This window comes from Hyperolius riggenbachi, chromosome 3 (assembly GCF_040937935.1).
Source record: "Hyperolius riggenbachi isolate aHypRig1 chromosome 3, aHypRig1.pri, whole genome shotgun sequence".
In the NCBI taxonomy this organism is placed as follows: Eukaryota; Metazoa; Chordata; class Amphibia; order Anura; family Hyperoliidae; genus Hyperolius; species Hyperolius riggenbachi.
Genome location: NC_090648.1, coordinates 69,588,506 through 69,660,594, shown reverse-complemented (window position 1 = coordinate 69,660,594; position 72,089 = coordinate 69,588,506). Strand labels below are relative to the sequence as shown.

Sequence of the window (72,089 nt, the reverse complement as noted above, 5' to 3'; positions counted from 1 at the left end):
CGAGATGCAAACAAGGTTTTATACTTTAAATAAAGTAGCGCTGTGCCTACAGCAGTAGCTGCAAATTCTGTTGAAGGGTCCCAAACCTTAATTAAAGAACAATGAATAGATAACAGAATGCAGTGGTGCTCAGCAGAGCTCGAATATTCGAGTAGCTCGAATATTCGAGCTCTTTTTCAGCTATCCGAGCTCGGTATTCGAGCTCCGAATAGCTGTAGCTATTCGAATGGGCTATCCGAGTACACTCGAATAGCCCATTCACTATTCGAGCTATTCGAGCAAACGGCGCTATTCGAGCTCGGTACCGAGCTCGAATAGCGTCATAGCCCAGATTGATGTCCTTAGAGCCAATCAGAGGGCTCCCAGGCCCTCTGACGGCAGCCAATCACAGAGGGGGACCCTGGCCAGCCCCTACCCTATAAATAGCGGCCGCCATGTTCCGTTTCTCCATGCTTGCCTGAGACTTGTACAGAGAGAGAGTTGCTCCTTTGTGCTTTGGCTTAGCAAGTGCTCTATTGTGATCATTTACCTAGCGTTTTTGCTCACCTACACCTGCCATATACACCTATATTGTTGTTAGTTAGATAGACATTGTATTTTAGTTAGTAGCTTGTGTGTTACATTAGAGACAGCCAGGCAGCTGCTGCAAGCTTACAGGTTTAGGCCTCAGGGGGGCCTTGCCTCTGTGGGCAGCTGTCCTCTGTTTATTTCTCTCATCTATACCAGTATTTCTGCTGTCCTTTACTAATAGTATTGTAGTTATACTGTACTAGGAGTAGGACACTCACTGACTGTCACTGTTTATAGGCTACTAGCTAGCTCCTGCGTGTGTGCACTCACTCACTGTGTGTACATACTACACACACTCTATTTCCTTCTGATTACTGATAGATTATTGTTAGTTAGTTGTACTTACTGTTACTACTTACTCTTACTGTACTAGGAGTCTAGGACACTCAGTCAGACAGTCACTGTGTTCATAGGCTACTAGCTCCTGCGTGCGGGCACTCACTGTCTGAGTGTACACACACCACCCACACTCCATTTCCTTCTGATCGCTGATTGATTATTGTAATTAGTTAGTTCTACTTACTGTTACTACTTACTCTTACTGTACTAGGAGTCTAGGACACTCAGTCACTGTGTGTTCATAGGCTACTAGCTCCTGCGTGCGGTCACTCACTGTCTGAGTGTACACACACCACCCACACTCCATTTCCTTCTGATCGCTGATTGATTATTGTAATTAGTTAGTTCTACTTACTGTTACTACTTACTCTTACTGTACTAGGAGTCTAGGACACTCAGTCACTGTGTTCATAGGCTACTAGCTCCTGCGTGCGGGCACTCACTGTCTGAGTGTACACACACCACCCACACTCCATTTCCTTCTGATCGCTGATTGATTATTGTAATTAGTTAGTTCTACTTACTGTTACTACTTACTCTTACTGTACTAGGAGTCTAGGACACTCAGTCACTGTGTGTTCATAGGCTACTAGCTCCTGCGTGCGGTCACTCACTGTCTGAGTGTACACACACCACCCACACTCCATTTCCTTCTGATCGCTGATTGATTATTGTAATTAGTTAGTTCTACTTACTGCTACTACTTACTCTTACTGTACTAGGAGTCTAGGACACTCAGTCACTGTGTTCATAGGCTACTAGCTCCTGCGTGCGGGCACTCACTGTCTGAGTGTACACACACCACCCACACTCCATTTCCTTCTGATCGCTGATTGATTATTGTAATTAGTTAGTTCTACTTACTGTTACTACTTACTCTTACTGTACTAGGAGTCTAGGACACTCAGTCACTGTGTGTTCATAGGCTACTAGCTCCTGCGTGCGGTCACTCACTGTCTGAGTGTACACACACCACCCACACTCCATTTCCTTCTGATCGCTGATTGATTATTGTAATTAGTTAGTTCTACTTACTGTTACTACTTACTCTTACTGTACTAGGAGTCTAGGACACTCAGTCACTGTGTTCATAGGCTACTAGCTCCTGCGTGCGGGCACTCACTGTCTGAGTGTACACACACCACCCACACTCCATTTCCTTCTGATCGCTGATTGATTATTGTAATTAGTTAGTTCTACTTACTGTTACTACTTACTCTTACTGTACTAGGAGTCTAGGACACTCAGTCACTGTGTGTTCATAGGCTACTAGCTCCTGCGTGCGGTCACTCACTGTCTGAGTGTACACACACCACCCACACTCCATTTCCTTCTGATCGCTGATTGATTATTGTAATTAGTTAGTTCTACTTACTGTTACTACTTACTCTTACTGTACTAGGAGTCTAGGACACTCAGTCACTGTGTTCATAGGCTACTAGCTCCTGCGTGCGGGCACTCACTGTCTGAGTGTACACTAGTGTTGGGCGAACAGTGTTCGCCACTGTTCGGGTTCTGCAGAACATCACCCTGTTCGGGTGATGTTCGAGTTCGGCCGAACACCTGACGGTGCTCGGCCAAACCGTTCGGCCATATGGCCGAACTAAGAGCGCATGGCCGAACGTTCCCCGAACGTTCGGCTAGCGCTGTGATTGGCCGAACGGGTCACGTGGTTCGGACCCGAACGCGCTCTGATTGGCCGAACTGTCACGTGGTTCGGGTAAATAAATACCCGAACCACGTCATATCTCCGCCATTTGTCTGTGGGTTTAGCTTTGGGTAGGCAGGCAGGGTAGTTCGCGCTCCAGCCACGCTAGCCAGGGTCCCCCCCAGTCATTGTGTGTCGCTGCTGGGAATAGTAGTACACCGCTCGCTCAGCATTCTGTTTACTGCCACTCTGTGTACCTCGCTCAGCCACACTATATAGCATTCTGTTTACTGCCACTCTGTGTCTGCTGGGAATAGTAGTACACCGCTTGCACAGCCACACTATATAGCATTCTGTTTACTGCCACTCTGTGTACCTCGCTCAGCCACACTATATAGCATTCTGTTTACTGCCACTCTGTGTCTGCTGGGAATAGTGGTACACCGCTCGCTCAGCCACACTATATAGCATTCTGTTCACTGTTCTGTGTCTGCTTGGAATAGTGGTACACCGCTCGTTCAGCCACACTATATAGCATTCTGTGTACTGTTCTGTGTCTGCTGGGAACAGTAGTACACCGCTCGTTCAGCCACACTATATAGCATTCTGTGTACTGTTCTGTGTCTGCTGGGAACAGTAGTACACCGCTCGCTCAGCCACACTATATAGCATTCTGTTCACTGTTCTGTGTCTGCTGGGAATAGTGGTACACCGCTCGCTCAGCCACACTATATAGCATTCTGTTCACTGTTCTGTGTCTGCTGGGAATAGTGGTACACCGCTCGCTCAGCCACACTATATAGCATTCTGTTTACTGTTCTGTGTCTGCTGGGAATAGTGGTACACCGCTCGCTCATCCACACTATATAGCATTCTGTTCACTGTTCTGTGTCTGCTGGGAATAGTGGTACACCGCTCGCTCAGCCACACTATATAGCATTCTGTTCACTGTTCTGTGTCTGCTGGGAATAGTGGTACACCGCTCGCTCAGCCACACTATATAGCATTCTGTTTACTGCCACTCTGTGTACCTCGCTCAGCCACACTATATAGCATTGCGTACTCTGCCAGTCAGTGTGTATATTGCTGGGATCAGTAATACTCCACTCACCGTCAACCACTATATGAGCTCAACATGAGTTCCCCAGAGACCTCCGCTGTGAGCAGCACTCCCAACAACAGCAACAGCCAACGCCCCACGCAAGCTATAACATCCACCCCAGCAGCCAGTGGTCAGCAGCAGCCCTCCCCGGAGGAGAACGTTGTGTCCATCAGTCCGTCGCCAGAGCGATTAATGAGGGCTGCCATTGAGGAGATGATGGGGCCTGATGTGGAGGAGGAGGTCTGGCTCAGGCCAGCATCCCAAGTTAATGTTGAGGACGATGAGGGGTCTGTGTCTGGGGATGTTGGGGTGGCAGAGGTGGTGGGTGGGTCAGACTCAGGAGAAGAGTTGTATGATGAGGATGATGATCGGGACCATCTGTATGTGCCTCAGAGTCCGACCCCGGAAAACATGTTGTATCGTGTGTTTAGGTACTAAAATCTGCGTTCCCTCCCAGTAGTGTTGGGCGAACAGTGTTTGCCACTGTTCGGGTTCTGCAGAACATCACCCTGTTCGGGGTGACTATATAGCAGACTATATAGCATTGTGTTTAATGCCACTCTGTGTACACGGCTCAGCCACACTATATAGCATTGTGTTTACTTCCACTCTGTGTCTGCTGGGAACAGTAGTACACCGCTCACCCGCCACTGTATAGCATTGTGCTCTGTGTCACTGCTGACAATAGTGGTACACCGCTCACCCACCACTGTATAGCATTTCTGTACTGCCACTGTACTGCTGCCAGTCAGCGTGTACTTTAAGGATAAGTGAAATGAGGAAGAAATCCGGTGAAAGAGGGAGGGGCAAGGGAAGAGGTGTTTCCCCTGACGGTTCACGTACAGGCCACAGGGGAGCACCCAAGAAAACCCACTCAATACTGCCCATGTTGTCCAGGACAACAACCCTCACAGATCCAAAAGAACAGGACCAGATAATTACTTGGATGACCTCTCAAGCGTCCAGCAGTGGGTTAAGCAGCACCAGCACATCACGCACGAGGTCCGAGTCCTCAGCCAGTTAAAGTCTGGGCTTTCTTTGAAGACTGCACTGAGGATGTTACCATGGCGATTTGCAAGGTGTGCAAGACCCGCCTGAGCAGGGGGAAAAGTATTAACAACCTCTCCACCACCAGCATGAGCCGCCACATTCTATCCAAACATCCCACTCTGTGGGCAAACGCGGCAGGACAGGGTACCACCAGCAACACTGCCTCCCTTGGGTTCACCAGACTCACCACCAGACCCGCCTCAGCAGCAGCAGTAGCCCAGCCATTGCGTGGTTCACAACATTCACAAACATCAGACGATGCTGACACTGTCACTTTCCGGACTAGTGCTCTTGAGGTCTCCCAGTGTTCATCAAACACAACAACCAACAGCCCTTCGGTGTGCAGCGCTACGGTTGAGTTGTCTGTTTCTGAGATGTTTGAGCACAAGAGGAAATTGCCAGCAAATGACCCCCGGGCCGTGGCAGTAACAGCCAGCCAGCATAGCCAAGCTTCTGGCCTGCGAAATGCTGCCATATCGAGTGGTGGAGACAAACAGCTTCAAGGGCATGATGTCAGTGGCCATCCCACGTTACGTGGTTCCCAGCCGCTACCACTTTGCGCGCTCTGCAGTGCCTGAGTTGCATGAGCACGTGGTCAGCTAAATAACCCGAAGCTTGAAGAATGCCGTTGCCTGCAAGGTTCACCTCACCACTGACACCTGGACGAGTGCGTTCGGCCAGGGTCGATACATCTCCCTTACCGCGCACTGGGTGAACCTTGTGGAGCCTGGCAGCGATTCCTCACCTGCTACGGCGCGGGTGTTGCCCACGCCGCAAACAGCTGGATAACAACAGCAGCACCTACCTCTCTGACTCCTTCTCCTCCAACGCATCTCAAAGCTGTACCTCATCCGGAAATGCTAACCCAGCACCAGCAGCAGTAGGATCGTGGAAGCAGTGCAGCACAGCTGTTGGCATGCGTCAGCAAGCGTTGCTGAAGCTGATCTGCCTTGGGGATAAGCAGCACACAGGGGAGGAAATTTGGAGGGGAATAAAGGAACAGACGGATTTGTGGCTGGCACCGCTGGACCTGAAACCGGGCATGAAGCTAGACACCTGGCACGAACTGGCAATGTACGCAATAGAGGTGCTGGCTTGCCCGGCAGCCAGCGTTATGTCGGAACGCTGTTTCAGTGCTGCCGGAGGCATCATCACAGATCGGCGTATCCGCCTCTCCACAGAAAATGCAGACCGTCTGACTCAAATTAAAATGAATCAATCCTGGATTGGAAACGACTACGCAACACTCCTGGACCCCAACCAAGTAACATGACCGATGAACATCTGGGATGGTTTAGCGTTTCCGGTCCCTGTTTATTGAACCTCTCATCTGTATTACATTTATGACTGCATGGCGGCAAAAAGCATTGCTGCTATATCCGCACGCTTTTTGTCCTCATGCAAGGCCTGGGTTGTTGTGTCTCACAAAGCGTGGCCTTCTCCTCCTGCGCCTCCTCCTGTTCCATCACGTGTGCTGCTGCTGCTGCTGCTGCTGGGTTAGCGTTGCCGCGTGGTCCCTGTTTATTGAACCTCTTATCTTTATTACATTTATGACTACATGGCGGTACAAAGCATGCTATCCGCACGCTTTTTGTCCTCATGCAAGGCCTGGGTTGTTGTGTCTCACAAAGCGTGGCCTTCTCCTCCTGCGCCTCCTCCTGTTCCATCACGTGTGCTGCTGCTGGGTTAGCGTTGCCGCGTGGTCCCTGTTTATTGAACCACTTATCTTTATTACATTTATGACTGCATGGTGGTACAAAGCATGCTATCCGCACGCTTCTTGTCCTCATGCAAGGCCTGGGTTGTTGTGTCTCAAAGCGTGGCCTTCTCCTCCTGCGCCACCCTCCTCCTGTTCCATCACGTGTGCTGCTGCTGGGTTAGCATTACCGGTCCCTTTTCCTGGAACCTCTTATATGTATTACATTTATGACTGCATGCCGACAAAAAGCATGTTACCTGTGCAAAGAAAACAGACATTTCCCGCATTTAAAAGACAGTTTTCCCTTTGAAACTTTAAAATCGATTTTCTCAAAAACTATAAGCTCTTTTTGCTAAATTTTTTTTTCCTCTTGTACCCACTCCCAAGGTGCACATACCCTGTAAATTTGGGGTATGTAGCATATAAGGAGGCTTTACAAAGCACAAAAGTTCGGGTCCCCATTGACTTCCATTATGTTCGGAGTTCGGGTCGAACACCCGAACATCGCGGCCATGTTCGGCCTGTTCGGCCCGAACCCGAACATCTAGATGTTCGCCCAACACTAGTGTACACACACCACCCACACTCCATTTCCTTCTGATCGCTGATTGATTATTGTAATTAGTTAGTTCTACTTACTGTTACTACTTACTCTTACTGTACTAGGAGTCTAGGACACTCAGTCACTGTGTGTTCATAGGCTACTAGCTCCTGCGTGCGGTCACTCACTGTCTGAGTGTACACACACCACCCACACTCCATTTCCTTCTGATCGCTGATTGATTATTGTAATTAGTTAGTTCTACTTACTGTTACTACTTACTCTTACTGTACTAGGAGTCTAGGACACTCAGTCACTGTGTTCATAGGCTACTAGCTCCTGCGTGCGGGCACTCACTGTCTGAGTGTACACACACCACCCACACTCCATTTCCTTCTGATCGCTGATTGATTATTGTAATTAGTTAGTTCTACTTACTGTTACTACTTACTCTTACTGTACTAGGAGTCTAGGACACTCAGTCACTGTGTGTTCATAGGCTACTAGCTCCTGCGTGCGGTCACTCACTGTCTGAGTGTACACACACCACCCACACTCCATTTCCTTCTGATCGCTGATTGATTATTGTAATTAGTTAGTTCTACTTACTGTTACTACTTACTCTTACTGTACTAGGAGTCTAGGACACTCAGTCACTGTGTTCATAGGCTACTAGCTCCTGCGTGCGGGCACTCACTGTCTGAGTGTACACACACCACCCACACTCCATTTCCTTCTGATCGCTGATTGATTATTGTAATTAGTTAGTTCTACTTACTGTTACTACTTACTCTTACTGTACTAGGAGTCTAGGACACTCAGTCACTGTGTGTTCATAGGCTACTAGCTCCTGCGTGCGGTCACTCACTGTCTGAGTGTACACACACCACCCACACTCCATTTCCTTCTGATCGCTGATTGATTATTGTAATTAGTTAGTTCTACTTACTGTTACTACTTACTCTTACTGTACTAGGAGTCTAGGACACTCAGTCACTGTGTTCATAGGCTACTAGCTCCTGCGTGCGGGCACTCACTGTCTGAGTGTACACACACCACCCACACTCCATTTCCTTCTGATCGCTGATTGATTATTGTAATTAGTTAGTTCTACTTACTGTTACTACTTACTCTTACTGTACTAGGAGTCTAGGACACTCAGTCACTGTGTGTTCATAGGCTACTAGCTCCTGCGTGCGGTCACTCACTGTCTGAGTGTACACACACCACCCACACTCCATTTCCTTCTGATCGCTGATTGATTATTGTAATTAGTTAGTTCTACTTACTGTTACTACTTACTCTTACTGTACTAGGAGTCTAGGACACTCAGTCACTGTGTTCATAGGCTACTAGCTCCTGCGTGCGGGCACTCACTGTCTGAGTGTACACACACCACCCACACTCCATTTCCTTCTGATCGCTGATTGATTATTGTAATTAGTTAGTTCTACTTACTGTTACTACTTACTCTTACTGTACTAGGAATCTAGGACACTCAGTCACTGTGTGTTCATAGGCTACTAGCTCCTGCGTGCGGTCACTCACTGTCTGAGTGTACACACACCACCCACACTCCATTTCCTTCTGATCGCTGATTGATTATTGTAATTAGTTAGTTCTACTTACTGTTACTACTTACTCTTACTGTACTAGGAGTCTAGGACACTCAGTCACTGTGTTCATAGGCTACTAGCTCCTGCGTGCGGGCACTCACTGTCTGAGTGTACACACACCACCCACACTCCATTTCCTTCTGATCGCTGATTGATTATTGTAATTAGTTAGTTCTACTTACTGTTACTACTTACTCTTACTGTACTAGGAGTCTAGGACACTCAGTCACTGTGTGTTCATAGGCTACTAGCTCCTGCGTGCGGTCACTCACTGTCTGAGTGTACACACACCACCCACACTCCATTTCCTTCTGATCGCTGATTGATTATTGTAATTAGTTAGTTCTACTTACTGTTACTACTTACTCTTACTGTACTAGGAGTCTAGGACACTCAGTCACTGTGTTCATAGGCTACTAGCTCCTGCGTGCGGGCACTCACTGTCTGAGTGTACACACACTAAATTTACTTGTGATTACTACTGATTATTGTAACTGCTAGTTGTACTTCCTGACTGTTACTACTTACTTACTGTACTAGGGGACACTCACTCAGTCACCTCACCAACCAACCCACTCCATTAAAGTACCCCACTTTTCACCCGCCCTTTTAAAAAACTTTTGTCTATACGCCCAAAACATTGAAGATGTCTGGAAGTGGCAGCCAGCGCGGTTTGGGCAAGGGGAAGGGCAGCAAGGGAATCAGGAGGAGAGGGAGCAGCATTGTGGCAAGCCGCGGCCGCGGGCGCGCCACCATGCACAGTTCCGCAGCAGCAGCAGCAGCGTCAGTGGCTAACATTCCTCCCATAGCCACTGGCCGTGGACGCCTTGGGCGCCGCCCAGCAGGAGCATCTGCAACTCACGCTGCAGAGACACAGCAGCAGCAGCGTGTAGCACCTGCTCCCATTTTCCTCCAGCCGGGTCGGAAACGTCCCATTGAGGAAAAGGATGCAGACACTGTGGTGCAACTCATGACGGAGTATGAGCAGCCCGCCATCAGCTCTGCATCCGAGGCCTCCACCCTCACCACCACCACCACCCCTGTTCGCAGCAGCCGCCCAGCAGGGTCTGGGGAGGAGGCCAGTTCACCGTCACTCGCCGACCTGTCATTCAGCAGTCTTTTGACCCCAGGCATCATGAGTAAATTGTCTGCTGTTGTTGGCGATCTTGAGGAGGAGATGCTGATGGGCACTTTGGGGGATGAGGGATTGGACAGCAAGACTGTGGCGACAGTCAAGCAGCCCATCCATGCATCAGGAGAGGAGTTTGGGGGGTCCTCATCCCAGCAGGACATGTTTCAGGAGGGGGAGGATGATGATGACCCGGTGACAGACAGAGACTGGGTGCCACCACCTCCAGGGGATGTCGTCCTCAGCAGCTCTGAGGAGGAGGAGGAGGATGCGCTTGTGGGCCTTGCAAGGAGGCGCATCATTGCAAGCATTGGCAGCGTCCCACACCCTGCTGGTGTCTCAGGCTCAGCAGCAGCAGCATCAGCCAGTACCACCACCAGCCGCACCCAAGCCCCCCCCCCCAACCACCACAGGGAGACAGGCAGCAGCGCTTCCATGCCGTAGGGGGATGTTTAAGTCACCAATCTGGCGATATTTCACCATGCCCACTGTGTACAGCAAGTACGCCACTTGCAACCACTGTCAGCGGAAGTTGAGCAGAGGTGCAGACCCCTTAAAGTTCTGCACCAGCTCGCTCATCAACCACCTTGCGGCTAAACATTTCCACCAGCATGAGGAGTTCCAGAGGCTGAAGGCATCTGGTGCTGGCAGTGGCACCACACCCATCACTGCACAGCCTTCAGCAGCAGCAGCAGCAACAGCAGCCACCCGCCCTCCTGCTCCTCCAGCAGCACCAGCAGGAGTGCGGAAACGCACTGCTCCTCCCCCCTCTGCAACTCCTGCCGCCGACACTGAGGCCTGTTCTGGCAGCCAGTCCTCAGTGGCCTCCTCTGCTGTGTCTGCTGATTCCCGTGTCAGCAAAAGGCCACGCCAGAGCCTTTTGAGCGAGTCCTTCCAGGGGGTGGTTAGGGCTCTGCCTCCCAGCAGCCGTCGCGTGCGGCAGCTGAACGGCTTGCTGGCACGGGCCATGTGCTCCCAACTCCTGCCGTACACGCTCGTGCAGGAGGGGAGCGACATTCGTGCGCTGCTTGCTTGCGCAGCCCCAGACTGGCAGCTCCCCAGCAGACACTTTTTCTCCCGCAAGGCCATTCCTGCACTGCACCGCTTTGTGATGGCCAATGTGGAGCGAGGGCTGGAGCACGCGGTTGGTGAAAGGGTCCACGTCACCATGGACTCCTGGAGCAGCCGCTTCGGGACAGGCCGCTACCTGTCCTTCACTGTCCACTGGGTCAGCTTGGTGGAAGGGGGTGAGGATGGGAGAGCAGCAGCGGGCACAGCAGCAGCAGCAACACAGTGGGTGGTGCCACCCCGCAGGCTCAGGGGAACTGCAGCAGGTTCCTCCGATCCTCTGCCATCCTCCGGCACACCTGGCCAAACCCCCCGCCTCAGCAGCAGCGTGAAGGCCCGCCACTGCCAAGCGCTGCTGCACTTGGTCAGCCTTGGGAAGACCAAGCTGACGGCAACCCATGTGTTGGCCAAACTCCAGGAGCAGGAGAGGATTTGGCTGACCCCCAGAGGCCTCAGAGTCGGAGAGGTGGTGGCCGACAATGGGGCCAATCTGGTTGCCGCAATACACAGGGGAAACCTGACCCACATCCCCTGTCTTGCCCACGTGCTGAACCTGGTGGTGCAGAAGTTCCTGCGCACCTACCAGGGGATGGGCGAACTGCTGGAAACGGCAAGGAATGTTGTGCGTCACTTCCGGCGCTCGGCTGCAGCCTGTGCGAGCCTGGAAGACGTGCAAAAGGAGCTGGATCTGCCACGCCATCGGCTGATCCTTGACGTTCCGACTCGCTGGAACTCCACCCTGGCGATGTTGGAGCGTCTGGTTGAACAGAGGCACGCTGTCAAACAGTACCTTGCCCTGGCCACTGTTTCCGCAGCTCTGAGAAGGGACAAGACCAGCAACTTCCCGTCCATCGTCCCCGATGATGACTGGAGGCACATGCAGCAGGTGTGCTTAGTGCTGGCTCCCTTCCTGCAGGCCACAAACATGGTGAGCAGGGACCATGCTATGGTCTGCGAGTGGGTGCCCCTGGTTTCTCTGCTGAACAGGGCCCTCGATGCTTTGCTGGAACAGGGAGCGGCAGCCTTGGACCAGCAGGAGCGGCAACCAGCTGCGCAGTCCACCTCTGAGGGGGAGGAGGAGGAGGACTTGGTGGAGGTCCCTGACCTGGCTGCTGATGAGGGGGATCAGCACAGCGCAGCTGAGTTGGTGCGGGGGTGGAGAGAGGATGAGGCAGCAGAGGAGGAGGATGAGGACAGCACTGACGTCGATGTGCCAGCAGACGTGGCCCGCCTCTTCCCAATGGCAGCGCACATGCTGACGTGCCTGCGCAGGGACCCCAGGGTGATCCAGATGAAGCAGAGGGAGGACATCTGGATCAGCATGATGTTGGACCCACGCCTCAAGGGGAAGTTGAGCCAGTTCCTGCCGCCTGCAGGAGGAGACCCAGCGCAACAAATAAGGAGCTTGCAGCAGGCCCTTGTTGAGCGCTTGGAGGAAGCCTTCCCCCAGCCTTCCACCCCCACTGTCCAGCAGCCAGCACAGAGGCAGCAGCAGGTGCCTGCATCCAGCAGCAGCAAGCGCCCCACAGACCTGCTGTCTCTCAGCCACGAGCTCTACAGGACTGTAGAGGCTCCGGCAGCAGTGACTAGAGAGGAGATGCATGCAGCAGCATCCTCCTCCGGTCACAGCCAGCGCCTGACCCGCATGGTGGCTGACTACATGGGGTCGTACAGCGGGCTTGACAGCGATGCCCCTGTTGATCCCATGGAGTATTGGGTCAAGCGCATGGAGATCTGGAGCGAGCTGGCGCAGTACGCCCTGGAAGTGCTGTCCTGCCCCCCTTCCAGCGTGCTGTCCGAGCGCTGCTTCAGTGCAGCTGGTGGCGTGGTCACCGAGAAACGCTCACGTCTGTCTCACAAGTCTGTGGACAGACTGACGTTTCTCAAGATGAACCAGGCGTGGGTGGAAGGCGAGTTCCTGGCCCCTGTTGTCGGCGAGAGGGGGACATGAACTGGCTGCCGGAACCATCGTTAATGTGCCTTACCACCCTTTACCACCTCCTGGCTCCTGCTCACTAAGCCAGCCTGGTTCACTTTGACTATTACGTCGCCTGCAGCCACACATTTTACACCTACAGTGGGCTGCTGTGTACTGCCCTTCTGCTGTCTGTCTGTGTTTCCCACTGCCAGGGTACACAGATGATTTACCTTCTGCTGCCACTCTGCCACCAGCTATTACGTCAAACAATAGCTGCTCGCCTACTCCTCCATTCCTCCTCCTGCTGCTGCTGTCTGTCTGTGTTTCCCACTGCCAGGGTACACAGATGATTTACCTTCTGCTGCCACTCTGCCACCAGCTATTACGTCAAACAATAGCTATATTGGTTGCAAAACCAAAAACCAAAAAACCATAAAAAAAAAAAAAGGTTTAATTTTTCTGAGGTGCCCGGGTTGAAAACTGTGTTGTCCCAGTTGTGTATTGGACACAATGTGGGCTGCACGACCGCTGTCTGGGACCTCCTGTTGTGTTTATTTACAGCCCTGGTATCACCGCTAGGTACCAGGGCTATTATGTCACGCTGCCTACCTGCTGCCACACTCACACTGCTCCTCCATACCTCCTCCTGCTGCTGCTGCTGCTGTCTGTCTGTGTTTCCCACTGCCAGGGTACACAGATGATTTACCTTCTGCTGCCACTCTGCCACCAGCTATTACGTCAAACAATAGCTGCTCGCCTACTCCTCCATTCCTCCTCCTGCTGCTGCTGTCTGTCTGTGTTTCCCACTGCCAGGGTACACAGATGATTTACCTTCTGCTGCCACTCTGCCACCAGCTATTACGTCAAACAATAGCTATATTGGTTGCAAAACCAAAAACCAAAAAACCATAAAAAAAAAAAAGGTTTAATTTTTCTGAGGTGCCCGGGTTGAAAACTGTGTTGTCCCAGTTGTGTATTGGACACAATGTGGGCTGCACGACCGCTGTCTGGGACCTCCTGTTGTGTTTATTTACAGCCCTGGTATCACCGCTAGGTACCAGGGCTATTATGTCACGGCGAGCTGCCTGCCTCATTGACTGCCTGCTGCCACACACTCATCCTCCTCCTCCTGCTGCTGAATTTACCTCCTGCTGTCTTTGTGTTTCCACTGCCAGGGAGCACATACAATGGCGCTTCCAACATGCGTGCGCCCACCAGCTATTTGTTACGCTCAAAAATAGATGCATTTCTTTAAAAAAAAATTGAAAAGAGAAATACGTGAAGAAGAATTAGACTATATTGAAAAGGAAGGAGAAGAAGAAGAAGAAGAAGAAGAAGAAGAAGAAGAAGAAGAAGAAGAAGAAGAAGAAGAAGAAGAAGGATAAAGAAGAAGAAGAACAAGTATATACAGTAATCGCTGCACAGAGAATTTAAATGTGTGCATTAAACACCAAGTATATACAGTAACACTACTGAACAAAATTAAGGACACAACTTCTCTTTCCACATTTTTTTTTAAAGGAACATCCCCACATAATCACTTGCTGTTGTTACTTGGAAAAAAAGAGGTTTCTTGCATCATTCACCCTCAAAACAAGTGTTGGAAGCTATTTAAGGCCAATTCGAATAGTCAGCTCGAATAGTTAGCTCGAATACCGACTCGAATAGTGAGCTCGAAGTCCGAGGTCGAATCGAATAGTAAAAATTATTCGACTCGAATATTCGAATGACCTCGAATAATTTACTATTCGAATTCGACCAAACTCGAATTTTAAAAAGGGGTATTTGAGCACTACTAACAGAATGCGCTTACTAAGGAAATGGAGGCTAATTGGATGTTTATTAAAGTTTAAATAGAAATAAAATAAAATAAAATAAATGAAATAAAATCAACCTTGAGCTGATGGTCACCCTTAATGGTGATATTAATAGAAAAATGTGGTGTCCAGTTATGTGTACTGAACACAATATATGTACATATATTAAAAATTAAAAAGCAGAGTCAATAGTGATAAGTGCACTTGATTGAGTTGCATAGCAGTTCCAGAAGGTTTCCAATTCCTGGTGATGTGTTCAGTACACATAACTGGACACCACATTTTTCTATTAATATCACCATTAAGGGTGACCATCAGCTCAAGGTTGATTTTATTTCATTTATTTTATTTTATTTTATTTCTATTTAAACTTTAATAAACATCCAATTAGCCTCCATTTCCTTAGTAAGCGCATTCTGTTATCTATTCAAGGTTTTATACTTACCTGGGTCTTTTTCCAGACCCCTGTCATCAGTGGGATCACTCTGCATCGATCTGGTTTAATCCGCTCCGCTGCTGTCAGCCCAAGTTAAGTCCCCAACTGCTCCAGAGGCTGGGAGTGTTCTGTGCCAGAGCAGTTAAAGGCTTTAAAGAGGAAGTGCCATGAAAATCTTAAAATTTAAAACACGTACAAATAAGAAGTACATTTCTCCCAGAGTAAAATGACCCATAAATTGCTTCTCTCCTATGTTGCTGTCACTTACAGTAGGTAGTAGAAATCTGACATTACTGACAGGTTTTGGGCTAGTCCATTTCTCCATAGGGGATTCTCAGCATGGCCTTTATTCTTTATAAAGACATTCCCTGAAACAGATTTACATAAAAATGCTGGCCAGCGTCCCTGCTTGCTGCACACTGTTTTGGCAGTTGGACGGAACAACTGCCATGCACTAAGTGCTTTTAAAAATAAAGAAAACCCCGAGAAACCCCCTATGAGAAGATGGGCTAGTCTAAAATCTGTTGGTAACATCAGATTTCTACTACTTACTGTCAGCGACAGCAACATAGGAGAAAAGTAATTTATGGCTCATTTTACTCTGGGAGAAATGTGTATGTTATTATTTGTATGTGTTTTAAATTTTAAGATTTTCGCGACAGTCTTTAACTAACTGCACAGGGAGCAAGGCTAGGGAGGCACACGGCCAAATCTGTGCATGCTCAGTAGTCCCCAACTGCCGGGGCTGACAGCAGCAGAACGGGTGGACACCGAGGGAGTACATGGACTACAGGGAACTGGAGGAAGCCCTAGGTAAGTATAAATCCTTGCATTGTTTTCATTGCAGGTTTACTTTAAGTATGTCCGTCTTTATTTTGTCAAAAAGTTGGGAGGTATGACATGTACTACCACTGCCAAACAGGGGAACCACTAGGTTACCATTACCAGAGCAAGGCCAGGTAGAAAGCTATAGAGACACAGGGAAACCACTGGCAGGAAGGGTTTGCCTAAAAGTTCGCTATGGGGCCCAGTGAGTTGCAGCTACGCCCCTGCATCTTGGGTACATTTACAGATACACCTCACACCCTAGTCACACACACCACAATGAATTAACCAGCAAAAGGCATAATTTCATCCTTTCTGCTTTCGCTTCATATTAACAGTGTAAATAAGCAATTTAGAAGATTGTAATAACATTTGTATGCAAGTGTACTGGGTGCCATAGTGGGACTGGGTGCAGGTACTGGGTGTCATGTGGGTGTGGGCACTGGGTTTCTGCTATGGTAGAAGGGGTGCAGGTACTGGGAGATGTCAGTGCTTCTACTGCTGAGGGAGAGGTCAGTGCAGGCTTTGCTGAGGGAGGGGGACATCAGTGCGGATGCTGCTGAGGGAGAGAGACGTCAGTGCGAACGCTGCTGAGGGAGGGAGAGGTCAGTGCTGGCGCTGCTAGGGGAGGGAGAGGTCAGTGCAGGCTCTGCTGAGGGAGGGGGACATCAGTGCGGATGCTGCTGAGGGAGGGAGACGTCAGTGCGAACGCTGCTGAGGGAGGGAGAGGTCAGTTCCGGCGCTGCTGGGGGAGGGAGACATCAGTGCGGATGCTGCTGAGGGATGGAGACGTCAGTGTGGACGCTGCTGAGGGAGGGGAGAGGTCAGTGCTGGCTCTGCTGAGGGAGGGGGACATCAGTGCGGATGCTGCTGAGGGATGGAGACGTCAGTGTGGACGCTGCTGAGGGAGGGAGAGGTCAGTGCGGGCTCTGCTGAGGGAGGGGGGCATCAGTGCGGATGCTGCTGAGGGATGGAGACGTCAGTGTGAACGCTGCTAAATGCTGAGGGAGGGAGAGGTCAGTGCGGGCTCTGCTGAGGGAGGGGGACATCAGTGCGGATGCTGCTGAGGGAGGAAGACGTCAGTGCGAACGCTGCTGAGGGAGGGAGAGGTCAGTGTCGGCGCTGCTGGGGGAGGGAGAGGTCAGTGCGAACGCTGCTGAGGGAGGGAGAGGTCAGTGCGGACTCTGCTGAGGGAGGGGGACATCAGTGTGGATGCTGCTGAGGGATGGAGACGTCAGTGTGGACGCTGCTGAAGGGAGGGAGAGGTCAGTGCGGGCTCTGCTGAGGGAGGGGGACATCAGTGTGGATGCTGCTGAAGGGAGGAAGAGGTCAGTGCCGGTGCTGCTGGGGGAGGGAGAGGTCAGTGTGGGCGCAGGGGTGCTCGGATACCAATTTTTAAAATCCGAATAGATTTGGATCCGGATACCCAGATATCCGAATCCGAACTTTTGGGTATCCGAGTAGAATCGGATATCCGATCCCAATATCCCGAAAACCGGAAATGGCCTTAAAATGCCCTTATTACACTTTCTCTTACAGGGCTATGGAAACTGTTTTGCCCATGCGATAAAGCGAGGTGCAAAAATGAAACCATGCCTAGCAGAGGATGGTTTAGATCCATCAACCATGGCCGGCGCTACCATAGAGGCAGAGGAGGCAGCTGCCCCAGGGCCCCAGAACTTGTAGGGGCCCCCAGTGGCTACAACAGGAAAAAAAAAAATTTCAAATCGGCCTGATAGTTTTTGAGAAAATCGATTTTAAAGTTTCAAAGGAAAAAAAATACACATTTAAAAACCTGCCGACTTTAATGGTTGATAGCAAATCCACCTTAAATGCTAGAAACCCTAAATTTGCAGGATATGTTAAGGAGATCATTAGGTATAAGAGGAAAAAAACAATTTTTCAAAAAGACCTTATAGTTTTTGAGAAAATCGATTTTAAAGTTTCGAAGGAAAAAAGTATACTTTTAAATGCGGTAAATGTCACTTTTAGTAGCAAAACTAACGGTAGTGTAATTTTACATGCATCAAACGAAAGCGCAATACATTTCCTGATGGGGTTTCCAGGGGGTCTATACGCAGCCGCAGCGCTTTGACCAGAGATCGCTATACAGCCGCAATATGGCTGTATGAAGATCCCTGGCATTTTTTTCTATTTTTCCAATTTTTTTTTTATGTTTAGAGTGTGGGAATTTTTTAAAAAAACAATTATGTGGGGTTCCTCCTCCTGAAACTTTTTAACCCCTTGTCCCCCATGCAGGCTGGGATAGCCAGAATGTGGAGCTCCGACCTATTGGGACTTCACACCCTGACTATACCAGTGTAATGATCTGCTCAGCTGCCTGTGCAGGCAGGCAGCTTTTTGACCATTGTTTAGGTTTGCATGCTGCAGGACTCTGGAAAGAAGAGCTTCTGTCAGTTTTGCAGATTGTGCTTGCTGAGGAATTTGCATACGTTGTCATGCAAATTGCCTGGCCACATTCATTGGAGGCGTGTACTATAAGTACTATGTGTTTCCCACAATGCTTGGCTGGTCACAAGGAGTCTTCCTGTGAAACACTCTGGAGGAGTGTCAGCCTTACTCTCTGTTTGAAGATCAGCTTAGAGTAATTCCTGGAAAACTGCACTAGGCAGGTTTCCTTAGTGCAGTTTGGATTTATTATCTGTTTGTTTGTTCTGTTGCTATTGTTCTGTCCCAGCCAGGGCCGGCCCGCTCATGAGGCGGGGTGAAACTTTTGCCTCAGGCGGCAAATTTCCAGGGGCGGCATCCGCCCGTCCGTGCGGGGAGCCGGCCGCCGAGCTGGAGGGGTAGCTGGCAGGATGGGGGTATTGGGCCTAGCGGCGGGGAGGGGGGGTCGGACCCCTTCCCTCCCTCGCCTGGGTCCCCCGTCCTCCGCTCCCCTCCAGCCTTACATAGAAGCAGCCGCTATTTGTAAAAGGCACGGGCGGGGAGGACTCACCTCTTCCTCGATCCAGCGTGCGCTCCACTGACATCACTTCCTGCAACGCTGCGTGCGTCTTACAAATAGCGGCTGCTTCTTCTATGTAAGGCTGGAGGGGAGCACAGTTCGGGGGACCCAGGCGAGGGAGGGGGGGTACGACCCCCTCCCCGCCGCTAGGCCCAATACCCCCGTCCTGCCATGTTTGTCTGTCGATGGTTAGTTAGGCGTGCTTGTCTCTATTGTGCTTATCACGTGGAGACCGCGCACAAATGCGTGCACTGTTGCGATTGAGTGCGGTGTTCGCGTTCAGTTAGCGTTTGTTATTTTCCTTGTTATTCTCATTGTATTATTTGCTGTGCCTTTGCTAACCTCGTATTCTGTTCTGATCTGCCTTGTGTCACGTCTGGCGATCACACCTCTCGCGATCGTGTTCCTATTTCATATCTGCTGTTGTGTGTGCACTGTCGCGGGGTGGCGACTAGGTTGGCGCACACACATACAACCTGTCCCTTTGCTCGTTCTCATTCGCAATCGCTTCTCTTGCGATTGCATTCTGCGCTTCGTACAATTCCTGTCTGGCATTTGTGGAGGTACAGAGGAATGGTTCCTCTGCACTCCCCAGCGCCATCTGCCGACAGGAATTTCCCTCTACGGGTGCGTAGCACCTTTTGCTGGGTTCCTGCAATTTTACGCTTGTGGAGGATTTCTGCCGTATCAGCGCACGCGTTGTGCGCTGATCACGGAGAAAGTTCCACAATCGTTACAACCAGCTGCAAAAAAGGTCCCCTAATGCCGATTTTTGTTCCGGGGTATATGTTGGGGGGGCCCCCCAGGTTTATTTTGCCCTGGGGCCCCATTGTTGCTTAAACCGGTCCTGCCATCAACCTCTGGGTTATGGGCCCAGCACACTTCCGCTGCACCACTCTGCTGCCACACAGTGAGTGCTTCATTGTAGGAAAAAGTGGTGTTAAACTTCTTGGAGCAGACTTACTTCCTCCCTCCAAAAGACACACATACATCCCCATAAAATCATTTAGCAGCAACTGCATGCACAGTCTCTGTGGTGCAATCAGTTAGCGTGTTTGGTGGTTAATCGAAAGATTGGTGGTTCAAGCCCACCTAGGGATGGCTTTCTATTATCCTTTCATACTGACAAAGTCCAGAAAGAGGTAGGCAAAGGAGTGCCCATTTTTCCGTACGGCTAAGCGGTCTCACTCACTTTTTACTACAACAAAGCATCTGCTGTATGGCAGCAGAGTGGTGCAGCGGAAGCATGCTGAGCCCATAACCCAGAGGTTGATGGATGGAAACCATTCTCTGCTAGGTGTACTTTGTTTTTTACACCTTGCTTTACCACATGGGCCAATCAGCAGCCATAGCCCCTTAAGAGAAAGTGTCATTAGGGCCTTGCTGTAACATATATTGTAGTGTAACTATTTCAACTAATGTACCCTTCTTAAACTTGAAGATTGTATACAAATGTAAGCAGAGTGGTGCAGTGGAAGTGTGCTGAGCACATAACCCCGAGGTTGATAGATCGAAACCATCCTATGCTAAGCATGATTTCATTTTTGCACCTCGCTTTATCGCATGAGCCAAACGGTTTCCGTAGCCCTGTAAGAGAAAGTGTAATAAGGGCCCTGCCGTAACATACATATTACGGTAGCTAAGACTACTCCTGGGCCTTTCTTGTAGTTAAAGAGATGAGTGAACTATGACACCACACTTAAAAAAAACAACACAGAAAACAGCAAACAGAGAAGCTTCCCCATATTGGAGCATTGGATTTGGTACAGTCTTAAGCCAATGTGTTGTAAGACACAAGTAAGCTTTAGGTTAGCTTTTCATCTTTCCCACCCTTGCCCTGGAATCTTCCAGACTTCAAATTCAGTATGTAGTGTTGGTGGTAAAGTGGTGAGCATAGCTGTCTTCCAAGCAGTTGGTTGGGTTCAATTCCTGGACAATGCATGTGAGCTAGCTTTTGACATCCTACAAATTCCTGGAAAACAAGACAAAACAAGGGAGGAGGAGGAGGAGGGTGGGTTGCAGGGGGAGAGGAGAGGTGAGGGTGGGTTGCAGCGGGAGAAGAGAGGTCAGTGTGGGATGCAGGGGGGGAGAGGTCAGTGTGGGTTGCAAGCGGGATCGGAGAGGTCAGTGTGGGTTGCAAGGGAGATATGGAGGTCAATGTGGGTTGCAGGGAAAAAGAGAGGTCAGTGTGGTTGCTGGGGAGAGAGAGGTTAGTACTGGTGCTACCGGAGGTAGAGATCAGTGTTGGTGCTGGTGGAGGAAGCTGCCTCTCTATTACAAAGTGTCCAAGTGTCCTGTGAGGCGGAGCTTCCTGCAGGTCATGGGCAGAGCTTCCCGTGGTCATGGGCGGAGCTTGCCACAGTCATGGGTGGGGCTTAATTTACCTGATGCCTTACACCGAGAGCCCCTCCAGCACGTGCCTGCTTTGGAGCTAGGGCAATGGCAGTGGACCCACCATCCCCCTCCCCCAATCCGCTACATAATTACCAGGATGGTATGGTGTGAGGAGGTATGAAGGTTGGCACTGCAACAGATGGTAGAAAACTTGAGTGGGGAGCTGGCAGGGCCCACTGTGCTTCGAACAGTATGGTTGCAATTGCGTGCTCTGGTATACAATATAGTAATGCTATGCAGGAGAAGGAGAGAGAGGAGAGGAGACCGGCACTGCAATCAGCTATTTAATCCATACTGTGTCAGATCAGGGCAGGATTATCCACCAGGCACCTCAAGCAGGTGATTAGGGCCCAATTATGGGTCCAAGGGGCCCCATCAGCACCTAATACACAGGTATCTTTTAGTAAAATAATTATACTTTTACCTGCCGGCTGCAGGGCTGCTGCGGCTGCGCTAGTGCGCTGGTATCTATTCATTTCTAGAAATGTGCTGAGCGGCTCCCAGGCTGTTGCCATGGTGAATAGATGCTCTCTCTGTTTGCAGAGAGTCAGCGTGATCACAGAGGCTGGCTGATGCTGCTGACTGCATTCTCCCCTTGCACTGACTGAGCCCGGGCCCTCCCCTTCCTGCTGAACGTGACACAGTGTGACGGGAACAGTAAATTCGGGCGCCTGAGGCTAGTGGACAAATCGGGCGCCGCCATTCACTCCTATAATAAATATCGTTTAATGGGCGCCCGATAGGAAAAAAGGGCGCCGGAGAAAAATAACGTTTTAAAAGCGGCGCCCGGAGACTTAATGTTTTATTACTGTTTCTCATGATTACACATTATTAAATGATTTATACATTTTTAAATTTTATTTTTAAACGAAAAACAGTACAATATTTTTTTTAAAACATTATTTTTAAACGAAAAACAGTACTTTTTTTTTTTTATTTTTTTTTTTAACATTATTTTTAAACGAAAAAACTAACAGGGGGGTCTTAGGTTTAGGCACCAACAGGGGGGTCTTAGGTTTAGGCACCAACAGGGGGTTCTTAGGTTTAGGCACCAACAGGGGGTCTTAGGTTTAGGCACCAAAAGGGGGGTCTTAGGTTTAGGCACCAACAGGGGGGTCTTAGGTTTAGGCACCAACAGGGGGTCTTAGGTTTAGGCACCAACAGGGGGGTCTTAGGTTTAGGCACCAACAGGGGGGTCTTAGGTTTAGGCACTAACTGGGGGGTCTTAGGTTTAGGCACCAACAGGGGGGTCTTAGGTTTAGGCACTAACAGGGGGGTCTAGGGGTTAGGGGTAGGTACAGGGAGGGTTACTTAGGCACCAACAGGGGGGGTCTTAGGTTTAGGCATCAACAGGGGGGTCTAGGGGTTAGGGGTAGGTACAGGGAGGGTTACTTAGTAATTTTTTTTTTTAAACGTTATTATACGTTTCACTATTCAAACGCAAGATTAACGTTTTTACAATTGCCGATTTAATGCACATTATTTAATGATTTATAACTTTATAAAACATTAATTTTAAACGAAATACAGTACTATACATTTTTAAACGTTATCAATACTTATCGTTAAAAACCCGGCGCCCTTTTTTCCCAGCGCCCCTTTTTAACGTACGCCAGTGTGACAGGCAGACATCATGTGACCCTGAAATTAAACGGCCTGCTAGGAAGAATTTAGCCGAAGAAGGAGGAAAGTCATCCATGGATTACACTCCTCTCGTGCTGGTTGACACTGGAGTCAGAAGGTCAGTCAGGGCAGCATTCAGGTGTGGAATGGGAGTCAGATTCCACAGAGGCAGATAAGGTTGGAGCTCACTTATGGGGTCAGGCTGTCTCCAGGAACTGTCTGGCAGTGCAGGGACTTAGAAGACTGTGAGAAGTATGCTCTATCATGCATTCTGCTGATAATGATTTTCTCACCCTCCAGTTATTTAAAATATATTAATTTCCTCTCTGTTGCTTATGTGGGTGTAGAATGCACATGAACTAAATGTTGCAAGAAGTCGGATTTTTTTTTTTTGCAGCAATCCCCCCCCTGATGCTGATGTACAGAACCCTGATGCATATATACAACACAGGGTTAGATTGAGCATAGGGGAGAAGTGATAGTGAGAGCCTCTGTGAATGAGCTATTATTGCAGTTTTACTTTAAATCCCCCTCCCCTAAATGTTACTGTCTTCCCAGCCCAACATGTTTTGCTGTGCCCCTCTGAAAGTCACCTGACTGAGCCCTGTCATGGGCTCCTGCACATGCGTGACCCTGCCCAAAGGCAGTGAACTGACTTTCGGCATCTAATAGACGCAGCAGCAGCCCACAGCTCATAGCGCAGTTCCGGCAGCGGCAGAGCAGGGCTACGGTAAAATGGCATCCGAAGCCCTGCTATGGAGACTTCGAGTCTACAGTGCAGGGCTTCGGGCACCATTTTTCCGTAGCCCTGCTCTCAGCGCAGGAGTTTCAGTTCAGGAAGTCGGGGACGTTGCTGGTTGACTGTAGAGGGTCGTGGGAGCTGTGCGCCGGATGGAGGCCGAGACAGGAGATCTTGTGCAGGTGAGTAAATGAATTGTTTTTATTTATTAACAGGTGTATTTTCTGGGCAAATCTGCTGCCAACATTGTGTTCTTTATGATCAAATCTGCCGACTTGATTAAACATGTTTTCTGGGCAAATCTGTTCCGTGATTGAACGTGATTTCTGGGCAAATCTGCCAACACGATTGAACGTGTTTTCTCGGCAAATCTGCCGACATGATTGAACGTGTTTTCTGGACATATCTGCCAACACGATTGAACGTGTTTTCTGGGCAAATCTGCCGACATTATTGAACGTGTTTTCTGGGCAAATCTGCCGACATGGTTGAATGTATTTTCTGGGCAAATCTGCTCACATTACGTGTATTTTCTTGAGAAAACCTGCACAATTATGTGAATTTTCTGTGGAAAGTCTTTGCGTTGCACTTTTAAATTACAGTTAGCTCCGCCCTCATCTGGTCATTGCCGCACCCATTTTTTGCAGGTCATCAGCTACCTCAGAAGTTGGTCTAGCACCTGCATGGCACCCCACAGGTGTCCCCGATCATGCTCCCATGGCCGGGGACACATTCTGTGCATGCACATATTTTATGAATTGTGCAATCACAGAATGCTCCTGATCATGGGAGCACGATCAGGGAGACACGCTGCCTAGGCCATACACACTGTGACAGGGCTCAGTCAGCCAGCTTGTGGAGGGACAGCAGCAGCGGAGCGGATATGGAGCACAGCGAGAGACCTGAAGGACTACAGGGGGCTGGAAGTAGCTGGAAGGAGTGTCATAGCAAAGGTCCCAGAGACTCACAGTGTGGTATAACTCCAGGAATACTTTACCATCTCCATAGGTACATGATGTTGAGTATGTGTTCATGTGGAGGTTTGATCGGCTTTGCAGTTATCTTACTCAGGAAGGGGGCCCAGGCAGACTGATTACTCTGCTTAGGGCCCTGCTTGGTCTTAATCCGGCTCTGTGTCAGATGCATACAAAAATCACATATTCAGTGTAAAAAACGTAACATACCAGTTGATGGAGCGGTGTGGGTGGCGGTGGGTGCTGGGCACTGTAGGCCTTACCGCCGTTTCGCGCAAATGTGCGCTTCTTTTTTAGAACACAGTTCTGCTGTATTAATTATTTATATATAAACAGTTTTTATGTCCAATAGGCTCCTTCTCATTCTGTCCCTCCCATTTTTGTACTTTAAGAAAGCGCAGTCTGGCGCTGTTCTTATTTTAGCCACTACCTCTACTTAGTATGCCATGTATTGATTGCACAGTTCGTAATATATTTAATAATTCACCTATTTTGTGCACGTTAATAATGTTATGCCTATACCTAGGCCACATATTTGCTATGCAATGCAATTAAATTAATAATTCAAAGTGCCACGATGGCAGTTTTCTGCCCATAATCACTGTTTCACTATGTTTGATAATGTTTCACCCACATATTTTCTTATTTGCACTGCTTTCTCAATTTTGGCCACAAGATGGCGCACATCCTTTCTCGGCATTGCCCAATGCATGCAATAGCATTTAGCAGCCACCTAATAAGCGTGGACTGCTTGGGCAGCTGTAGAAGGGATGTGCTGCCCTCCAGGAAGCCTTAGCTGGAACGCGGATGCGTTCCAGCGCGCAATTGGAGATTGTAGGAGAAAGTGGGCGGTCTCTATCGGCGCGGCCGCGGGCCGAACGCTGACCCTGAAGTGTATTTAATACCCGGCCAGCACCCAGCCCGCACCAGAGCCTCCGTTGAAGCGCACATTTGCGCGAAACGGCCGTAAGGCCTACAGTTCCCAGCACCCACTGCCACCCACACCGCTCCATCAACTGGTATGTTACGTTTTTTACACTGAATATGTGATTTTTGTATGCATCTGACACAGTATGGAATAAATAGCTGATTGCAGTGCCGGTCTCCTCTCCTCTCTCTCCTCCTCCTGCACATAATTACCAGGATCCAAAAGCCTGAGCAGCAGCAGCAGCATTTCCCTCTTCTCTCAGGCAGAGTCTGATACTCCTACTCAGCAGCGCTACCTCCAGCTCTTCCACCCTGGCCAGAACTAAAGATTAATTGTTGGGCTGGTCAGGGAGTGTTCATGTGCCAGAAGGAAACTGTTGAGAAAATAGTCCTCCCTCACCTGCCTGCACCTGCCTGCTGCTGCTGCTTCTATAGTAGCAATGTAGCAATGGACGTGTGTCTGTGAGGGGGGGGGGAGCAGGGGTAAACTCAGGATTTTCAATGGGGGGATTCCTGAAAGTTTTTCTTCAGTCATACACAACTCGGTATAAAAATATGGTAGGACATCATGCTGGGTACACGTAATGCAATTTCCCATCTGACCGACAACGGGATCGATCAGGAGCAGTTTGGATACAGAAAATAATGAGGACAACCGACATTGCTAATGAAGGGGAAAGTGAAGCATTCACACAGCAGGGCATAGGGCTGTGCTCATACCTGAATCTGTGCTCTGTAAAGTTCCCCAGAGCATGCTCTGTACACACAATGCTGCTCCATCCAACGTCAACTGCAGCAGGGAAAGAAAGGGGGCAGTGCTGTGAGCTGCAGGATACCTGCAGATATTCTGGCATCTCAAATTATACCTGTCCCCAGACACTGCACCGGCCCTGGTATGAGGGGGGATTCTGGGCAGCTGTAATCCCCCCTGTGTTTGCCTATGGGGAGGGAGGGGGGAGCTGGAGTATTCAATTAAATTTTATAATTTCAGTAAATTAAGAAGTTGCCTGCTGCCAGGATGGGGCCCCCTAGTGGCGTCAGGCCCCATAGCCGTTGCTATGCCTGCTATGGTTATCCCTACGTCACTACTAAGGAATGTCCAAATAAGTTTTATCTTGTATTGATAGTGGATTTGTGAATATTAGCCCCAAGGGCGCTGTACTCCTAAAAGATGTTCCTTATCTAACAAGAATGTTTTGAGATGTTCCTAATGAGAGATGTCTTATATCTGACCTTGTATATGTAGATACTACATCTAATTAATGCTGGGAATACACAATGAGGTTTTTTTTTTTTTTTGGGCAGATTTACTTTCCAATCGATTTATCAATCGTTTTTCTGATCAATTTCCATTCACTTCTATGTGAAAATCAATGAGAAAAACAATCGAAATCAGATTGGACCTGGCGGAAATTATCGAGCCATCTATCTGCCGAAAAACTATGGTGTATTCCTAGCATAAAACTTTGTTTTATTAGCTAGTATGAAACCAATGTATCTACAGGTGTTCATTCATCAAGTTTTGTGTCAAATTATGAGTGGTTAATTGGTAATGTTAACATTTTATCAGTGTATAAGAATGTACATTGTGAATAAATCTCTGAGTGAAATGGTGAACCGATTCACCTTGTGTCTGTCATTATATCATTCCAAGTACCGTAGAGACTCATCAAGTATTTACTAACAGACTGTGTCCTAAACCCACAAAGAACCTAATCTCTTAACAATAGATCAATGAGAATCTGACTTAATGACTCACTTCTGAATAAGGAAGGGGAATATATTTTCACCGAGTAATGTGGTATGCATGTGCGTGGTGAGGAGCTGCCACCCCAGGTCTAGGAATGTCTGACTGATGATCAGAATTTTTTTAACATTTAAAGCTTAATTTGAAGGATCAACAATGGCAATAACAACAAATCATGTCAAGAATTTACAAATGTATGCAAAACAGTCATCATCCTGACATGTTAAGAATAAATACAATACACGTATAACTTGATTCAAACAGTAGAACAAGAAAAACCTGAGTTTTGGTAAGCCCTGTATTGTGGGCCACAAATGAATCTGGCTGAACTGGGACTCACCCCTGGGACTATGAGTCAATGATCAAGAATTTGATTGCACCCTGCACTGGTCTAATACAGTTTGCTGTCACACAGATGCAGTGGAAAGATATTGACCACTGCTGTGCTTCTGCTGGTGCTTGCTCCACTGTGGACTTCTTGGTTACTATCTGGACATTTCCATCAGCCATATTTGAATTGTGAACTGTGGCAGTTTCATGAAATATTCCTCATTGATATATCTACCATTCTGGAACATTAGGAGATCTCTATGTGCGGATTGGCGGCAGTCGTTGCAGGGGCATCATTACCAAATATATGCAATATGATTGTGGAATGTAGTTTAAGTTAGATGACCTGGCTTATCCTTGTGTCCTTTTAAACTTTTATGCTTAATTAAAGTACCAATAAAGTTATGATATTTTAAATATATTTTTGATCTTGAGGAGTTGATTGGCATGTACCTTTCCATTATTCTATCCTACCTCGTTTTTTTTGCATTTATTATTATTGACCCAAGCTTTATTTTAACCTTTTGCCGACCGTGTCACGCCGATGGGGGTGGCCGCGGCGGCAGCCCCAGGACCGCCTAACGCCAATTGGCGTAAAGTCCTGGGGCTCTATTTTGCAGCGCGCATCTTCTGCTTGGGGGGCGGAGCTCCGCCCCGCCTTCAGTCTCCGAGCGGCTATGGCCGCTCGGGAGACTGTTAGACGGCGATCTCGCCGTCTATTTACAAGTTGCAGCACTGCGATCAGCAGCGCTGCACTGGGGACAGCTGTGTGACACGGCTGTCCCCCTGGGGGACAAGAGAGCGATCGGCTATCATAGGCAGAAACCTATGACAGCCGATCGCCATAATTGGCTGGCTGGGGGGAGGGAGGGAAGGGATTTAAAGAAACAGGGTTTTTTTAAATGACAACAATAACATTTATAAAAAATAAATAAACATGGGGGGAGCGATCAGACCCCACCAAAGAGAGCTCTGTTGGTGGGGAGAAAAGGGGGGAATCACTTGTGTGCTGTGTTGTGCGGCCCTGCAGCTTGGCCTTAAAGCTGCAGTGGCCAATTTTACTGAAAATGGCCTAGTCACTAGGGGGGTTTAGCCCTGCAGTCCTCAAGAGGTTAAGTAATTTTAAACAAGCTTAAAGGAACCCTGAGCAGTAAAAAATAGAAATGTGAACTTACCCAGGGCAGGCGCGACTTCACCATAAGCTGCCAATTACTGGAGCATCCTGCAGGACCAAGGAAGAGCAGAAGAGGAAACCGGGGGACCTCGTGAACTACGGGGGGCTGGAGGAAGCCCCAGGGAAGTCCAAATATTTTTTTACTGCTCAGGGTCCCTTTAAGTATATGTACAAGAAGGCTACACTAAAAATCAGTAATGATCTGACTCTTTTCAATGGATTACAAATGGCAACCCTTCCATGGCTCACTCCAAAAAATTATTTACTACCTCATTCTTTTGATCAGTGAACCAGGCCAAAGCTTATCAAAAAATGATTAATTGGGTATCCTGGTGATAACAGAATATTAGGAAATAGACCAGTGGTGTAGCAAAGGAGCTATGGGCCCTGGTGCAAGTTTTACACTGGGGCCTCCCAAGCACTCTATACATAACAATTGATACGGGGCACCAAAACCTGCCAAGGATAACTACGGTGTCAGAGGTGCAAGAAGGGGATGGGGAGCAGTTTGGTAATGATTACTACTATTCAAAGCATCTCTAGAAGTGATTATTACTAGCACAGGACCAATAGAAAGCTAATACTGCAGTTGAGGGAGGGCCCTTCTGGCCCAAGGGCCCTGATGTGGTCGCAGCCTCTGCACCCCCTATTGCTACGCCACTGCAATAGACCATCCGGTTCAGTAATTATTATTGAATTGGATGAAAATCGGTGCCTCTGAGAGCATGCCCGATCGACAATGTGACCAATTTCAGGCTGAAATTGGTTGCATGTATCGATCGGACACGTTGTAAGATGTTAGGCCATTGCGATCAATCGGGTGTGTGGCGGTAATATTAGAATGAGTGACAAACTTGACAAAACCTCTGGCACTGTTCCCTCTTGTGTATAAATGTCCCCCCCATGTGTGCATTTATACATTACCTGTCCTATATCAACCACCGGACGGTGCCCATCCATCTTCCGGTTCTTCCTCTTTCATTTGCGTCTCACACACTGCCAGTGTATAGCGCATGGCACATGTTTGACATCATATGCACCACGTACTAAACATCAGTGGCATGTGAGGTGCAAATTGAAGAGGAAGAACAGGAAGATGATTGGGCATCACACGGTGGACGACATAGGACAGGTAATGTATAAATGCACATGTAGGGGAACATTTATACGCTGGAGGGCAGCAGCAAGGTGACAGATGCGGTGGATGTCATGTGGCAGTGGACACAATCGAGAATCAGCCTGCGGAGTATGGGCAGCTGACAGATCTCTCTCTAATCAGATTCGATCAGAGGTAGATTTGCCTCTTGGCTGAATCTGCCCATCAGCACTAGATGTATGGGCACTTTAGCAAAGTTCCTGCCTTATCGAATCACATACATAGCTCATAAAATACAGTAGACATCTTTCACTTGCAGTCTGTGGAATTCGAAGTCCAAAAATCTGGCCATATTTTCAGCAGCTGATCACTCGAATAATGGTGAACCGTGATAAGCTTGTGAAATTGACATCGGTTATATTCTATGTAATGGCCATTGAATATACCCCAAGGGGGTGTTGTGGGTGGAATATGAAGCTCATATAGACAAATCCCCATGAAGGAATCCTCCATAGGGATGACTCGAATCCGTTGTGATACATCATAGATTTTTTTTGCCATGTCAGTTGAAAAGACATATCCAGGCCCAGCACAGTAAGGTGGGTAAGTGTCATTGGGGTAGATTTCCTTAGGGACATACCATTTATATGCTTTGCTCCTTAATGGTCCTGTACCAGTTACTATGTATCCTGTAAAATAATTTTGACGGACTGAAAGCTCTGGATGAAGAAGATTGTGAACCAGATAGTTAACGTTAAGGAACATATCATTGTCAATTTTTATAACATAGCTGGCCTTAGGGCAGAACTTAGTCACCCACTCCATGCCCAGTAAGGTCTTTAGGGACAGATTGTAGTAGGTGTCCATGAAGTCTTGTTGGACTATATCTCCAAAGGCCTCACTTTCCTCCTCCAGCATCATTTGAGTCCTGTCTGAGACCAAACCTGAAAATCCCAGCAAAAATATCCTCAGCACATCAACATCATAATTACTTTCATTGCCCCAGGTTGCGCGTATGGCATGTCTAACGTCCAAATCATGGAATTTACCAATTACCAGCATGATCAGGAAGGGCGTTCTCTCTTTGCATTTATCTGGCTGGTTGATAAGGAACTTATATAGATATGGGTAAGGTGGGGCCAGAGGATGGCGGAAGGCTGGATAGGTCTGATTGTTCACAGGCTGTTGGAATTCTTTTTTTGGTAATGCAAAATGTGGTTGTGGCAAACTGTTTTTCAGAAGAGATGTTCGTTTCTCAAAGTGAAACAAGAATCCAAAGAAAAACAGCAGAATGAGTGCAAGGATAGTAAAAAATCTCTTGATGCAACAGGGATTCACCATGATGTCTTCCTGTTTTCTAGAATCTGGACTCCACCGAGGTATCTGTAGAAAAATAATGACATAGTTACACAGAAAGGGTGTAAACTCATCTTAAGCAACTCTGTTTTCATGTTTCCCGGTTTTATATCCTTCTATAGTCTTCTCTTTATTCAAAATCAGTTGAGGCATTATTCTGGGAAAAATGTCCTCTACTTACATAACTATCAATTTTTTACACTTTGAAGTCAGAAGCATATCGACAGTATGTAGTAAGTATATTTAAAGTAACCCTATCAAATCAAGGGCTCGATTCACAAAAGGGTGCTAACTCAGTTAGCACGCCTAAAAGCTTTGGGCATGCTAACTACGGTGCTAAGCAGTTAGCACACCCAAAGCTTTTATTGATCGCACGCAAAGTTTAGCGCTGTGCGGTGCGCATGAAACATTGCACTGGGTGCGATCAAAATGTCACACCAGGTGCACTTAAACCGTCGCACCGTTGCGCCCAAAATGACACACTGTGCAACGTGTCGGGTGCACCCGGTGCGACATTATAGGCTTGATCGCACGCTCCTTACCCCACGGTTTGATCGCACCCGGTGTGACGTTATAGGCGCACCCAGTGCGACGTTTCACGCGCACCGCGGAACCCTTACATTTGCGCATGCTAAGGTAACGCTCGAAACTTTGTGCATCCTAAAGGGCTTTATGCGTGCTAAGGGGTTTTTAGGCGTGCTAACTAAGTTAGCACCCTTTTGTGAATCAAGCCCCAAGTGTTCTAAAATGACAATGCACAAATAATGTCTAAGTAGTTTTGTGACATTTTCCTACTTTTCATGTTAAATATCAGAGGCAAAAGCTTTAATTCATAGTGTGTAGATTTTAGCTATGTTTGGAATATCTCATTTGCAAAGGTATGAATCTGTATGAATCTCTGCAGTGTGACATGCTAAGAGCAGTGTAATAGTGAAGCAGAGTTATATGAAAACAAAAGCCTGTCAGGCAACAGGTTTCACACACACAATTACAAATGTTTATGTTGCACATGAGATACATTTCCTCTGCTCTCTGTGAGAGAAAGATCTGCCTGTCTCTGATTGAGCTTGCTGCACACAAAGGGTTAACAGATACACTGTGAGTGAATTCCCCCCTCCCCTCATAGCTCACGCTGGCATCAGAATTACAGCAGACTGCCGTAAGAAAAATGCGAAAGGAATTAGATAACAGTAAACACAGAGATAAGGCTTCAAATGTATACACCAGTACATTTCCTATCTTCTTAATTGAAAAAAAAATGTTAATCGATAGTGTTCTTTTAAAGGATACCCGAGGTGACATTTGACATGATGAGATAGACATGGGTAAGTACAGTGCCAAGCACACTAATAACGATGCTGTGTTCCTTTTTATCTTTCTCTGCCCAAAAGAGTTAAATATCAGGTATGTAATGGCTGACTCGGTCCTGACTCAGACAGGAAGTGACTACATTGTGACCCTCACTGATAAGAAATTCCAACTATAAAACAGTTTCCTAGCAGAAAATGGCTTCTGAGAGCAGGAAAGAGATAACAACTGTCAATAGTTCATAGCTTTTAGCTCTGGCGTACTTCAATGAATGTGTCGTTGAGCACATAGTAGATTTAAACATATAATAAAACTGTGGAATATCTTAAAAAGTCATTTTTAGGAGAAGAAAGATAGATGCAATTGTTTATTTAATTCGTTTATTTTCGCTTCAGGTGTCCTTTAATGTGGATCTCTGATAATGAAAGAGATGGTTTATGAGAAAACATGAGTTTGCCAAGATAAAAGTATGCTAGTTCTCTCTGATCTGTGCAGTTTCTTCTGGACCAATCAGATTGTTACTGAGATGCAAATAAATGCAAGTTGATGCAACACATTTTTTCCGACCTATTAGGAAGAATAAGATGCAAAAGACACAAATCAAGGCTCATCTCCCTAATGAGGACACTTAAAGGGGAACTGAAGTAAGAGGTATACGAGAGGCTGCCATATTTATTTCCTTTTAATCAATACCAGTTGCCTGGCAGCCCTGCTGGTCTATTTCTCTGCAGTAGTATCTGAATCACACCAGAAACAAGCATGCAGCTAGTCTTGTCAGATCTGACTTTAAAGTCTGAAACACCTGATCTGCTGCATGCTTGTTCAGGGGCTATGGCTAATAGTATTAGAGGCAGAGGATCAGCAGGGCTGCCAGGCAACTGGTATTGCTTAAAAGGAAATAAACATGGCAGCCTCCATATACCTCTCTCTTCAGTCCCCCTTTAAATAAAATGGAAGCGCTAAAGGCTGTGTGGCTAATTAAACAGTAAAGACAATTAACCATTTGCACACTCACACACAAACGTTCATTCAACATGAATAAAATTCCTTTTTCCTTATACCGCTTTTCTCCTGTCGGACTCAAAGCACTTGCACGGCAGCCACTAGAGCGCACTCAGTAGCAGTGTTAGGGAGTCTCGCCCAAAGAACTCCTTACTGAATAGGTGCTGACTTACTGAACAGGCAGAGCTGAGATTTGAACTCAGGTCACCTGTGTCAGAGACAGAGCCCTTAACCATTACACCATCCAGCCACAACATAGTTACCCATTATCCCTACAAAGGGCCAGATTTCGGGAAAGGCCACCAAGGCCTGGGCCTTGGGTGGCAGCTGGCCAGGGGGGGGGGGGGGGGCTGGACATAGAAGAGGGATTGCTGCATAAGGAAGAAGAGGCTGCAAATGGAATACAAAGTTTGCTAATATGGAGCAACACATGGAAATAGGGAGCTGTTACCCAAAGGACCTGTATAGAACTGAAGGAGGCTGTACATGAATGTTAGACATGGAAGAGAGGGCTGCACAGGGAATAGGAGGGGTTGCTGCACATGGAAGGGAAGCTGCAAGGGGGCGGAAAAATTATAAATCCAGCCTTGTCCCTACAGCCCCCAGAATAACAATCTTGGGGTTATGCCAGTTCCAAGCCTCGACTGGATTGCTGTAACGGTCCAGACACAACCAATTTGAAAGAAAAAGACGGCACACCATTGGCTGCAAACAGTTGCTTGTATTGTGGAACAAACGCTACATGTTACGGACCTGGTGGCACTTATGGTTATACACCTGATGAAGGGCCACTAGGTCTATAACATGTAGTGTCTGCTCCACAATACAAGCAACTGTTTGCAGCCAATGGTGTGCCGCCTCTTTCTTTCAAAGTGATTGCATCAAGACTAACCTGTCAAGGGTGCTACAGTATACTTCCACTCACACCATATGCACACACCAGCAGGAGCTGTGTAAATGCTGACAGTAGCTATGGGACTGTGAGAGAGAGCGCTGGAATTAACCCTGGCCAACAGGATTGCAAGATACAAAAGACACAGAATCCAGGCTCATCTCCCTAATGAGGGCATTCAAATAAAATAGAGGCGCTAGAGATGGTGTGGCCAATCAAACAGCAGTCAGTTAACACTATGCCTACCACTGGGAGGCAGATGGGCCCTTGATGCCCACTGGGCCCCAAGCACCTGCCTAGGTTGCCTGGTAAATGATCCTGCTCTGAGTTTCACCGTTGCCAGGAATTTTTCACCAACACTAAACAGTGTAAGACCTCCCAGAGATACCCCCACTCCACCAAGTTAAATGCTTTCTCGCTGTCCAGGGAGACCACTGCACTTTTGTTGTTATGATCAATGGCAATATTAGTGTATAATCTGCTCAAGTTAACATCAGTGCCCTTGCCAGGCATAAATTCTGACTGATCTGAACGTATCAGTGGGAATATATTTTTACTAAGTCTCCTGGCAAGAGCTTTTGCTAAGCTTTTTGCATCTGCGTTGATTAGGGGGATATGCCGGTATGATGTGCAATGGGTCTTTGTTAGGCTTCAGGATCTACATAATGAGTGTTTCAGCCCAAGATTTACGGGGATTATTATCTTCAAGTGCATCAGTAATGGTAACTAGTAATTGACACCAAAAGGTCAGAATAATGTTTATAATATTTTACCGGGAAGCCAGGTTGCATACTTGCCATGGCGTCCGATATTTCATCTAATGTTAGGGGTTCATTAAGGACTTCAGCATGGTCAATGGATTTTATTTAAATATTAATTCATGTGCATAGTGGAATAATTAGCTTTAGTTGCATAAAGGGTTTTATAGTATGTAAGAAATGTAGTTTAAATTGTGTCTCGATCCTCATGTTCTATCCTGTCTACCCCACTCAATCTAGGGATGGCCGTCATGGACATGGAGTCTCTGCCTGATAAATATTTATCGGGGGCGCCAGGCCCATGCAATCAAAATATTTTGTTTTGTTTTGAGAATTATTGGTTTTAGAATTATAGTTTTTAAATTAATTTTGAGAGTTATCATTTTGTAAATTATCATTTTGAAATGTGTTGTTTTAGAAATGTATTGTTATTTTAACCTCTCCCGCACCGACGCAGTACAAATCTGCGCCCAGCAGCTGGTGCTGTGGCCTTGACTGGACGTAGACTGTACGCCGCAGTAAATCGCGTGTCCCCGCCTATGCCGCTGATCTCACCCACCGTAATTCACTCGTTCTGCCTTCTATAAGACGGCAGAGCTCTGTGAGCCGGTCAGGAGCCGATTTCATTGGCTCCTGGCCCTGTCATCACTGTAAGCCAATCACATTGGCTCGCATTGATTGACAGGGTCAGGAGCCAATGAAAGCAGCTCCTGACTGCCGCACAGTGTAGCAACACATTGCTTCCTATAGCGTACTTATTGTACACGAATAGGAAGCACTCAATGGGGACATCTTGTGGCCAAATAGTAAAATTACACCTACTGTGTTTAGGGAATAAAATTTCTTAATATATATGTCAAGAGGGCATATTATTATTAATTTATGGGCTAAAAATTAGTGATGGATGTAAAACTGCAAAAAAATGCACCTTTATTTCCAAATAAAATATTGTCATTATACTAGGGGTATCATTTTAACGTTGCAATAACCAGGACAAATGGGCAAATAAAATGTATGGATTTAAATTATGGTAGCATGTATTATTTCCATTAAAATGCATTTAGAATAAAATAATTCTTAACATAATGTACCATCCAAGGAAAGCCTAATTGGTGGCGGAAAAAACAAGGTATAGATCATTTCTCTGTGATAAGTAGTGATAAAGTTATTGGGGAATGAAAGAGAGGAGCTGTGAAATGTAAACAATTCCTCTCGTCCATAAGGTAAAAAAATACCCACGGGCTGAAATGGTTAACTCTTAGTTTATTGGTATTGATAAAAGGCAAGGTTACACTAGGAAATAAGCAGAATATAGGCAATAAGTGGATGTGGCGATAATACATACACAATGTTAATAAGACTGCAAAACAGATAATATAATACAGCCGGTACACAGCAAGCATGTATAATAGAGCAACTGAGATATGTGAGGATGCAGGCTAGTGGTGTTCCATATGCTTTTCAACCCAACTAATTATTTAACTATGTAACATAAGACACCGAGATTGTCACAACAAGAACTGAGCAGCATGAACATACACTGTGGTTCCACCGGAATGTTTCCTAAAATACACGTCACAAAACGCAATACAATTACCTAGTTACGTAGATAATTTGGTTAAAAAAAGACCCCTGTGTCTATCAAGCTCCTCAACAAACACAAAAACAAAACACTGTCCTGACCCCGCACATATCGAAAATAGCCCTGAGGAAGGTGAAAAACCTTTACATGGTAAGCTTGGGCCAATTAGTCTTAAGGTTAGTAGTGACAAACAAACAAACAAACAAACAAACAGGTACTTACCTAAGGAGAGGGAAGCCTCTGGGTCCTATAGAGCTTTCCCATTTGTCTCACAGACAAGACAAGACACAGAACATTTATATTGTGCTTTTCTACTGGTCCCATTAACCCCAGCTCACCCACAAGCCTGCCCGCTCAGGAAAGGTCCGGTTTGCACTAGGCTAGCTAGTACAGGTGGCCGGCACCTCCCCATCGCCCGTGATCTCCCGATCCAGCCACTTATACATTACCCAGACTCCAGCGATCAGCGCAGCCTCCCTGCACAGCTCCAGTCTTCTCTATGGGGAGGATTGGGACTGCGCAGAATGCCATGACGTTGGCGACGTCATGTACGATCCTCCACACAGAGAAGAGAAGAGCTGTGTGGGGAGGCTGCGCTGATTGCTGGATCAGGCTGGATAATGTTTAAGCGGGGGGTTCGGGGGGTGCCGGCCACCTGTACTAGCTAGCCTAGTGCTAGCTAAAGCTTTTGCGGCCAATAGATCTAATAGATATCTCCTGGGACTCTGAGGCAGCGAAACCTCCTCAGCGGCGTAACGCTCAGGAGGGTAAGAAAAAAAACTATGAAAAATGAAAAGTAATTATATATGTTCTTATAAAGTTTTCCACTTACATATTCATCCTCTTGAATGTAAAATGACGCACTACGGCTTGCAACAGAAATGATTAAAAATACTTAACACATTATCATACACTACAAGTACCCCTCTAAACAAAAGCTGAACACGGGGGCGTTGCTAGTCCCAAAGATCAGTGGCATGTGCTCTGGATCTATTCTCGGGTGCCCCGGAGGACCCCCAGGCAGAGTCAGCTATGGTGTCTCAATGGCGGGCATGCTGGGAGCTGTGATGCACCAACTGAGGGTATGCTGGGTGCTGTGGTGTCTCTATGTAGGCATGCTGGGTGCTGTGATGGTGCCATGCTGGACTCTGTGATGCCTTTATGGGGACATGCAGGGAGCTGCAGTTCTTCTATGGGGGCATACTGGGAGTTGTGGTATCTGAATGGGAGCATGGGAGGGGGTCCAGTGGAAGGTCAGGGAATGCTATGGGGGAATGGCCAGATAACCTGGTAGCAGGCTAGCCTGCCCAGCAGAAAGCCAGTACTGCCAGCACCAAAGCCAGAAAACTCTGTCTAGTTGTGTTTAAGTGACACTGCCTATTTATGTGATATGCTGCATTTTTTTGTATTAACGGAGAGGGGGCTTTATCCAACATTTTGCTGGGCAGGCCTACTTACACTGCTGTTAAGTTCATGTAAATTTGGCTCCACCCATGACCACACCCACATTCCAGTGCATGGCCACACCCATTTTCTGGCTGGAGTACTCCGGATCTCTTAGGATACTAGCACGCCCCTGTAACATATCCCAGGAACCCAACAGCCATAGTGTTTCAAATTTGTTTTCATAGACTGAAAGATATCCCCCTCATTCCAAAAGTGTCTGCTGGTCTCTGAAATTTCCAGATATATCTACCCTCTTCAACAAAAGCCAAGTAAAAACCATGTTTATCCGGCAAAATGAAAGCAGATCAAGTAATATTGAAAATCCAGGTGAAACAGTGAACACAACACGCTACATGCCAGTAGTGTTGGACGAACATCTAGATGTTCGGGTTCGGGCCGAACATGGCCGCGATGTTCGGGTGTTCGACCCGAACTCCGAACATAATGGAAGTCAATGGGGACCCGAACTTTTGTGGTTTGTAAAGCCTCCTTACATGCTACATACCCCAAATTTACAGGGTATGTGCACCTTGGGAGTGGGTACAAGAGGAAAAAAAATTAGCAAAAAGAGCTTATAGTTTTTGAGAAAATCGATTTTAAAGTTTCAAAGGGAAAACTGTCTTTTAAATGCGGGAAATGTCTGTTTTCTTTGCACAGGTAACATGTTTTTTGTCGGCATGCAGTCATAAATGTAATACATATAAGAGGTTCCAGGAAAAGGGACCGGTAACGCTAACCCAGCAGCAGCACACGTGATGGAACAGGAGGAGGCGCAGGAGGAGAAGGCCACGCTTTGTGAGACACAACAACCCAGGCCTTGCATGAGGGCAAGAAGCGTGCGGATAGCATGCTTTGTACCGCCATGCAGTCATAAATGTAATAAAGATAAGTGGTTCAATAAACAGGGACCACGCGGCAACGCTAACCCAGCAGCAGCAGACGTGATGGAACAGGAGCAGGCGCAGGAGGAGAAGGCCACGCTTTGTGAGACACAACAACCCAGGCCTTACATGAGGGCAAGAAGCGTGCGGATAGCATGCTTTGTACCGCCATGCAGTCATAAATGTAATAAAGATAAGTGGTTCAATAAACAGGGACCACACGGCAACGCTAACCCAGCAGCAGCAGACGTGATGGAACAGGAGCAGGCGCAGGAGGAGAAGGCCACGCTTTGTGAGACACAACAACCCAGGCCTTGCATGAGGGCAAGAAGCGTGCGGATAGCATGCTTTGTACCGCCATGCAGTCATAAATGTAATAAAGATAAGTGGTTCAATAAACAGGGACCACGCGGCAACGCTAACCCAGCAGCAGCAGACGTGATGGAACAGGAGCAGGCGCAGGAGGAGAAGGCCACGCTTTGTGAGACACAACAACCCAGGCCTTGCATGAGGACAAGAAGCGTGCGGATAGCATGCTTTGTACCGCCATGCAGTCATAAATGTAATAAAGATAAGTGGTTCAATAAACAGGGACCACGCGGCAACCCTAACCCAGCAGCAGCAGACGTGATGGAACAGGAGCAGGCGCAGGAGGAGAAGGCCACGGTTTTTGAGACACAACAACCTAGGCCTTGCATGAGGACAAAAAGCGTGCGGATATAGCAGCAATGCTTTTTGCCGCCATGCAGTCATAAATGTAATACAGATGAGAGGTTCAATAAACAGGGACCGGAAATGCTACACCATCCCAGATGTTCATTGGTCATGTTACTTGGTTGGGGTCCTGGAGTGTTGCGTAGTCATTTCCAATCCAGGATTGATTCATTTTAATTTGAGTCAGACGGTCTGCATTTTCTGTGGAGAGGCGGATACGCCGATCTGTGATGATGCCTCCGGCAGCACTGAAACAACGTTCCGACATAACGCTGGCTGCCGGGCAAGCCAGCACCTCTATTGCGTACATTGCCAGTTCGTGCCAGGTGTCTAGCTTCGATACCCAATAGTTGAAGGGTGCAGATGGATTGTTCGACACAGCTACGTCATCTGACATGTAGTCCTTGACCATCTTCTCCAGGCGATCGGTGTTGGAGGTGGATCTGCACGCTTGCTGTTCAGTGGGCTGCTGCTGCATGGGTGTCAGAAAATTTTCCCACTCCAAGGACACTGCCGATACCATTCCCTTTTGGGCACTAGCTGCGGCTTGCGTTGTTTGCTGCCCTCCTGGTCGTCCTGGGTTTGCGGAAGTCAGTCTGTCTGCGTACAACTGGCTAGAGGAGGGGGAGGATGTCAATCTCCTCTCTAAAGTCTCCACAAGGGCCTGCTGGTATTCTTCCATTTTGACCTGTCTGACTCTTTCTTCAAGCAGTTTTGGAACATTGTGTTTGTACCGTGGATCCAGAAGGGTATAAACCCAGTAATTGGTGTTGTCCAGAATGCGCACAATGCGTGGGTCACGTTCAATGCAGTCTAGCATGAATTGAGCCATGTGTGCCAGAGTCCTACCAGAATCCTCATCATCCTCTTGTGAGCGTTGTGATAGTTGTTGTGATGCATCATAGTCGTCACCTTCCTCCTGGTCTGCTTCTGCTGACCATTCGCGTTGAATTGTGGAAGTCCAACGTGCACCGCTCTGGCCCTCGTCAGTGGTGGCATGAAATTCCTGCTCCAACTCCAGCTGTTCCTCCTCCTCTTCTTCGTCATAGCTGCTGGGGCCAGCGTTCCCTGAGGCGGATGGCCTGATGTTGGTACCATCACGCTGATCGTTTTCTCCTTCAGATTCCCCCAGTTGCATCATGACAGCTGTTTCCTTGATTTTCAACATTGACCTCTTCAGTAAACACAGCAGTGGTATGGTAATGCTGACTGAAGAGTTGTCACTGCTCACAAGCAACGTGGATTGCTCAAAATTTTGGAGGACTTGGCAGAGGTCCAACATGTTGGCCCAATCGGATCCACAGAAGCTTGGCAGCTGTCCGGATGCGCCTCGGTACTGCGCCGTCATGTACTGGACCACTGCACTCTTCTGCTCACAAAAGCGTGCTAGCATGTGCAGCGTAGAATTCCAGCGCGTAGGGACATCACACAGCAAGCGATGGTGGGGGAGATTGAAGCGCTCCTGCATCTTGGCGAGTGCCCCCGAAGCAGTACTGGAATTTCTACAATGTTTGGCCACTCGACGCACCTTCAACAGAAGATCGGCCACGCCTGGGTATGTACTCAGGAACCGCTGAACTACTAGGTTCATCACGTGCGCCAGGCAAGGGATGTGTGTCAGCTTAGCCAACCTTAAAGCGCGAATGAGATTACTCCCATTATCACACACAACCATGCCCGGTTTCAAGTCCAGCGGTGCCAGCCACAAATCCGTCTGTTCCTTTATTCCCTTCCAAATTTCCTCCCCTGTGTGCTGCTTATCCCCAAGGCAGATCAGCTTCAGCAACGCTTGCTGACGCATGCCAACAGCTGTGCTGCACTGCTTCCACGATCCTACTGCTGCTGGGTTAGCGTTTCCGGATGAGGTACAGCTTTGAGATGCGTTGGAGGAGAAGGAGTCAGAGAGGTAGGTGCTGCTGTTGTTATCCAGTGGGAGGGACGGCGGTGCAGCTGTTTGCGGCGTGGGCAACACCCGCGCCGTAGCAGGTGAGGAATCGCTGCCAGGCTCCACAAGGTTCACCCAGTGCGCGGTAAGGGAGATGTATCGACCCTGTCCGAACGCACTCGTCCAAGTGTCAGTGGTGAGGTGAACCTTGCAGGCAACGGCATTCTTCAAGCTTCGGGTTATTTTGCTGACCACGTGCTCATGCAACTCAGGCACTGCAGAGCGCGCAAAGTGGTAGCGGCTGGGAACCACGTAACGTGGGATGGCCACTGACATCATGCCCTTGAAGCTGTTTGTCTCCACCACTCGATATGGCAGCATTTCGCAGGCCAGAAGCTTGGCTATGCTGGCTGTTACTGCCACGGCCCGGGGGTCATTTGCTGGCAATTTCCTCTTGCGCTCAAACATCTCCGACACAGACAACTGAACCGTAGCGCTGCACACGGAAGGGCTGTTGGTTGTTGTGTTTGATGAACACTGGGAGACCTCAAGAGCACTACTCCGGAAAGTGACAATGTCAGCGTCGTCTGATGTTTGTGAATGTTGTGAACCACGCAATGGCTGGGCTACTGCTGCTGCTGAGGCGGGTCTGGTGGTGAGTCTGGTGAACCCAAGGGAGGCAGTGTTGCTGGTACCCTGTCCTGCCGCGTTTGCCCACAGAGTGGGATGTTTGGATAGCATGTGGCGGCTCATGCTGGTGGTGGAGAGGTTGTTAATACTTTTCCCCCTGCTCAGGCGAGTCTTGCACACCTTGCAAATCGCCATGGTAACATCCTCAGTGCAGTCTTCAAAGAAAGCCCAGACTTTGGAGCACCTGCCTCCTTGCTGGCGATTTCTGTTTCCTCCTCTTTTGCCTCTCACTCTAACTTCCACGCTTGTGGTGCCTGAAATTGCGCGCCGCCTACCTTGTGGCACAAGGCGAACTCGTGCAGCAGTGGGTTCTTCAACAGACTCATCTGTGCTGCTGCTACGACGGCGATGTTCTCGTTCACAAATAAAATCTGGGTCTCTGTCCACATTGTCCATACCCTCCTCTTCCATCTCCTCAAACTCGTCATATGTCATTGTGGGGGGCCGCCGCCGTGGAGTAGAGCTCCCCAGAACAACCTCTGCGCAGCTCACTCCAACGTCGTCTTCCAGATCTTGTCGGCCGACCTCCTGCAATTGCAACCCCTCCTGCCCAACTTGCTCTGGGATTTGGGTTTCCGAGTCCTCCTCGGACTCGCCTTGTATTTCAGTGCGCGGTGCATTTCCCACAGTTAATGGTTGTGAATCCGGGCACAACATTTCTGGCTGTTCCTCCATTGACCTTTCATAGGTGGAAGTTTGTTGGACTGGGAATAGCTCCTGCGAATACCCCATTGTGTCCTGAGGTAATTCATAGGACTGGTTATCTGGCAGTTGTGTGCGTGGTGTCGCTGCCGGTTGTGTCAGCTTTGTGCCCACTGGCTCCTTGTAACTGGCTGAGGACTCGGACCTCGTGCGTGATGTGCTGGTGCTGCTTAACCCACTGCTGGACGCTTGAGAGGTCATCCAAGTAATTATCTGGTCCTGTTCTTTTGGATTTGTGAGGGTTGTTGTCCTGGACAACATGGGCGGTATTGAGTGGGTTTTCTTGGGTGCTCCCCTGTGGCCTGTACGTGAACCGTCAGGGGAAACACCTCTTCCCTTGCCCCTTCCTCTTTCACCGGATTTCTTCCTCATTTCACTTATCCTTACAGTACACGCTGACTGGCAGCAGTACAGTGGCAGTACAGAAATGCTATACAGTACCACTATTCCCAGCAGCGACACAGAGCACAATGCTATACAGTGGCGGGTGAGCGGTGTACTACTGTTCCCAGGCCCAGCAGACACAGAGTGGAAGTAAACACAATGCTATATAGTCTGGCTAAGCCGTGTACACAGAGTGTCAGAAAACACAATGCTATAGCGTGGCTGAGCGAGGTGCACAGTGGCAGTACACACAATGCTATATTAGTCAGGCTAAGCCGTGTACACAGAGTGTCAGAAAGCACAATGCTATATATAGCGTGGCTGAGCGAGGTGCACAGTGGCAGTACACACAATGCTTTATAGTCAGGCTGAGCCGTGTACACAGAGTGTCAGTAAACAATGGTATATAGTCTGGCTGAGCGGTGTACACAGAGTGTCAGTAAACAACGGTATATAGTCTGGCTGAGCGGTGTACACAGAGTGGCAGTAAACACAATGCTATATATAGCGTGGCTGAGCGAGGTGCACAGTGGCATTACACACAATGCTATATTAGTCAGGCTAAGCCGTGTACACAGAGTGTCAGAAAACACAATGCTATATAAATGCTATATATAGCGTGGCTGAGCGAGGTGCACAGTGGCAGTACACACAATGCTATATAGTCAGGCTAAGCCGTGTACACAGAGTGTCAGAAAACACAATGCTATATATAGCGTGGCTGAGCGAGGTGCACAGTGGCAGTACACACAATGCTATATTAGTCAGGCTAAGCCGTGTACACAGAGTGTCAGAAAACACAATGCTATATATATAGCGTGGCTGAGCGAGGTGCACAGTGGCAGTACACACAATGCTATATGTAGCGTGGCTGAGCGAGGTGCACAGTGGCAGTACACACAATGCTATATATAGCGTGGCTGAGCGAGGTGCACAGTGGCAGTACACACAATGCTATATATAGCGTGGCTGAGCGAGGTGCACAGTGGCAGTACACACAATGCTATATTAGTCAGGCTAAGCCGTGTACACAGAGTGTCAGAAAACACAATGCTATATATATAGCGTGGCTGAGCGAGGTGCACAGTGGCAGTACACACAATGCTATATATAGCGTGGCTGAGCGAGGTGCACAGTGGCAGTACACACAATGCTATATATAGCGTGGCTGAGCGAAGTGCACAGTGGCAGTACACACAATGCTATATATAGCGTGGCTGAGCGAGGTGCACAGTGGCAGTACACACAATGCTATATTAGTCAGGCTAAGCCGTGTACACAGAGTGTCAGAAAACACAATGCTATATATATAGCGTGGCTGAGCGAGGTGCACAGTGGCAGTACACACAATGCTATATATAGCGTGGCTGAGCGAGGTGCACAGTGGCAGTACACACAATGCTATATATAGCGTGGCTGAGCGAGGTGCACAGTGGCAGTACACACAATGCTATATTAGTCAGGCTAAGCCGTGTACACAGAGTGTCAGAAAACACAATGCTATATATATAGCGTGGCTGAGCGAGGTACACAGTGGCAGTAAACAATGCTATATATAGTGTGGCTGAGCGAGCGGTGTACTACTATTCCCAGCAGCGACACACAATGACTGGGGGGGACCCTGGCTAGCGTGGCTGGAGAGCGAACTACCCTGCCTGCCTACCCAAAGCTAAACCCACAGACAAATGGCGGAGATATGACGTGGTTCGGGTATTTATTTACCCGAACCACGTGACCGTTCGGCCAATCAGAGCGCGTTCGGGCCCGAACCACGTGACCCGTTCGGCCAATCACAGCGCTAGCCGAACGTTCGGGGAACGTTCGGCCATGCGCTCTTAGTTCGGCCATGTGGCCGAACTCGAACATCACCCGAACAGGGTGATGTTCTGCAGAACCCGAACAGTGGCGAACACTGTTCGCCCAACACTACATGCCAGGCTAATCCTAGAGCAGAATGAACAAAAAAAAGGAATGTTTCGTTCAGGGAGTTCCTTTAATCCTCTCTATATCGGTGTGGCTAATCTTCAAGATGCTTTAAGCCTCTCTGTCAGCAAAAATGTCAAACGTAAAGGTCCTTCCAATCACAGTGATACTGAGATTTATTCTCAGGGCACAGGAAAAAAGGGCGCATATGGCTAATGGACAAAAAGGGCGCCGCCATAGACCGCAATGCAAAATATCGGCTATTGGGCGCCCGACAGGAAATTTGGATGCCCAAGAAATAGCGGTTGCAGGAATCGTGTTAACAAAAGTTTTCGTTTACAAAATAAGGTTTATTACAAATATTGTGATAAATTCGTTTTGACTTTGTGTTTTACTTATTTTTTCATTTTTAAATTTCGCTTTCAGGAGATTTTACTTATTTTTTTCGTTTTTAAATTTTGCTTTCAGGACTGTAACAAGTAAATTTTCGTTAACACTTATTTTATCATTTCAAAATTCGTTTTCATACGTATAATGCTTAAATATCGTTTTCAACCTTATTCTATTATAAATACATCGCTTTTAATATTAACTTTGTTTTTTAGACTTATAATGCGTCGATTATAGTTTTCAGGTTTATTATCTTACTAATATATTGCTTTTAATATTACCGTTGTTTTAAGATTTTTAATGTGTACGTGATTGTAGGGCTATTTGTTTGTAACGATTGGTGTAGCAACACAGACGTCCGATTATGTGTGATCTGCAGAATCACCAATAATACAAATATAGCTGGCAGAATACAAAGTATGTAGTGCTTGGTGCAACAGTAACAGAATAGTTTAGCCAGACCTCACCAGAGGAACTGGTGGGTACTATTAGAACACAGTAACTGATTAGTTTGGCTTAACCTCACCAGAGGAGCTGGTGGGTACTATTAGAACACAGTAACTGAATAGTTTGACAAAACCTCACCAGAGGAGCTGGTGGGTACTATTAGAACACAGTAACTGAATAGTTTGACAAAACCTCACCAGAGGAGCTGGTGGGCACTATTAGAAGAGCACCTCACCAGTGACAAGGGCTCACTGGTGAGTAGAAAGGTCAGACAGGCTAGGATCAGTAACAGGCGGGCGGGTACAGTACAGAATCGGCAGGCAAGAGAGTAGTAAGATATCAGGCAGGGTTCAGCAACAGAGTCAGATGGGCAGAAGTACAGAAACGATAAGCAAGAGCAGAGTCAGAGGGTAGCCAGAGTCATACACAGAATATCAAAATACAGTAATACAATAATCCTAGTCTTGTGTGAAATCCCTGGTTTCCTCCCAGATCAAAGCACACCGGATACTATCTAAGGTCTGAGCGCTAACACGTGAGTATTCACAACAGCAGACAAGTTGCGAGTGAACAGTGAAGGCTTATGAAGCAGAGGAGACCCCACGGCCGCGCCCACAACAATCAGCCAATCCGGAACGCCGTGAGTCTCCTCTGACGTCAGCCCGCGCAATACGGCAACCCTATGTGCAAAAGATAAACCCGTCCTCGGCGTACTAGACGCCAGAGGCACGGGCGAAGTCCCTGAACAGGAAGGCAAGGCGGCTGCGGAGACACCCTGTGTGCCCGCAGCCGCCATTACTGCGGATGTTACATTGTTCTATTCTATATATATGCATTTTTCTATTTATGATATTATTAATGTGTACGTGATTTTAAGGCTATTTACTCTATTATAAATATACAAATTATTCTATTCATGTTATTTATAGTGAAGTATTTTAAGGATTAAATAAATCATTGTTTATATGTGTGTAAGGGTGTTTGTGCAGTGGGGATGGTTAGAATTAGGCACCACCAGGGGGGTGGTTAGAGTTAGGCACCACCAGGGGGATGGTAAGGTTTAGGCACCACCAGGTGGGTGGTTAGGGTTAGGCACCACCAAGGGAGATTTAGGGTTAGGCACCACCAGGGAGGTCTTAGGGTTAGGCACCACCAGCTGTTATTAAATTATGTATATTTACACAAAGGGGGTCTAGGGGTTAGGAATAGGGATAGGAAGAGATTTGGGTGAGTCTACAGTTAGGTATAATTGCAGTAAAATACCTGTAAAATCTACCATTTGTCAGTTGTAGCGGTCTTACCTCCTCTGCGGATTCCGCCGCCTCGTCATCGCAGGCATCCTTGCTGGGCTCAGGGCGGACGGGTCTCTCCCCTACACATGTCATAAAGTCTGCACGCTCGCGCACGGGGCGACAGGACCTTTATATCTTAAGAAGACGGGTCAGCTGATCTTGCGGTCAACTGACACCAGCCTGCCAATCACACACTGCGGACCGGTCCAGCCCTCTGGGCAACTACTTTGAATTTGCTTTCTGTATTTAAGCTTGGAGATGTCATTTGCTCCTTGTCTGTTGTTGCGAATACATCGGTGCTAGCGCTCAGACCTTTGTCAGATCCTTGTGTGTTTGATATCCGGCAGGACCCCGGGGATTCACACCTAGCTTAGAATTATATTATTGTATATTATTATATTGATTATTATTGTGTATGTCCTCTTGCCTGAACCTCTGACTATTCCCTTGCCTCACGATTCTGTACTATTGCCAATCTGATCTGCTGCCGACCTCTGCTTGTCTATAGACCCTGACTCTTGCCTCACGATTCTGTACCTTCGCTTATCTGATCTGCTGCCAACCTCTGCCTGACTATAGACTCTGATACTTGCCTCGCGATTATGTATTACTGTTTGACCGATCTGTTACTGACTTTGCCTATACCACCACTCTCTATTTAGTGGTAGCCTCTGCCCCTAAGGGCTACCACTTTGGAGTACTACTGTGAAAATAAAGTGTGCACCAATCACCTGTTTCTCACATTTGAACAAAGTACTGACTACTTTATTTCCTGAGCTATCACTGATAGTTACACTATTGTATTATATGCTTAATACAAGTGAAAATATAGTTTTTTGTTATAGATGCTATTTGATGTTTCATTTCCGATTTCGTTTTCTGTTATAGATGGTATTTTGCCATTTCATTTCCGTTTATTCAAACTATTTAGCACTAGATTTTTGTTTATAAGCTATAAACAAAAAATATCATTTTACATTACAACTTATAATTTCGGCTATATTCCACGCTCTTTTTTCCATGCGCCCTTTTTTGATGCATGCTTATCCTCAACCCTGCAGCTGACTTAACACTTCTTGGACACCAGCAATGAGAGCCTCACTTTCCTTGGGATGCTTAAGCATGGCACTCTGCAAACGGCTTATGTAAGAGTCAATGGTCTCCAAGGTCGATGTCTCTGTAGTATATATGCATATATATATCCGCGCTGGAGAAAAATTGTTATTTTAATAAAAGTCCCATAAGCAGCCAAGAAGTTAAAAGTCCTCAGAGAAACTTCATCACCAATATTCCTTCAATAACTTCAGCGCTATAAATCCTCTCAAGTTAGTAATATCCATCACCACACACCCTTCAAAGTGCCGGCTTACCAATTTATGGTGAGAGACAGATTATAAGGTCTAAAGGCTCAAGCAAATCACCCTTGCGATCACCCCAACGACCAGCTTCTCATGAACCCTTGAAAGAGAAGTGGTCACACGATCTTTCAAGTGTTCATCAGAAGCTGTTCATTGGGGTGATCGCAAGGGTGATTTGCTTGAGCCTTTAGACCTTATAATCTGGGTCTCATCATAAATTGGTAAGCCTGCACTTTGAAGGGTGTGTGGTGACGGATATTACTAACTTGAGAGGATTTATAGTGCTGAAGTTATTGAAGGAATATTGATGTCTCTGTAGTACCTGGCATGGGTACAGTTCTCAGGCAGCGTGTAAGAGTCTGGTGGATGTTCTGTAAATGTCGCTGCAGCAAATTATTCCCCCCCTGTTCTTGCTGAAGCTCAGCCTCCAATCTCTGCACTGCTGACCGCATGCTTTCTACATGTTTCTGTAGCACTGCATTCCACTCTTCAAACTCTATGTTGGATTTCCTCAGCTGTCTTAACTCAGTTTCCAGTGCTTTGCTGTGAATCCAAAATTCTTCTGTGAAGATGGGAATATCAAATACTGATCTCTCCTTCAGAAAATGTTTTTTCTCAGTTTAGGTGCAATTGGACGAGATTCTTTCTGCCTCTGCTGCCTCCCCTTCTGGCGGTTCTGTGATTTACGACTGTAGGATCGGAAGGCTTCTGTTTTCCGATACTGCTGGAGTTCCTTTGTGTTGTCTCTGTCTTCTTCATCCAGGAAACGCTGTTTCTCATGAGCTTGCAACTTGCTCCATTCACTGCAACTAGTAGTAATTTCTGCAAATGGAACATCTGGTCACTCTGCTCTTAACTGTTCATGTCTCTCACGGTCCCCTCATTCCGGCCCCGCCTCCAGTTCACTTCTGGAATTTCTGACTTTAAAGTCAGAAAACCACTGCGCCTGCAGTGCATTGCCGTGTCCTCGCTCCCGCTGATGGCACCAGGAGCATACTGCGCAGACCAAAGACCATACTGGGCTTGTGCAATACTCTCCTGGTGACATCAGCGGGATCAAGGATGCAGCTGCGCAGGCGCAGTGGTTTTCAGACTTTAAAGTCTGAAATTCCAGAAGTGAACCGGAGGCGGGGCCGGAGCATCAGTGAGTGGCTCCGTGGGTACAGGATGTCTGCGGGGGGCCATTAGAAGCCCTGGGTAAATTCAACTCATTTTCTCCGACCCCCCTACAGTATCCCTTTAAACTCTAAAACACCTGATCTGCTGCATGCTTGTTCAGGGGCTATGGCTAATAGTATTAGAGGCAGAGGATCAGCAGGCTGCCAGGCAACTGGTATTGCTAAAAAAGGAAATAAACATGGCAGCCTCCATATACCTCTCTCTTCAGTTCCCCTTTAACCTCCTGAGCGTTACGCTGCTCAGGAGGTTTTGCAGCTTTTGATTCCCCAGCGTTAATGGCAAAGATTGCTTGGCTGCAAAACCTTTAGCTAACACTAGGCTAGCTAGTATAAGTAGCTGGCATCCCCCGATCGCTCCCGATCACCTGATCCAGCCACCTAATACATTACCCAGCCTGGCTCTAGCGATCAGCGCAGCCTCCCCGCACAGCTACGCTCTTCACTATGGGGAGGATTGTACAAGACGTAATGACGTCACCGACGTTATGACGTCATGTGCAGACCCGATCCTTACCATAGAGAGACGGGAGCTGTGTGGGGAGGCTGCGCCGATTGCTGGAGCCAGGCTGGGTAATAATGTTTTAAGTGGCTGGATCAGGTGATCGGGAGCGATCGGGGGTGCCAACTACTACTAAAGGTTTTGCAGCCATGCCCGACACAGTGTTGGGCCGTAATACTTTGCCGCTCACCTGTCTCCCCGCTGCCGCCGCCGCTTGGTCCCTTCAACAGCCTAGAGGCCAACAGATCTATGTGGCTCTCCACAGGCTGCAGCAGGCCAATTCTCCCTAGAACCAATGAGAATTCTCCCTGTTGCTGAGGATTCCCATTGGTCTTTTGCAGCACAATGGAGATCCCCCAGCCACCGGGCTCTTTGAAGGGACCAAGCGGTGGTGAGGGTCAGTGGGACACATGAGCATGAAATTACGGTGATGAAGGGATGCAAGCAAACTGGGCGACGCGGATGCAGCACCAAGCCTAGTGAGAACTTACAGTGTCTGTTCTCATAGGTAAGGTTCTCATTGGGCATGTTTTCCCATCCAGTCCGGGATAATGTGCCAAGTTATGACTCTGTGTTCTGTCTTTTATTCCACAGCACACAGATCCATTTTGTTACAAGTGGAAGCAGATCCTATTTTTAACATAGGATCCGCTTTCTGCGTTTAAGTGGAGCTTTAAAAATATATCGTATATAAACATTCAGCGCTAATCATACACATCCACCACCACGAACACCATAAAAAAAAGATGCGCTTACCAGATTGTTACAGACCTTAATTACAGGGTCTGTAAGATAGCATAATGAGGTCAGCGGTCGGTATCTTCCCAGCTGGCCTCCTCTCCACATACGAGTGTCAGCAATATTTCAGGCTCTCATATGCAGTGTTCATCAAAATTTGCATGAAAAAACAATAATAAACTCATCTAAGCGTATCTCTCTCCCTGAGGAAACTATAGCAGTGAAACCGGTCGGGTGAGGCGGACGTGTGGCTGGACAGCGTCCTGTGATATATATACTGTATGCTGATATCTGCTTTGGGTCCCTGTAACAAGGACCCAGATGTGAGTGATCTTTAATGATTTTATTGTTTGTTTTTAACGATTTTTTATTAAATACAAGAGAGATACGCTTAGATGAGTTTATTATTGTTTTTTCATGCAAATTTTGATGAACACTGCATATGAGAGCCTGAAATATTGTTGATACTCGTATGTGAAGAGGAGGCCAGCTGGGAAGATATCAGCTGCTGACCTTATTATGCTGTGTTACAGACCCTGTAATTAAGGTCTGTAACAATCTGTTAAGCGCATCTATTTTCTATGGTGTTCGTGGTGGTGGATGTGTATGATTAGCACTGAAGGTTTATATACAATTGATGAAAACGCTATACTGAAGTGTTGGACTTTGGCTGCTTTTCCAATGAACTTTGATTGAAGCTATATGTGGTTGCGCTGATATAATTTTATATTGTATTTAAAAATATATCGCATGGATACGTTTTTTAAAACAAGTGTGAACCGGCCCTAACACAGGGTGGTATGCAGGCATGTTTAAATGAGATCAAGATAGACAAGGCAGCTGGTCCAGATGGCATCCACCCCTGGGTATTAAAGGAGTTGAGTTCAGTTATCGATAAGCCACTTTGGGCTTGATTCACAAAAGCGTGATAACTCAGTTATCACGCCTAAAAGCTTTGCACGTGCAAACTAGGGTGCTAAGTAGTTTGCACGTGCTAACTACGGTGCTATGTAGTTTGCACATGTTAACTGCTAAGTAGTTTGCAAGTGCTAATGCAAAGCATGTTAGCACGTGCAAAGTGGCTTTTCAGTGGCCTGCTAACACTTTGCACGCTTTAGTGAATCAAGCCCTTCTGTAATTCTTTTTCAAGTGGGTCAGTTCCCAATGACTGGCATTCAGCTGATGTTATTCTCTTCAATGATGAGCGAAAATACCAATATTCTTTTCGCATTCATTTTCGTGAAAATAATGTAAAACTTGACTTTCAAGTAAAAATGCCATTGAAAAATAATTTTGCAATAAGTTTGTGATTTTTCACATTTCTGCAAATTGTTTAAATGTTTTTTCATGCATTTTCACGATGGAAAGAAAAATGTGTTTTTTCATCATATTGCAAAAGTACAATGCATTTTTGCGAATACTTTCTCAAAGTTGAAAATCGCATTTTCAATGTGAAAATGACTTTGGTGAGAATTTGCAAGCAACACTGTTTCCCTTATTCAAGAAGGAAAAACAATTTGAATTAAGAGACCTGTAAGCTTAAAGAATATAAGTCCAGCTTTCAGGGGGCTACTGACTCTAGGTATAGGTTTGCTATCGGTAACACATTTGACTTTTTTAGCATAGGCTTCTTGCTGGACAGTACAAATGATAATATTCATAGATTGCAGAAGGTCTCTTGTGCTGTAGACATTTTGACATTGATGCCAACCTTTACAGGCTTTGACATCTGCGGGCAAGTTTCTTCTAAAGGAACAAATTATTTGCATAAGCAGGCCCGGATTAACATCACAGGAGCCTATAGGCACAGATGTTCTGGCACCCTAGACTTTACCCTCCACAAACCCACAATCCCCCACCAAACCACACTGCAAGTGTGCTGGCTGGCCCAGCTGTCACTTCTCCCTACTTACTCTGCCCGGCATAGGTAGCTACAGGTGTCCCTTAGTATTAGGTAACAAGAAGTACCCTCAATATTAGGTCGCTAGAAGTGCCCCCAAGTATTAGGTAGCTAGAGATGCCCCCAGCTGATGGGAGAGCTTGTCATTGGAATGCCGAGAGTAACCACTCATTTACACTTTCATCAGAACTTTGCATAGAGAAAGAGGGAGAGAGGCACTAGGGGAGGGGAGTGAGCCACCTTTCCATCATCATCATCATGTAGGGAGGGAGGTGGGGTATCCTCACCACACCTCCCTCCCTACAATTTGCATAATTAGAGGCCCATGCCATTTGCTTCTACCATCCCCTCCCAGCCATTGTTGTGGTCTTATATCGCCCTTCGTTGAGCTCAGTACCACACTTTCTTGAAAACCTTGCCTCCTGGCTCCCACACATCCTCTCATCTGACCTCCCCACCATCATCCTTGGGGATGTCATCATTCCCATTGATTAACCCAACAACTCTGTAGTGACCTGGCTACTCACCATGGACAACTCCCTTGGCCTAGTACAATATACCAACATCCCCATCCACACTGCAGGTCACAGTCTTGACCTTATACTCACTAAATCCACCATCATTACAGACCTTGACATCGCACCCTTCCCGCCCTCAGACCACCACATTCTCACCTTCAACCTCCTCACAAGAAGGCCCACCCACCTGGTCGATTGGCAGCGAGGCCTATGTCAGCTTAACCCTGATGTCCTAGTCGAGCCCCTCCATGCCCTCTTCTCCTCTCTCACCACCCAAACCTGTCCTAATCTTGCTGCAGCTCAGTATCGTCAAACCCTCTCATTGGCCCTAGAGGAAGTTGCTCCCCCAATATTCCACTGCAACCGCCCCCTTAACCCCAAGCCTTGACAAACCAACCACACTCGCAAAGTCCAGAGGCTAACACATGCCACTGAATGGAAATGGAGGAAAACTCAACGTAACCAGGACTTCCTATAGTACAATGCTAACCTGCTGCATTTACACACTGCCCTTGCTGATGCAAAGCAGGAATACTTCACCAAGCTCATTGGAGCACAAGCTTCCAACCCCCTGTCACTTATATGCAGACAGGACCATTGCTATTTGCAGCGAAGGGTGTTCAGCTGAGCTTATAGAAACTGGGTATACTTGGTATATGCTGCATGACAGGCAGCATTTTGGGCCAATTACATATTGCTGTAGGAGCAGCCGTAAATTAAAGTGAGCATGCGTTTTTTAGGAGTGCACACTACACTGCACTATCACGTGTAGCGTGAGGTGCTGTATTTATTGGGCGTTGGAGCCATTAAGCTCACGCTGCTTTAGCAGCCAAGTTTAACGTGTTGTTGGCGTGAACGCGGTGGCTCCCCCAGGACTACGTAACACCAATTGGCGTTAAGTCCTGGGGTCGTTTTTTGCAGGGCTAATCAGGGCATGAACCTCATTAGTCATGTGACGTGACGAAACGGTAAGGCGTAGCCAAGGGATACATGTGCTGAGCTTATGAAGGGAAGGAGAAGCGAGACGCTAAAATCCTACCTGGACAAAGAGATGATGATATACAATGCTGCTAATGTCTTTTAAAATGTACGGGCAATACTGTTTTTAATCTAAGTATTAAATAAGCGGTTTCACACATGGTCGATTCTCTTTGAGTTTACTTGCAGAAATATCTTTCTGGAAATCTCAGGTGGCAGACAATGGGGATGATTCACTAAACCGTGCTATGACAAATAGCACGCCTTACCAGAGATAACACGCCTTATCAGAGATAGCATGCCTTATCAAAGATAACACGCCTTATCAAAGTGTACATGCCTTATCAGAGTAGCATAGCAAGCACTACGAACTTATGTCTGCTAATTGGCAATGTCACGCATCCTGCCCTGAGCCCTGCAGGTTCATAGCGCTCGCTATACTACTCTGATAAGGCATGTTAACTTGATAAGGCATGCTATCTCTGATAAGGCGTGCTATCTCTGATAAGGAGTGCTATCTGTCATAGCACGGTTTAGTGAATCAAGCCCATTGTCTGTTGGATTAAAGAAACTATTTGGTGAGCAGGGACATATGGGGGGAGTGCTTGAGCCCACAGGTTGTGGACCCCTCTATGTTTGGACACCCTGTCTGTGTAGTGCATGCCTGTCACTGAAGGGTGATATTGTAAGGTTTTTTTGAACTGGCTACACTATTTGCGTTTTTTCTTTGCCTGCTTTGAAGAAGTTTCCTCCTAGTGCAATCTTGGAGACAGGATTGAAGGACCATTGAGGAGTGATCACAACTGCTATAAAATATTGACAATTGTAGAAGTGACTGTCAGGTACTGCACATAGGTAGTCAGCAATCAGTAAGAATATGCAGAGTTGCAAGACGTGAACCAAGCCATGGAAACTTTATGAAGCAATTGCATCAGTCTGTCTGTGCAGTCTGTTGGAAGGCAGTAAAACCAGTTACAGCACTAATCCAGGCTGGAATAATCCAATGACAGGTATGCTACTGTGTACACTCCTTGACAATCAGTGTAGGTTGCTTTGAAAGGGAGCAGCTAAACAAAAGGGCACAGTGACTCACAAAAGCGCAGGCCCGGACCCGGACAGCCACACTGGTGAATGATGTGATGGTGGGGACACTATCGATGGAAGGTGTCTGTCAGGGGAGGCAGTTTGCCAATGTCCCTGACGGGGTCCAATAGTATTAAGCAGGCCAGAGAGGACCCGACATGTTTCGCCTGCAACTTCCAGGCAGCTTTCTCAAGGAGGGGCGTTGCTTAGACACCAGCGCTACTTCCCTCCACTAAATGCACGCACACCAGCCAATCATAATGGAGCTTGCGTACACACCCACCCCCAGAATAGAATGGCATCAAATAGATTTGTTAGCACAGATAGATACAAGTCATTATCAATTAAAAAACAAAGCTAATAGATGTTGGTAGATCTGGGGGTAAGGATGGCAAGAAAGCAGCAAACATGTAAAAAAGTATCATACATACCATTGTGCAATTAAAGGATGACTTCGTAAACTTTCACTTGAAATCATGTATAAGTATTCACTGCTATTTCATAGACAAACCGTGGTTATAAAACAGGTCCATATCTGAAGTAATGGAGCAGGGTGACCTCTAGTCAGGGACAAAATTCCCAGAGCCTCCTCAAAATTTTTTTCCAAAAAGTTTGCGTTCACATTTTTCATATAGACTTTAATGGCGCCGACTTTAACGGTAAATAGCTAAGCCCCATTACCTGCTATAAACACCAAATTTGCAGGATGTGTGAATAGGGACAGTGGGTATAAAAGGATTTTTTTTTTTCAAAAAGACCTTATAGTTTTTGAGAAAATCGAATTTAAAATTCTCCTTCTGACAGTGGGAAAATTAAACGCCCGCCGACTTTACCGGTTAATAGCAAAGCCCCCTTACATAGTAGAAACACCAAATTTTCAGGGTACGTAGAGGGGGACAGTGACTACAAGAGGAAACTGTTCTTCTTAATATTGCCATGCAAAATTGTTTCCAATGTTCTTCTTAACATTCCCATGCAAATTTGGTGTTTTTGGCATTTAAAGGGAACCTAAACTGAGAGGGATATGTATGTTTATTTTTAAACAATACCAGTTTCCTGGCAGTCCAGCTGGTCTCTTTAGCTGCAGTAGTGGCTGAATTACACACCTGAAACAAGCATGCAGCTAATCCAGTCTGACTTCAGTCAGAGCACCTGATGTACATGCTTGTTCAGGGGCTGTGGCTAAAAGTATTAGAAACACAGGATCAGCAGGAGAGTCAGGCAACTGGTATTATTTTAAAAGGAAAAATCCATATCCTTCTCAGTTTAGGTTCGCTTTAAGGGGGCTTTGCTATTAACCGTTAAAGTCGGCGGCGGTGGGAACATTTCCCACAATCAGTACGAGATCTTTAAAATTGATTTTCTCAAAAAGTATAAGGTCTTTTTGAAAAAAAAAAAATCCTATTGTTCCCACTGTTCTTCTTAACATTCCCCTTCTTAAAACTGATTTTCTCAAAAAGGGTCTTTTTCCTCAAAAAATGTTTTCCTATTGTTCCCACTGTTCTTCCTGCTGTCTCTCGCACTGTCTCTCCCAACCTGCCTTCACCTGTCACCCTCACCTAGACTGGCACCTGGTGCACCCATGAGTGTGCCAGGCTAAGTGAGGGTGACAGGTGAGGAGGCAGGGAGGACAGCCGCTCTGGCACTATGCATCCTATGCAGACATATTCTCTGCTATACTAATTAGTATAACTCTGAGATCTTAAATCAATTTAATTGAAGATTGCAAGATATTGGCGTGGAAACTTTTTTTTAAAGGTACAGGTAAGTATTTCTGGTTAATAAAGAACATTAAAGGACTTTTTTCATCTTTGTGTTTTTATTTTATTTAACCCTTTGTGTAGTGGGTACTTTGTAACCCTATACTCATTTCTCCTGGGAGGGGGTGGGCATCTGGGGTCCCCTTCTTAAAGGGTACTCCCAAATACCACCATGAACCCCCCAGGGAGTCGTCGCCCCCACCTCCTCCTGGGGCACCGGAGGTGGGGAAGAGCCCCTTGTCCATGGATTGCACAAGGGCCCCGGGGGAGAGGGGAAGGCTTTGCCGCCCTCTCCCCCAGAGTCCCTCCATACCATGGACCATGTGGGCTGGTATAGCTCAGGGTGCGAAGCCCCAGTCGGCCGGGGCTCCGCAGCCTGCATGGGAGACAAGGGGTTACAGAGGCTGAACATTTAAGAAAAAAGAATAAAAAAAATGTATGTTTTTTTAAATATTGTTTCCAAATTCCCACTATCTTTTTAACATATCCTGCAAATTTGGTGTTGGTAGGATGTAAGTGGCCTTTGCTATTAACTGCTAAAGTCAGCGGGAATTGTTTCCCTAAGAACTGTCATTTACACATTTAAATGTGTACTATTTTTCTTTGAAATTTTAAAATCGATTTTCTCAAAAAGTATAAGGTCTTTTTGAAAAATGTTTTTCCTATTGTTCCCACTGTTCTTTTTAACCACTTGAGGATCACAGTGTTAAACCCCCCTAAAGACCAGGCCTTTTTTTTGTAAAATTGGCCACTGCAGCTTTAAGGCCAAGCTGCAGGGCCGCACAACACAGCACACAAGTGATTACCCCCCCCCCTTTTTCTCCCCACCAACAGAGATTTCTGTTGGTGGGGTCTGATTGCACCCCAGGTGTTTGATTCTTTTTAAAAATAAATATTTATGTGTTTTTTTTAATCAAAACACTGTATTTTTTAATTTCACCTGCAGTGGCCACGCCTTCCCTTCCCTGGCCAGTGTATCACTGTGATTGGTTGTCATAGGCTTCAGCCTATCACTTCTGGGCCAATGAAGGGGACAGCCGTGTCACACGGCTGTCCCCAGTACAGCGCTGCATCAGATCGCAGCGCTGTACAAGCTTTATAGATGGCCGTTTTGCCGTCTAACAGTCTCCCGAGTGGCGATTGCCGCTCGGAGACTGAAGGTGGGGCGGAGGGAGGTTAACATCCCCATGCAAATTTGGTGTTTCTGGCATTTAAGTGGGCTTTGCTATTAGCCGTTAAAGTCGGCAGCGGTTGGAACATTTCCACACTCAGTACAAGATATTTAACATTAATTTTCTCAAAATGTATAAGGTCTTTTTGAAAAAAAATGTTCCCTCTTGTAGTCACTGTCCCCCTCTAGGTACCCTGCAAATTTGGTGTACTATGTAAGGGGGCTTTGCTATAATAACCATTAAAGTCGGCGGCGGTTGTAACATTTCCCACAATCACTACAAGATCTTTAAAATTGATTTTCTCAAAAAGTATATGGTCTTTTTGAAAAAAAAAATTCCTCTTGTAGTCACTGACCCCCTACAGGTGTTAGACCCCTTAAAACATCTTGCCCATCACTTTTGTGGCCAGAAACAGTGTTTTTAGTTTTTCAAGGTCACCTGCCCATTGAAGTCTATTGCGGTTCGCCGAGTTCGCTGGTTCGTGAACTTTTGCGGAAGTTTGCGCTCGCGGTTCGCAAATCCAAAATCTGAGGTTCGAGACATCTCTATCCCTAAACATGAGGGATAAATGGAACATCCTAAAACGATAATGAAGGACCAATATGTCACAGGGGGACGACCCAGTTACAGGGGGAGATAGACCAAAAGAATACAGACAGGGCAAACAGTTTGCATGAGCATATATTAAGTAGGTAGAAAAGCGGGGAAACCCACTAAATCATTAAGACCAGGAGGGTCTGTCGCCTTCATCTCAAAAATCCAGCGGGATTCTTTTTGGAGGAGGAGACAATCATAGCCCCCCCCCCCCCCAACTGTCTTATGTATCTGGTCTAAGTCCGCAACATGAAAGCCATAAAGGTCACCACCATGCAGAGGTGCTCAGATACCCCCAATCACAACTTTGAGTGATCATGAATACAACTCCGCCCACTTACGAATTGACTCGTGATTATGATCATGACTAAAAAGGGATATCCAACTTGAGTGCGGTTTTGAGCCGAATAACTGCATGTAATCACGAATCACGAGTGGTATTCGTGATTAAAAACCCGCCGACTTTAATGGTTAATAGCAAAGCCCCCTAGGAACACCAAATTTGCTAGATATATTAAGAAAAACAGTGGGAATAAGAGGACACTTTTTTTTTTCAAAAAGACCTTATAGTTTTTGAGAAAATAAATTTTAAACTCTCAAGAAGGAAAAAGTATTCATGATTAAAAACCCACCAAAACCCACCGACTTTAGCGATTAATAGCCATGCCCCCTTAGATGCCAGAAACACCAAATTTGCCAGGTATGTTAAGAAGAACAGTGGGAACAAGATTGACATTTTTTTTTCAAAAAGACATTATAGTTTTTGAGAAAATCGATTTTAAAGTTTCAAAGGAAAAAATTATACATTTAAAAGCGGTAAATAGATTTACCGCATTTAAATGTATACTTTTTTCCTTTGAAATTTTAAAATCAATTTGATCAAAAACTATAAGGTCTTTTTGAAAAAAAATGTTTTCCTCTTGTTCCCACTGTTCTTCTTAACATATTTCGCAAATTTGGTGTTTCTGGCATGTAAGGGGGCTTTGCTATTACCCGCTAAAATCGGATGAGCTTCCCTGCCACTGTGCACTTATCTAAAATGTTTGGCAACCGGCGTAGTGGACACAACACTTTTAATATTGCCCACATGCTCGCCAATTCTAGCCCTTAACTCATGTCTGGTTTTCCCAATACAGAGATCCCGCAATGACAGAGAATTCGTTTAGAAGCCACTTTAGGTTCCTCAGTGATCAGATCACTCGATTTAGGGTCATTGGTCAAAATGTACCAATGTCGTAGTTTATAACAATGTCTTTTTTTATCAATTTAATACAATAAGATACCAATTTTGAAAAATCAGTGTTTTTAAATTCACAAATGCAAATTTCACTGCTCAAACTGTTAAATACCGTGCATAATTCACATGACCCAAAGATATTGACTGCAACACACATACACTGACATGTACAGAAACAGTGTGTTGCAGTCAGTATGTTTGTGTAGATGTCAGTGTGTTTGTGTAGCAGTGAATGTACTGATGTAGCAGTTAGTGTGTATCTGTTGCTGTCAGTGTGTTTGACAAACTGACATAGTTTGGTTGAAAAAAGACCTCCGTTCATCAAGTCCAACCAGAATAGTATTGTAATGTTGATAAAATCAGTCACTTTTACTAGAGCAAGTTGTTTCAATATCCCAGTTGATGTCTGGATAATTCAAATCACCCATAACTATGACCCATGTTTGCTTGCAGCTTGTTTAGTCTGCTGCAATAATTGTATTTCTTCCATATCGTTTGTGTGTGGAGGCTTATAACCTACACCAATAAGCAAATGACAATGCTTGCGTCCGACATGTACTCATACACTCTGACATGTATTGCAGTGTTAGTGTAGATGTCGGTATGTATGTGAAAAAGTTAAAAAACACTTAAAGACAAACCCACTGACTGCGACATAAACAGCAAAAAGCTATACAAACAAAACAGAAAAAGACACACTGACATCTACACACAAATACTCTTTTCTTCGTACTTGTATGATATAGTAACACCTACAATAGTTACATACACTTACCTAGTAAAAAAAACAAGATGAAGCGTTTCCACACTGATGGTTTTCATATGTCCCTGACTGCCATTGGAGTTCATTGGATTTATGAGTGACAGAATCCAGGCAACAACTTCCTTGTACATTGAGACAATGAAAACTTTTTCTGTTTCTATGAATAAGCTCTGTGTATGGGTGTGGAGATATAGGTTCATGCTTACATCGTAAGGTACTTATACTGTACTGTATAATACAATATATGGAATGCCTGAAATTTTATAAAAATGCATTTTAGTTTCAAATAGTTAATTGACAGTTTAATAATTAACATACAGATTTAATAATTAACACAAGTTAAACGTCCCAGTGGGCCAATGCATTAATATTTTTAAACAGCAACTTTAACCACTTGAGGGCCACAGTCTTTTCGCCCCTTAAGGACCAGAGCCTTTTTTTCCATTCAGACCACTGCAGCTTTCACGGTTTATTGCTCAGTCATACAACCTACTATCTAAATTAATTTTACCTCCTTTTCTTGTCACTAATACGGCTTTCTTTTGGTGCTATTTGATTGCTGCTGCGAGTTTTAGTTTTTATTATATTAATCAAAAAAGACATGAATTTTGTCAAAAAAATGACTTTTTTAACTTTCTGTGCTGACATTTTTCAAATAAAGTAAAATTTCCTATACATTTGAGTGCGAAAGTTATTCTGCTACATGTCTTTGATAAAAAAAAAAAAAAAACATTCAGTGTATTTTTATTGGATTGGCTAAAAGTTATAGCGTTTACAAACTATGGTGCCAAAAGTGAATTTTCCCATTTTGAAGCCTCTCTGACTTTCTGACCACCTGTCATGTTTCATGAGGTGCTAAAATTCCAGGATAGTATAAATACCCCCCAAATGATCCCATTTTGGAAAGAAGACATCCCAAAGTATTCAGTGAGAGGCATGGTGAGTTCATAGAAGATTTTATTTTTTGTCACAAGTTAACGGAAAATGACACTTTGTGGCAAAAAAAAAAAAGTTTCCATTTCTTCTAACTTGCGACAAAAAGAAAATGAAATCTGCTACGGACTCACTATGCTCCTCTCTCAATACCTTGAAGTGTCTACTTTCCAAAATAGAGTCATTTGTGGGGTGTGTTCACTATTCTGGCATTTTGGGGGGTGCCTAACTGTAAGCTGTAATGATCCGTCCAGCTGGATGCACTGGCAGACAGCTGTTTGACCATTCCTCTAGTCTGTGGGCTGCAGGTCTCTGCAAGAGAGACCTGTTTTTCCATTACAAGTTTCTGGTCTGTTCTGCTGCTGAGGAATTTGCATACACTCATTATGCAAATCCCCTACCTGCCTCCTTTGATGACTGGCAGTATAAAGAGCTATGTTTCCCAGAGTCCTTTGCTGGTCATAAGAGTTAGTTCCTGTGTAACACTCGCCTGGAGTGTCAGCCTTGCTCTTTGTTTGAAGATTACCCTAGAGTAATTCCTGGAACTGCACTAGGCAGTTTGCCTAGTGCAGTTAGGATTGCATATCTGTTTTGTTTGTCTGTTGCGATTGTCCTGTCCCAGCGGTGGTCGACAGGAAGTCGTTCTGATCTTTGTTCTTGGAGTATAGCTGGAGCAGCGGTTGCTACCAGCTATCTCATCTGTTCTGTCTTGCCAGGATCGCACTCGCCTTGCACTAGTGCTGTGGATCCGTCTCTCGCTTGTTCATGTTTTTGTGTGTCTGTGTTGTCTGCTACAAACGCTTGCTGGAGGCTCGGTGTGGTAACCGTTAAGCAAGCGCTCGCGTCCTCTGTTTCATGTTTGTCTGATGGTGGTTAGTTAGGCGTGCTTGTCTCTGTTGTGCTTATCACGTGGGGACCGCGCATAAACGCGTGCACTGTTGCGAATGAGTGCGGTGTTCGCGTTTAGCTAGCGTTTGTTATTTTTCGTATCTCCTCATTGTATGATTTGCTGTGCCTTTGCTACTCTCGTGCTCTGCCTTGCTGTAGCCTTGTGTCACCTCTGGCAATCGCCTCTCTCGCGATTGCGTTCCTACTTCATATCTGCTGTTGTGTATCCACCGTCGAAGGTTGGCGACTAGTTTGGTGCACACACATACAATCTGTCCCTTTGCTCAATCTCATTCGCAATCGCTTCTCAGGCGATTGCGTTCTCACTCGGTTTCCTTGTTGTGTGTCTGCCGTCGCAGGTGGCGGCTAGATTGGTGGACATACATACATTCCTCATCTGTGCTTATTCGGTCTTGTGTCTCTCTTAGCAATCGCCATCTCTGGCGATTGCCTTCTCACTTTGTCTTCATGGTTGTGTGTTCATCGTCGCAGGGTGGCGACTAGTTTGGTGAACACGCATATCCTCTATCGCTTTGATCTCTCTCTTTAAGGGCTATCTTGCCCTGCGTTTCTTCCCTTCGTGCAATTCCTGTCTGGCGTGTGTGGCAGGGCAAAGGAGCTGTTCCTCTGCACTCCACAGCTCCACCTGCCGTCAGGAATTTCCCTCTACAGGTGCATTGCACCTTTTGCTGGGTTCCCTCAAATTACACGTTTGTGGAGGATTTATGCAGTGTCAGCGCACATCTTGTGCGCTGATCACGGAGAGAATTCCACAATCGTTACAGTATGACCAGCCCAACCGAAATTCCCAGTGTAGAGGGAATTTCCGATTTGTACGATTTGGTCAAAGATGGGTCCTGTATCTTTAAGAGGTTTAAGATACTGGACTCTGAAACCAGAGATGAGTTTATATCAGAATGTTCCAGATTCTTGGCCAATCCTGAATTTCAGGCCATCAATATTTCCACTTGGAGTGCTCAGATTGCTTACAATCTTTTCCAAGGGATCTGTTTGTGTGGGCGGATGAGTGTGCCAGACACGTGAATCTGAGACATAACCCTCGCAGATTTCTGAGTCATGTATTTTCTCGTAAACTTAGAATTCCCCTGCCAGGTAATTTCTATGAGTTTTTTCCTGCAGAGCATGATGCTGATCAGATTAGGTTATGCAACATTTCATTGTCATTACCATATGTTAATGAATTGGTGCTTGCAGGCCAATCTGCTGATTTGGCTTGTCAGCCAAAAGATTTGTTGGCCATAGCAACCACAAATAAAGAGGTTATTTCTGTCAAGTCTGAAATGTGCAAAACCATTCAGTATGATAATGATGTTTCTCAGTCTCCGGGTTTTTTGGCCTAATCCCAAGCTTATGTGGATCCTATTATAGGTAGGATCGCACACTATATTAAAGCAGTTAAAAAGTCTGTTCTTGTTCCTGAACTCCACCCATATGGAGATTATCTGGATACTGGCCTGTTTGAACCTCCATTTGCCTCATGGGACATTGGGGCCTTAATGGAGGAATTTGATTTTGATTGGAAAGCCTTTTGCGATTTTTACATCGCAAAAAGCGAAGATGTCTTGAATGATTGTCTCAATTCCGTGTACACTTTGATAAATTCTGATGAGTGTGACAGGTGTTTTGTGGATCCAGTGTTGTATGTGTGGCAGACGATTTTGGATGAGTTGCACACACACCAATCAATTGATTCCAATAAAGAGACATCATTGTCGGATGATTGTTCCTGCCTTTCTGGGGTAAAGCATGTGAGTCGTGACATTGTGCGATCTGAAATGAGTGGGTGTGCCACTGTGGTTGATTCCTGTGCGAATCCTGGAGGATTCTCTCCTGACTGCGTGCAGTTTGAATCTGTGCGATCTGATGCCTGTTTCTCTGATCTTCCTGCAGATTGTGATCAGGCATGGTCGGAATAGCCAATTTCCGATTCCGTGGTAATTCCGCATACCGCCACTACCGAAATTCCGCTACCGTTTCATTCCGAGGGAATTCCTAAGCCGTTCCGCGGAATTCCGAGATACACGGAATTCCGTCAGAAAATTTTAAAAATCTCTCTCTCCTCCTCCTCCTATCCATCCATCCATCCTCTTATATCATCCAGTAGGGAATTGCAGATTTTCAAAACAGCTTATATACCATAGCTGGGATTTTAACCCAGGATGCAGTGTGTAGTAGGTATCTGTCTTAACCTCTAGACCATGAACCACACTACATGGTAAAGCTATCCTAGCATAAACCATACTACCATTATGATTAATGCAATAGAAAAAGTAGTATGATTAAGGATCAGTACTTTTTGAAAAGCATGCTTATATACCATAGCTGGGATTTGAACCCAGGATGCAGTGTGTAGTAGCTAGTAGGTGTCTGTCTTAACCTCTAGACCATGAACCACACTACATGGTAAAGCTATCCTAGCATAAACCATACTACCATTATGATCAATGCAATAGAAAAAGTAGTATGATTAAGGATCGGTACTTTTTGAAAAGCATGCTTATATACCATAGCTGGGATTTGAACCCAGGATGCAGTGTGTAGTAGCTAGTAGGTATCTGTCTTAACCTCTAGACCATGAACCACACTACATGGTAAAGCTGGCCTAGCATAAACCATACTGCCATTATGATCAATTCAATAGAAAAAGTAGCATGATTAAGGATTGGTACTTTTTGAAAAGCATGCTTATTTACCATAGCTGGGATTTGAACCCAGTATGCAGTGTGTAGTAGCTAGTAGGAATCTGTCTTAACCTCTAGACCATGAACCACACTACATGGTAAAGCTGTCCTAGCATAAACCATACTACCATTATGATCAATTCAATAGAAAAAGTAGCATGAGTAAGGATTGGTACTTTTTGAAAAGCATGCTTATATACCATAGCATATCTATTGAATTGATCATAATGGTAGTATGGTACATGCTAGGCCAGCTTTAGCATGTAGAGGTGGGACAAGGTCCTTTAGCACCCAAGGCTGAGACAGCAAAGTGTGCCCCCCATCCCTCCCACCCCAGCCATCACACACTGATTGCTATTACACTAAGAGGTGCCCCAGGGCCCCCACCCCCCCCCAACACCTTAATCGCTACTTATCTGGCTTGCAGTCGCTGCCATGTATCACCTTTTCTTATTTCTTTCTGCTTCAAACACAATTGGGAATGACAGCTGAATGAATTGTGCACCCCCTCCTACACTGCGCCCTGAGGCTGGAGCCTCTCCAGCCTCTGCCTCGGCCCGGCCCTGAGTGTGGTTGATGGTCTAGGGGGTAAGACAGATACCTACTACCATGTAGTGTGGTTCATGGTCTAGAGGGTAACACAGATACCTACTACACACTGTGTCCTGGGTTCTAATCCCAGCTATGGTATATAAGCATGCTTTTCAAAAAGTACCAATCCTTAATCGTGCTACTTTTTCTATTGAATTGATCATAATGGTAGTATGGTTTATGCTAGGATAGCTTTACCATGTAGTGTGGTTCATGGTCTAGAGGTTAAGACAGATACCTACTAGCTACTACACACTGCATCCTGGGTTCAAATCCCAGCTATGGTATATAAGCATGCTTTTCAAAAAGTACTGATCCTTCATCATACTACTTTTTCTATTGCATTGATTATAATGGTAGTATGGTTTATGCTAGGATAGCTTTACCATGTAGTGTGGTTCATGGTCTAGAGGTTAAGACAGATACCTACTACACACTGCATCCTGGGTTCAAATCCCAGCTATGGTGTATAAGCTGTTTTGAAAATCTGCAATTCCCTACTGGATGATATAAGAGGAGGGATGGAGGAGGAGGATTTTGATGTGATTCCGGAAAATTACGTCGGAATTATAAATTTCCGCGGAATTCCGTTTGAGAAATTCCGTTCCGACTAACAAAATCGGAATTATTAATTCCGACCGGAATCACGGAATTAATAATTCCGCGGAATTTTCCGACCATGCCTGATTGTGATCAGCATGAATGTGCCAGTTTTCTCAAGGATGTGTGGAACCCCTTGTCATTTAGAGACAGATCTTTAAGATCTTCCATCTGTGATCCTGCTATGGGGAAAATTTCTAAATTATGCAGTATCAAATGTAAAATTAATATGTCTAATAAAGTTTTTCTTGATGTTGTCGCTATTTCTACTGCAGATGCGTCTTTGTCTCACCCTGTTCACACCTGTAAGGGCCCGTTGCCTGGTGACAGTTGCTCCAGTGTTTCTATCCTGAACGCCTTACAGTCTGCCCCGCAGATCGCGGAGGTTTGCGCTATGGAAGCGTCAGTTTCACAACCTAAAGCTATTTTTGATTCGCAAGTTTGCGTTCTGACTCCTCGGATTTGACATTGTTAGCCGAATCTAAGAGTGAGACAGCGCTACGGTTTTGCGAATCTGACTCTGAAGCATCTTTGCTGGGTCCAGAGAAAGTTTCTCTGAGCCTGCCCTGTACCATGAATAACAATATGATGTCCAATCACACTGACATTTGTGAGTCCCTTTCTTGTTCTGAGGAAAATACTGATTCTGCACCCTGTACTCTGGATGAGTTAATATGGCCTTGTTTAGAGTCTCCTGCAGTGTCCCTAGAGACTCGTCTAGGTATTGCTACTATACTCACCTGTTTTTCTGCAGTTTTGGAGTTGCAAGCTAGTTTGACTGCTACGCAGAATTCTGGGTGCAGTGAGATTACAGTTAGGGAGTCAGTGTGTGTTCCAGTAAATATTCCTGTACATTCCGCTCATGATGATGAAATTCAGTCTCAGTTGTTGGTGGAACCTTCCCTGGGACATATGCCCTGTCCACAAAATAAAGTTCCAGTTTTGCCCTGTAACATGGATAGTTCAGAATCCTTCTTAGAAAACTTGAAAAATGCCAAATCCCAAAGGGTGCAGAACTTATAGGAGATGCCTCTGGCTCCCCAACTCCTTCTGAAGTATTGCTCACTTCAGTAGGCATTCCTGCCATGCTGACTACTTCTGCAGCTCTTGTGGAGCTTCAGTTATGCGTAGTCAATGATGAGTTTTTGTCAGATACCATTACAATCACTGAGACTTCTAAGCCTGAGTCCGAGTTTTTTTTTTGAAAGTCCAGTGCTTGAGACCACTGCTCATGATGATTCTCTGCCCGGTACTGGTTTTGGTCCTGTCGTGTCGGACTCGGACACTTGTTATGCAAATCCCCTACCTGCCTCCTTTGATGACTGGCAGTATAAAGAGCTATGTTTCCCAGAGTCCTTTGCTGGTCATAAGAGTTAGTTCCTGTGTAACACTCGCCTGGAGTGTCAGCCTTGCTCTTTGTTTGAAGATTACCCTAGAGTAATTCCTGGAACTGCACTAGGCAGTTTCCCTAGTGCAGTTAGGATTGCATATCTGTTTTGTTTGTCTGTTGCGATTGTCCTGTCCCAGCTGTGGTCGACAGGAAGTCGTTCTGATCTTTGTTCTTGGAGTATAGCTGGAGCAGCGGTTGCTACCAGCTATCTCATCTGTTCTGTCTTGCCAGGATCGCACTCGCCTTGCACTAGTGCTGTGGATCCGTCTCTCGCTTGTTCATGTTTTTGTGTGTCTGTGTTGTCTGCTACAAACGCTTGCTGGAGGCTCGGTGTGGTAACCGTTAAGCAAGCGCTCGCGTCCTCTGTTTCATGTTTGTCTGATGGTGGTTAGTTAGGCGTGCTTGTCTCTGTTGTGCTTATCACGTGGGGACCGCGCATAAACGCGTGCACTGTTGCGAATGAGTGCGGTGTTCGCGTTTAGCTAGCGTTTGTTATTTTTCGTATCTCCTCATTGTATGATTTGCTGTGCCTTTGCTACTCTCGTGCTCTGCCTTGCTGTAGCCTTGTGTCACCTCTGGCAATCGCCTCTCTCGCGATTGCGTTCCTACTTCATATCTGCTGTTGTGTATCCACCGTCGAAGGTTGGCGACTAGTTTGGTGCACACACATACAATCTGTCCCTTTGCTCAATCTCATTCGCAATCGCTTCTCAGGCGATTGCGTTCTCACTCGGTTTCCTTGTTGTGTGTCTGCCGTCGCAGGTGGCGGCTAGATTGGTGGACATACATACATTCCTCATCTGTGCTTATTCGGTCTTGTGTCTCTCTTAGCAATCGCCATCTCTGGCGATTGCCTTCTCACTTTGTCTTCATGGTTGTGTGTTCATCGTCGCAGGGTGGCGACTAGTTTGGTGAACACGCATATCCTCTATCGCTTTGATCTCTCTCTTTAAGGGCTATCTTGCCCTGCGTTTCTTCCCTTCGTGCAATTCCTGTCTGGTGTGTGTGGCAGGGCAAAGGAGCTGTTCCTCTGCACTCCACAGCTCCACCTGCCGTCAGGAATTTCCCTCTACAGGTGCATTGCACCTTTTGCTGGGTTCCCTCAAATTACACGTTTGTGGAGGATTTATGCAGTGTCAGCGCACATCTTGTGCGCTGATCACGGAGAGAATTCCACAATCGTTACAGTATGACCAGCCCAACCGAAATTCCCAGTGTAGAGGGAATTTCCGATTTGTACGATTTGGTCAAAGATGGGTCCTGTATCTTTAAGAGGTTTAAGATACTGGACTCTGAAACCAGAGATGAGTTTATATCAGAATGTTCCAGATTCTTGGCCAATCCTGAATTTCAGGCCATCAATATTTCCACTTGGAGTGCTCAGATTGCTTACAATCTTTTCCAAGGGATCTGTTTGTGTGGGCGGATGAGTGTGCCAGACACGTGAATCTGAGACATAACCCTCGCAGATTTCTGAGTCATGTATTTTCTCGTAAACTTAGAATTCCCCTGCCAGGTAATTTCTATGAGTTTTTTCCTGCAGAGCATGATGCTGATCAGATTAGGTTATGCAACATTTCATTGTCATTACCATATGTTAATGAATTGGTGCTTGCAGGCCAATCTGCTGATTTGGCTTGTCAGCCAAAAGATTTGTTGGCCATAGCAACCACAAATAAAGAGGTTATTTCTGTCAAGTCTGAAATGTGCAAAACCATTCAGTATGATAATGATGTTTCTCAGTCTCCGGGTTTTTTGGCCTAATCCCAAGCTTATGTGGATCCTATTATAGGTAGGATCGCACACTATATTAAAGCAGTTAAAAAGTCTGTTCTTGTTCCTGAACTCCACCCATATGGAGATTATCTGGATACTGGCCTGTTTGAACCTCCATTTGCCTCATGGGACATTGGGGCCTTAATGGAGGAATTTGATTTTGATTGGAAAGCCTTTTGCGATTTTTACATCGCAAAAAGCGAAGATGTCTTGAATGATTGTCTCAATTCCGTGTACACTTTGATAAATTCTGATGAGTGTGACAGGTGTTTTGTGGATCCAGTGTTGTATGTGTGGCAGACGATTTTGGATGAGTTGCACACACACCAATCAATTGATTCCAATAAAGAGACATCATTGTCGGATGATTGTTCCTGCCTTTCTGGGGTAAAGCATGTGAGTCGTGACATTGTGCGATCTGAAATGAGTGGGTGTGCCACTGTGGTTGATTCCTGTGCGAATCCTGGAGGATTCTCTCCTGACTGCGTGCAGTTTGAATCTGTGCGATCTGATGCCTGTTTCTCTGATCTTCCTGCAGATTGTGATCAGGCATGGTCGGAATAGCCAATTTCCGATTCCGTGGTAATTCCGCATACCGCCACTACCGAAATTCCGCTACCGTTTCATTCCGAGGGAATTCCTAAGCCGTTCCGCGGAATTCCGAGATACACGGAATTCCGTCAGAAAATTTTAAAAATCTCTCTCTCCTCCTCCTCCTATCCATCCATCCATCCTCTTATATCATCCAGTAGGGAATTGCAGATTTTCAAAACAGCTTATATACCATAGCTGGGATTTTAACCCAGGATGCAGTGTGTAGTAGGTATCTGTCTTAACCTCTAGACCATGAACCACACTACATGGTAAAGCTATCCTAGCATAAACCATACTACCATTATGATTAATGCAATAGAAAAAGTAGTATGATTAAGGATCAGTACTTTTTGAAAAGCATGCTTATATACCATAGCTGGGATTTGAACCCAGGATGCAGTGTGTAGTAGCTAGTAGGTGTCTGTCTTAACCTCTAGACCATGAACCACACTACATGGTAAAGCTATCCTAGCATAAACCATACTACCATTATGATCAATGCAATAGAAAAAGTAGTATGATTAAGGATCGGTACTTTTTGAAAAGCATGCTTATATACCATAGCTGGGATTTGAACCCAGGATGCAGTGTGTAGTAGCTAGTAGGTATCTGTCTTAACCTCTAGACCATGAACCACACTACATGGTAAAGCTGGCCTAGCATAAACCATACTGCCATTATGATCAATTCAATAGAAAAAGTAGCATGATTAAGGATTGGTACTTTTTGAAAAGCATGCTTATTTACCATAGCTGGGATTTGAACCCAGTATGCAGTGTGTAGTAGCTAGTAGGAATCTGTCTTAACCTCTAGACCATGAACCACACTACATGGTAAAGCTGTCCTAGCATAAACCATACTACCATTATGATCAATTCAATAGAAAAAGTAGCATGAGTAAGGATTGGTACTTTTTGAAAAGCATGCTTATATACCATAGCATATCTATTGAATTGATCATAATGGTAGTATGGTACATGCTAGGCCAGCTTTAGCATGTAGAGGTGGGACAAGGTCCTTTAGCACCCAAGGCTGAGACAGCAAAGTGTGCCCCCCATCCCTCCCACCCCAGCCATCACACACTGATTGCTATTACACTAAGAGGTGCCCCAGGGCCCCCACCCCCCCCCCCAACACCTTAATCGCTACTTATCTGGCTTGCAGTCGCTGCCATGTATCACCTTTTCTTATTTCTTTCTGCTTCAAACACAATTGGGAATGACAGCTGAATGAATTGTGCACCCCCTCCTACACTGCGCCCTGAGGCTGGAGCCTCTCCAGCCTCTGCCTCGGCCCGGCCCTGAGTGTGGTTGATGGTCTAGGGGGTAAGACAGATACCTACTACCATGTAGTGTGGTTCATGGTCTAGAGGGTAACACAGATACCTACTACACACTGTGTCCTGGGTTCTAATCCCAGCTATGGTATATAAGCATGCTTTTCAAAAAGTACCAA

General features: G+C 46.3%; 1 protein-coding gene and 1 pseudogene across 2 annotated transcripts; both read right to left on the bottom strand.

Annotated features, from left to right (window-relative positions):
- Nucleotides 1–29,766: 29,766 nt before the first annotated feature.
- On the bottom strand, nucleotides 29,767–61,244 carry LOC137560998 (beta-1,3-galactosyltransferase 2-like). 2 transcript variants are annotated; one of them, XM_068272196.1, is made up of 2 exons: nucleotides 61,173–61,244; nucleotides 29,767–31,113 (listed from the first exon to the last, which is right to left on the bottom strand). In XM_068272196.1, exon 2 carries the CDS (start codon nucleotides 31,069–31,071, stop codon nucleotides 30,040–30,042), a length of 1,032 nt encoding a protein of 343 aa, XP_068128297.1. In that variant the 5' UTR covers nucleotides 31,072–31,113; nucleotides 61,173–61,244; the 3' UTR covers nucleotides 29,767–30,039. The 2 variants fall into 2 exon arrangements, with proteins under 2 accessions (XP_068128297.1, XP_068128298.1); XM_068272197.1 differs by lacking the exon at nucleotides 61,173–61,244 and adding an exon at nucleotides 51,174–51,253.
- Nucleotides 48,432–50,945, bottom strand: LOC137562159 (high mobility group protein 20A pseudogene; annotated as a pseudogene).
- Nucleotides 61,245–72,089: the final 10,845 nt, after the last annotated feature.

Excerpts from the sequence above, each read along its gene's own strand:
- LOC137560998 (XM_068272196.1), bottom strand. The coding sequence starts at position 31,071 with ATGGTGAATCCCTGTTGCATCAAGAGATTTTTTACTATCCTTGCACTC.